The 72,089-nt window shown below is 39.3% G+C and overlaps 1 protein-coding gene across 1 annotated transcript; it reads left to right on the top strand.

Moving 5' to 3' along the window:
• The first annotated feature begins 13,843 nt into the window (after positions 1–13,843).
• Positions 13,844–34,677, top strand: Gpr37 (G protein-coupled receptor 37). The gene is made up of 2 exons (XM_004658603.2): positions 13,844–14,872; positions 33,775–34,677. The coding sequence occupies exons 1-2, from the start codon at positions 13,844–13,846 to the stop codon at positions 34,591–34,593; spliced, it is 1,848 nt and encodes a 615-aa protein (XP_004658660.2). The 3' UTR covers positions 34,594–34,677.
• Positions 34,678–72,089: the final 37,412 nt, after the last annotated feature.

Genomic DNA, 72,089 nt, shown 5'->3' with positions numbered 1-72,089 from the left:
TCAGGATATTGGCTGTATATTAAAAACTGCAATTTTCACCTAAATTTTGAGAATTTCCTGTCATGTTGGTTTTCTTATACTTTTATGCTCATCTGTTTCACTCATTTACTCTCATATTCTTCAAGGATGCGCTCATGTGAGAGGGTTTTTATAGGGATTTCGGGCTCCTTTTTACATAGACTATTTCATATTCCTTGCTTTAAAATGATCAAAAGAAATCTTTCCTATAGCATTTCTTATTTTGTTGTTTACATAGTCAAACACTGTCTTTGCATAAAACAGTATTTTCTAAATGAAGAAATACTTGGAATAGCATATATGTGTATATTTATCTCTTTAGAAACCATATTGATAAAGTTACCACTTTAATTTTAATTTCTAAAATAGCCAGCTACAGTATTATTTTCCTGTTTTCTTCATGGAAACTTCAAAGTTGGGTGAGGCAGTATATTTGACAACCCCCCTTTTCTTGGTTTTTCAAAGTAGAGTCTTGCTTTAGCCCAGGCTAGCTTGGACTTCACTATGTAATCCCAGGGTGGCCTTGAACTCATGTTGATCCTCCTACTGAGTGTTAGGATTAAAGGCATGTGTCATCATACCTAGTTCAGATTGGACCATTTTTATGAATTCTCCACAAAAATAAAAATATGGGAAAAATAAGATTTAAAGTAGATATACATCGAGAATAATAGTTTGTAGGCATTCTTTCAGACTCTTATAGTTCAGGGTTACCTGTGCTTACTGGCAATTAAAGAAGGCTTCGGACAGAAAAGAGGACTTGAGGTTAAAATATATATATAAAAAAATAGGTCAGGGGTTATTAAATGATTGGTATATTGGCATATAAGTAATAATAGGAATTCTCTTACCTTTTTTTCAAAATAATATTTTATATATATAAGGGAGAGTGGAAGAAAGAGGCAGATAGAGAGAGAATGGGTGCTTCCAGGCCTCTAGCCACTGCAAACAAATTCACCTTGTGCATCTGGCCTACATGAGTATTGGGGAATAGAACATTTGCCTTTTTATTATATCCTTAGACTTTGTGGGCAAGTTCCTTAACCACTAACCCATCTCTCAAGCCCCCTTTTTTCTTTTCTTATTCCTACTTTTTAAAAAATATTTTTTTTTATTTACTTGAGAGACAGAGATGTAGGTAGAAAGAGTGAGAGAGTATGAGTGTCCCAGGGCCTCAAGCCATTGAAAACAATCTCTGTACAGTATGCGTGACCCGTCTTGTTCATCTGGCTTACATGGGCACTAGAAAAGAGAACCTGAGTCCTTAGGCTTTTTAGGCAAGTGCCTTAACTGCTAAGCCATCAAACTAGCCCTACTCTTACCTATTTTGATTAGAATTTGTAATTAGCTATATATTTGTATAGCAATTATTAAAAAGTGATTAGTTGTACTTTAAACATATTTTCTAAACTTGAAACATACAAATGTCTATTAACCAATGTTTTTTAAAAGACGTTTTCTTTATTTGAGAGAGTGAGAGAGACAGAGAGAAAGCGAAAAGAGAAAAAAAAAAAAAGAGTGACAATGGGCATATCAGGGCCTTCTGCCACTGCAAACAAACTGCAGATGCATGCAACACTGTACATCTGACTTTGTACAGGTACTGGGGAATTGGACCCAGTCTGTCAGGCTTTGCAAACAAGTGCCACTAATGGCTAATCCATCTCTCCAGCTCATATTCACCAACTTTTTTTTTCTTTAGTTTTTGAGGTATGGTTACACTCTAGCCCAGGCTGACCTGGAATTCACTATGTAGTCTAAGGATAGCCTCAAATTCATGGTGATCCTTCTACCTCTACCTCCCAAATGCTGGGAGAGGTGGCCAAGAACATAAGTGTAGTTGTTGACTAAAGGGGCTTGATTGCTTTCTTGTCCAAGTCATGGCCAGAGAACATTACTGATGTTTCCAGCTTGAGTCTCTTTAGAGAAAGAGCCTGACATTTCTAAAATGAATATAGACACATAAGAATTTTTAACTTTTTTACCATAATATGTCACAATAGCCTCACATTTAATTTAAAATCAATTGTCAATGAAATACACAAGCAATAACTCTTACATTCTTAGTTGTAACTCCTCCATTATATTGCTTATTTCCATAATTTTAATACAAATATAACTGTCTACCACAAGTAAGGAAACAAAAGTTTAATTAAGATAGATTTTAAAAAGACAAATAGATGTTTTCTGTCACGTGTAAAGACTAGATAATTCATTTCTTTTAAATCACATATTTTGTTTATATATTTATTTTTAAAAACTTATAAGAATAGACTATTTGCAAAGAAGAAGAGGGCTAGTAATATAGGAAAGTGGGGACAAGACAAGGCAATGAAGAGCTGAATGTGACCAAAGTATAATTCATCCATGTACTTATATATTTAAGAAAATGTCATAATGACACACATTATTTTGCACAACTAATGTATCCCAATAAAAGGAATGAAAATAAGAGGGATTTTCACCTTTTGAAAAAATATTTTATTTATTTATTTTGAGAGAGAGAGAGAATAGGTATACCTGGGCTACTCTAGCCACTGCAAATGAACTCCAGATGCATAGGCCGCCATGTGCATCTGGCTTATGTGGATACTGGGGAATCAAACCAGATTCCTTAAGTTTCACAGGCAAGTGAATCTAGCACCCAGATTTTGACCATTTTAAGCAACAGAGTTCAAAGAGCCAATGGGCAACAAAAGTATCCAAGTGGACTATGGACTGCCTATTGGCCATGGGCTGCCTGGAGGCAGTCCATACTTTATGGGTGAAATGAATTGCATTAGTGAATCCAATAAGTTTGTTTATTAAGCAATTTTCTTCAAAATATTTATACATTTCTTATTTTAAATATAGCACATTCATTATAGACACATGGAAACACACACACAATCATTTTCAATCATTTCTTCCAGCGTTCTATACCCATAGCCTGCTTTTGTGCATGGGCCAGGACAGTGCAATAGTTTTAAGTAAAGTTTATTTTGTTAGCTAATAATATGTGTAGCATATAAAATGTGATAATTTGAATTAATAATCAGCAATTATATATGTTATAACTTAAATATTAGTAGAGAATGAGTTATACTGGTTTGTTATTATATTTAACTATCAATTTCCCTCATTTTACAAATAAAGTTCTTTTCTTAAGTCTGCTATTGACAGTGGCAGGAGTCTTGACAGAGAGCAGATGTGACCCCTTTTGCCCAGTGAGTTAAAAGACCTGTTGGGAAGGAAAATTCTCCTTGCTGTGTTGCCCGGGGGGCCACACTCTGTGCACCTTGCAGTCACTAGGGATCTCTTCCTTAAGTGATAAACTCCTGAACAGGTCCTTAGAACTATCATCACAGATGTATGGTCTCTCAGTTATAGGTGGAAAAAATCATCTTTCTTTTTCACTCTCTGAACAAAAGCCTTTCTTATGGACATATGACATTAGCCTTCTGTGGACTATCCTAATAGTAGGTGCACACAGGAACCTAAAGATACAAATGGGAAAAACTTTTGGTCTCAGGTATCTAAATTTGAAAACCTTGGCAAAATATTGAAAATTGGAATTTAATTTTCAAAATGTCTTTAGTAAATCAATTTTTTTGTAACAAAATTACCCTTTCAATAACCTGAATAGGTTAAAAAATGATATAAATCAGGCATTCATCTCCTTTATTAGACCTCAAATCTGACATACAAAATATTCTGAAGAAGGTCTGACAAAACAAGTACAAGCGAATCAGTTAGATCATTCTAGAAACATTTTCCTTGGTTGACCAATGATTAGGATAGCATTTTATAACCCTCACAAGGCAAACATCATTATCGTGCCACTTACAATTCAACTATGAATCAAAAACAATTGCTAAAAGTGCCAGGTCTCAAGGCACAGATGTACTCATTGAATTGATTTGTTTGCTGGAACTAAAATTTAGCAGGTTGCACAAAGATCTAAATTGTTGTTGTATTCTTTAAAATCCCTTCCAACTAGCTCACCCTTTGGCTGCTTTTCATGTATGATCCTCTTTATCATTTCTGTTTGGACTACAGAGATAGCTTAGTTACAACCTTTGCCTGTAAAGCCAAATGACTCAGGTTTGATTCTCCTGTACCCACATTAAGCCAGATGATAAGTGGCACATGCATCTGTACTTCCTTTGCAGCGGCTGGAGGCCCTGGCATGTCTATTCTCTCTCTCTCCTTGAAAATAAATAAATAAATAAGTTTTTAAAAAACCTAACATTCTTAGCCTGGCATGGTGGCACACACATTTAATCCCAGCCCTTCGGAGGCAGAGGTAGGAGGATTGCTGTAAGTTTGAGGCCACCCTGAGACTTCCTAGTGAATTCCAGGTCAGCCTGAGCTAGAGTGAGACATTACCTTGAAAAAAAAAAAACAACCCAACAACTGACATTCTTGTCATATTGCTAAAAATTCACATTAAGCAGTATGTGTAACGTTCAGTAATGATCCACACTTCTGCAGTGTGGCTTGACCTGCCTGTGTTTTTGCACATTTCTACTGTCAGCATTATACAGAGAGCTGAGAGCTGACTGAAAGTGCTTGGTCAGGACAGAGCAACAGAAGCGTCAAGTGATGTGTTTGGAGAGTTGTAAGAGTATACACCTTGGGCCTGAAATAGAAGGAAAAGGAAGTAAAATATGATTCTTTATAATACCACACTTCTGGAGAATTCTTGAAAAGTTTTATTTACTATCATTTTTTAAGACTTAAAATTAAAGCAATCGAACTGCTAGATAAAATATATTATTTATGAGGCCATGACAGACATATGTCTGAGAAGCTCTGGTTTCCTGTGAAATAGTTATTGGATAAAAGCTGAGAAAATACCAACTTATCTGTGCTTCTGTGTGGGTTTTCATGGTCATGTCTGTATTAATTAATCTTAAATTTTTTCACATTTTGCATTTAGTTTTTAAACAATTTTTACAGCCTTGCTAATGCAACATAGTATAGAGTGATTCATGTATGGTATAAACATACATTTTTGTAGCCCATGAGCTATATTTTTTCTGATATAAATAAATATTTTAGTTATAAATAATTAGTGCTGGATCAATGGCTTAGCAGTTAAGGCATTTGTCTTCAAAGCCTTAGGATCTTGTTTTGATTCCTCAGGACCCATATAAACCAGATGAACAGGTGGCACATGTGTCTGGAGTTCATTTGCCATGGTTAGAGGCTATTCTCTCTCTCTCCCACTGTGTCTTTCTCTCAAATAAATAAATAAAAATAAAATAGTTTAAAAGAGAATTATTTTACTTATTTTTTTTTTTTTTTTTTTTTTGAAGTAGGATCTTGCTCTAGCCCAGGCTGACCTGGAATTCACTATGTAGTCTCAGGGTGGACTTGAACTCATGGTGATCCTCCTACCTCTGCCTCCCAAGTGCTGGCATTAAAGGTGTGCCCCTCCTTTCTTGGCTTTAATTATTTGTGTTTAATACAAAAAACAACTTTTGGGCTGGAGAGATGGCTTAACAGTGAAGCGCTTGCCTGTGAAGCCTAAGGACCCCAGTTCGAGATTTGATTCCCCAGGACCCATGAGAGCCAGATGCACAAGGGGGCGCATGCATCTGGAGTTCGTTTGCAGTGGCTGGAGGCCCTCGCACGCCCATTCTCTCTCTTTCTTTTTCTGCCTCTTTCTCTCTCTGTTGCTGTCAAATAAAAATTAAAAAAAAAATTAAAAAAAACAACTTTTGTCAAGGTCTCATGTGATTCAGGCTGAGTAATATTTATATACTTTCATTTTAATATTGCTTTTGAGATACAGAGTCACATTGATGATATGGCTCTAGCAGGAGCATTTAATCCATTAATTCTAATTAAGCTCTCACATATGGCAAAATTAGTTGGTATAATAGTAAGTAGACAATGGTGTCTTCCAAACTCATAATTAGCATTTCAGGGACAGAATTTGTAATCACAAACTTTAAGAAATAAAAAATCTAAGAAATCTAAGAAAATAAATTATTTATAGATAGCATATGAAATCTTAATTTCTCTCCTAAATATAGTGCTTGTCAATTTTTTTGAAATAAGATGGAATGAAAAATTACTTAGTATGTGGATTGGCTGCTGGGTAAAGTTTCTTCTGTTCAATGATGTATGTTAAGACTTGAAATAGTCATTTCTTTTAATCTATACTATGTCTCATTTCAGCATAGCAACCACTAAATGGAGTGTAATAGATTTTATAGATATACTAAGACAGGTAATAATTTACATGTTCTCTTGTATAAAATCAATACTATGTAATATAAACCCTGTGGAATGCTGACACAGAAAATGCTCATGATCAAATCAGTCCTTTATGTATAGACAAATGACCTTCCTTCTAAAGCAGATAATAGCTAACTTCTTTCCTGATCTATATATCAAAAGAAAAAAACCCTTAGAAATAGATGAATTGTAACTATTTCTACTTTTAAAATATAGCAACAGCTGATACAAGCTTCGGGAGATTTTTTTTTTTTTTTTTTTTTTGAGGTAGCGTTTCACTCTAGCTCAGGCTGACCTGAAATTCATTATGTAGTCTCAAGGTGGCCTTGAACTCATGGCGATTCTCCTCCCTCTTCTTCCCCCAAGTGCTGGGATTAAAGGCGTGCACCACCACGCCAGGCTAAACTTGGGGAGAATATTTTAATGACATCTTTTGTTTTCTTTTTTGGATTGAATGCATCCTAAATTGTCTTAGAAAAAAAAATTTGTTTACAGCTTATTTATTGAAAATATTCTTTTTAAGGATTATAGATTCTCAATAGCATTTACATTTTGTTTAAAAGTCACTGTACTTAAAAATGACATTGAGTTTTTACAACTCATGCAGTTTTTCATGTCCACTTTTAAGCAGCCTCATACGTTCCGAAGGCAGATCTGAAAGCAGTTGTTCGTATTCTGGCATTACACATAAGAAATTTTACTTCTCAAAACCCAAATCATTGATTTTATGCCAGGCTAAAACAGAGAGGCGTGAGCACTCTGTTGGTTTTGTCTTTATCTCTTTTCATGTTCACTGTGCAACTTTACTTAAGGAGCTAGAATGTGGAGTTCCTCCAAGCAGGAAGGCATCGTTGTTGAGGTGGAGGAGCAGCTACGTATGAATAAGGAGGCATCATCTGAGACAAGAGCAGGCAGCCCCTCCACAGGCCTTTCACAAGCCACCCTGCAAAGCTGCATATTTGGATGCTGTAGTCCACCACTCTACTGATGCCCAACTCCAGCCAAGCATGAGTTACTCACACTGGAACTTCCAGGCTGGATATCAGTGGGGTTTATGTTTAGCTTCTATTTCTTTCTGAGTAGTTGTAAAAAAATAGTGATATATTCACGTAGTCTGGAGAAAAATAATTTACATATATGAACCAAACTTAAAGCTAATAAGATTAGCAGAAAGACAGTGTCATTGACTTTATTTTTGCAAAATTTGCTGCTTGTTCCATAATTACCCTCAAATCCCTCCTTCTGAGTTCTTTTTCAAGAAACAAATTACTATAATTACAACTGAAGGATCCTTACATCCTATCCCTATTCCTCTATTTCTTGAGGTGATCAATATTCTGAGGTTAATACATATTTTTCTACAATGTATTTAATACTTTATAACATACATAAGTTACATTGTTTGGGGAACATTTTAAGAGACACACAAATGTTATTTTCTCTTACCTTTATGTTTCTTGGACTCACCCTGGTTGACACAAGTAATATACTTCACTCTGTTTTGAAAATGATATCACTGAAACTTCTATGCCAGTATCAATTGTCATTTATATTCTTTAATATTTTTAATTTTTAAAAATAAGTGAGGAGAAGTTCTTTGCCACAAGAAATAGCTCCAGAAGGGTTTAGTCTTGATGTAGAATTTTAGGTACATTGGGCATATGCTATCAACATAATGAATTATGACAGATTACTTTCTCCTTCACCACAGGAGTTCTCATTTTTTTCTATCCTCTCAAAGAGGTATTACCTTCCTTTTGTCCCCTAATAGGGACAGACTTTCATCTACATTTTAATTTGGCATACTTGGATTCTTTTTGAGGCTCAGCACACTTCCACACTTTGACTTGTCATTTGGGACTTGTCTCTGGTGGATTTCCTGTCTCCATTCTTTGCTCCATCCCCCCCACCCCGATTCCCTTGTCAATTTGTGGGTTTTTTTTTTTTTGTAGTTATCAGTTATTATCCTACAGTATTAGTTGCCAGACAAGAAGAAAATTATAAAGACCTGTGTGGGATGTGATTCATTTGAAAGGAAATGTCAAAAATGATAAGAAAAATCTCAATATCACAGCATTTCTAGGTGATCCTATGATACGCACTCCTCTATCTCAGAGCAAACCTCAAAAGCACATAAAAAATAATATTCCATTAGGTACATGACTATTTGGGGACTGCTTTTGAAAAACATTTAGGAGACTGATCATCACACATGCTGTATTAATTACTTTACTCATGGATGTGATGAAATCTCTAACAAAGTTATGATAGCTTGGTTGTAAAATGACTCCCCTATTCTCAAGGGTTTGAATACCTGACCTTCACTTGGTGGCTGTGGCAGTTTGAATCAGATGTCCCCTATAAACTCATGTGTTCTGAAAGTTTGGTCACCAGCTGATGGCAGTTTTGGGGTGGAGCCTTGATGGAGAAGGTATGTGGTTAATAGCGGGTGTAGGGATGTTAGAGCCAGCTCCCCATTTCCAAAGCTCAGCTCATCCTCTTGCTGCTGTTTTTCCATTTCCTGTGACAGAGGTGATGACCAGCGTCTGCTCATACCATGCTTTACAGGACGTTATTAAATTACCTCTCCAGGCTTTAAGACAAAATATAAACTTTCTTCCCCAAAGCAGCTTTTGGTCTGGTGTTTTGTCCAGAAACAAGAAGGGAAGTATGACTATGGCACTATTTGGCAAGACTATGGAAACACTAGAAGATGGCGCCTCACTGGAGAAACACGGTCACTGCAAGCATCCCTTGACATGTTACAATCCAGCTCTACTGGGTCCTTCTTCTTACACTCTGCTGACATGAAAATGTCCTCTTGTCTTGCTCTTCCTGCCATGTTGACATTTGCCCTCCAAACTATACACCAAAAATAAACCCTTTTTTCCATTAAGCTGATTCTACTGGGTATTTTGTCCAGCAATGAGAAGAGAACTGATTTTAAAAGGCAACTTGTGGGAAGACGAGTTTTCTTGGCTTACAGTTTGAGGGACTACAGGGACATCACGGCAGGGAGGACTTGGTGGCAGGAGTGTAAGGTGACTGGTCACATTGCAACTGCAGTCATGAAACAGAGGAGAGAGGAATGCTAATGCTCATCTGGCTTCTTATTTATCGATTCTAGCACCTCAACCCATGGAATGGTACCTTTCACATTCAAGGGCTTCCCTTCTTAGGAAATGTCCTCACACACATATTCAGAGATGTGATTTCTCAGTAATAATGAATCCAATTAAGTTCACAATGAAGATTTATCTTCACACATGCTAATTGGCTAATGTAATATTACCTTTAGTTTATTATTAGATAACAGTGATGTAGATTTTAGCAAGTGTTCTAGACCTTATTTTATAAAATATTTCACATTGCAACATTCTTCCTGCACTATACTGTTGCTTTGTCCCTAAAAAATCAGCTGGTGCCAAGATTCTCTTCTTATGGTGGATTACAGCAAGTCCACCAATACTTTCAATCTGTCTGATTTTAACCTGTGGCTGGTTTTGTGGCTTTACTGACAATTTCCTTAATTATTCAACATGTAAAACCTTAAAATAGTTATATTTATCATTTTTAAGTTTTTTTTGAATTTTGATTCCTATTCAGGTTCCTATTCTGATGTCATAATGACTCAATCCTAACTTTTCTTCTCAATGTTTTAAATACTTAATTTCCTATTTCTATATTTAATCTGAAATAACTTTTATAAATGGTATTAAGAAGAAAATCTGGAAGGGTGTGGTGGCGCACACCTTTAATCCCAGCACTTGGGAGGCAGAGGTAGCTGGATCGCCAAGAGTTCAAGGCCACCCTGAGACTACATAGTGAATTCCAGGTCAGCTTGGACCCTACTTTGAAAAACGAAAAAATAAAATAAAATAAAATAAACACAGAAAATCTGACTTTCTTTTCTTTTTTTTAAAAAATTTTTATTTATTTATTTGAGAGTAACAGACAGAGAGAGAAAGAGGCAGATAGAGAGAGAGAGAATGGGCATGCCAGGGCTTCCAGCCACTGCAAACGAACTCCAGATGCGACCGCCCCCTTGTGCATCTGGCTAATGTGGGTCCTGGGGAACCGAGCCTCGAACCAGGATCCTTAGGCTTCACAGGCAAGCGCTTAACCGCTAAGCCATCTCTCCAGCCCTGAAGCTTTATTTTCTTTTATATGGATCCTCAACTTTCCCAGTTACCACTTACTTACTGACTTGTTTAACCATTCTTCCTGTTTATTATAGGCATTATCAAATGCCTGTATAAGTTTCAGCATTATTCTTAGCTTCCTTTCCAATTTCATCGGGTTATTTGGCCATCCTGTGCTATTATTATGCAATCTTTAGCACTATAGTTATATGATTGTCCTAATTCTTACTAAGGTATCTCTCATCTACACAGGTTTCCACTGAAAAAGCAGGCTTTCCTATCCATCACTGTATTTCCTTAATCTCAATTCCATCGCACTTATCATCTAACAAAACAGACATTACTTATTTGTTTATTGCTTGCCTTCCCCAAGGGAATAAATTCAGTGGGAACAAAACTTTAGTGCATTCCCTACTCTATCCTAACTAACCTATGCAGACTATTTCTTTCCATGATTTGATAAATTTGACAGAATCAACATGCAAAAATGAATGTTTAAATAATTATGGATTCTAAGCCCATAATCCTTTTTTGATCTGCTTGATTTTGACTCTAAAATTATTCTGCCTTCAGAAAAATGGGTTGATTTCAAATGTTTTATATAAATGAGCATTTGTCCTTGGCTATGTTGAGGTGTAGCTCTTTCTTGTGGAAAGATTTAGATAAATCATTTGGTCCCTTTAATGTCATAGTTTTACTAAGGTTTCTACGAATTTTCTTTTTGAGCATTTTTTTTTGTAGTTTGCATTTGTCCATAAAATTGTTTCTGTTTTCTACGTTTTCAGGTTTATTTTTAAGTTAGTTCACTATTACTGCTGCATTAACAGATGATTGTAACTTTGGTAGCTTGAAATGGAATCACAGGGAGGCAGAACCTTTCTCTCCCATCTGAGCAAAGGTCGCGCTATCTGTGCTGGCTTGAGGCCTGGCTTCCCTCTCACCCTCCTGCCTTTCACTTCTAAGAACCCACTGGGTAATCCACAACAGTTCCGTTCCCAGATCTTCAGCTGAATCCCATCTCAGGAGCATCTCATTTTCTATGCAGGCTGACACGTTCACAGCTATCAGTGGTGTGGATGAGGACAGTGTTTTGAGAATTTGTAGTTGTTTTTTTCGGGGGGAGGGGTACATGTGCATGTATGTAGTATGTGTGGTGTACATGGTATCTGCATGTGTGTGTTCACATGCATGGGTAATGTGTGAATAGTGCGGATGCCAGGGGAAGATGCCAGGTGTCCTCCTGTATCTTCCACTCCTCCGCCCCCCGAGGCAGAGTTTCTCTTTAAACCTGAATGAAGTTCCCGGATTTTCAGTTAGACTGGAAGACCAGTGAGTTCCAGTCACTATCCTGTCTCTGCCCACTTCAGCACTGGGCTATAACCATGCAAAGGCATTCCAGGCTTTTTTATGTGTGTGCTGGGGATCAAACTCAAGTCCTCATGCTGGTAAAAACAAGCGTTCTTACCGTAGGGCCCGCATTTTATTTACAAAATAAGAATCAAAAATATCACTGAAGAGCCGGGCGTGGTGGCGCACGCCTTTAATCCCAGCACTCCGGAGGCAGAGGTAGGAGGATCGCCTTGAGTTCAAGGCCACCCTGAGACTCCATAGTGAATTTCAGGTCAGCCTGGGCTAGAGTGAGACCCAACCTTAAAAATCCAAAAATAAATAAATAAATATCACTGAATTTTCTTACATAGATCTAAATCAATTATATTTCCATGTTGCCTACTTTTCCCTTTCACAATATGCACATTTCTTCCTCTATAACTTTTTTTTTCTTAATTTGGCTATTTGTCCATTTTATTACTTACTCTCTGGCGGCTGTATAGGGTTGAAGGTTTAGCAAAAAGTTTGGAAAGACAGGGATGGCTGAGGCGGGCGTTCGCTTCAAATCATTTTCCTCCCCTTTCAGTTCTCACTACTTCATCGAAGGCAGGCACTAGTGCTCCTTTGGTCTGTGTGGCTGAAACTCCTGCCTGGAGAGTTCTTAAGTCAGCATCCAAGGTGATGGTGCACGGGGAGCCTTCTCTCGCCGCACCGCTCTCTCCCTTCTCTATGAATGAATCCTCTGAGCTCCATTTCCCAGCTCTGGGGAGTATCCGTGGAGGTGAACATCTCACTTTACTACTCCTGGGGCGGTCTGAAGCCTGGGCATGCGCACAGGCTGCTGTCGAGTGACAACGATAGGGCTGGTCTCACCCTTCCTTACCTCCTCCAGCCACCCATCCCCAGCTCCCTTTCAGATCCCCACTTGCCCGTGGGGGCTCCGGGTCAGCTCCAGCTGGTTTCCACATCTAGGGAATGTACCTTGTCTTCTGGCCCTTGGCCTCTAGCCGCCCAGGCTCTGCGCCTCCGTCCCGGTTCCCTGGCCCGCCGCCTCCGTCTCCCGCGAGCGAAAGCGGCTTGAATGAACCGTGCGTGGGTGGCGTGTGTGGCAAACCACCAGGGGATCCCGTCTCCCTACAAACCAGATTCTCCGCGCGCAGGAGCAGGGCGAGAGGGCGGAGGCAAGGAGAGGGGCGCCGGCGTCGCGGACGCGCAGTGGCGGGAGCGGCGGGCGACAGGCCGGGTCAGCCCGCAGCCCGGGGCCACGCACCGCCTCGCCCGGCCCCCGCCGGGGCTGCGCCCCCCGCGCTGACGGCGACCGGCCCCGGGCGCTGCCCACGAGCGAGCGGCGGCGGCGGCGCCCTCCTCTCGCTCCTCCTCCTCTGCGCAGGGGCACGTCGCCCAGCAGCCGGTGCCATCCCCGCGTCAACTTTGAGCTGGAGGAGCAGCAACTTTGACAGTGGCCGCGGGTTTCCGAGGTGGCTCGACTTAAAAGTCTCAGGAATTCAGCGGGGCAAGAGTCCCCACGACACACACCCGAGCCTCAGCTCGGCATCTGTTCGCAACCTGCCGCCCCCCCCCCCCAGCCGGCGCGAGTGGGATGGTGACAGCCAGCCATCCGGAGGAGGAGGGGGACTTGTTTTTCTTTTTCTCTGGAGACCTTGGCTTGCAACTGGATCAAGCAGTAGCGAAGGGATGTAAATAGGCGGAATAACTGTCACCGAGAAGGCAGCCACCACCCAGAGCAGGGAGGAGCGCGGGGCTTCCTCCCCTGGCTTCGCCCAGAGTGGCAACATTGGTCCACAATCAGGTGGTGTTCGCAACTTTCCAAGGTCGGCCGCGCGGAGTAGCTGTTCCTTAGGAACCTTCGGGGGCACGGAGCTTGGCTGGGATTTGGCCGAGAAATGCACTGGACGCCAAACGTGGAAGGATTGTGGGTGTGTTTTTGACCCCCCCCCCCCCCCCCCCCGGCACTCCTTACTCTACCGGTTTAAGCCTGGGCTTCCGCTGCCCTGCGGGGGTGAGTGAGTGACATGTGGCTAACTCTCCGCGGCGGCGGCGAGTTACGCAGCAGGTGTCGGTCGTAAGCCGGGAGCCCTGCTGCTTGGGTGCGGCCTCGCCGAGCCATGCCCGCCCGGGGCGCGCCGGTCGTGCTCACGTCCCGGCTTCTGCTGCTTCTGCTGCTGCTCAAGGGCTCTGCCTCTGCTGCCCTGGCCTTCGGCCCGGCTCGTAGGAACGAAACTTGCCTGGGGGAGAGCTGCTCCCCGGGGATCCAGCGCCGCGGCAGGGATGCTTGGGGACCGGGAGATTCTGCAAGAGGCGTTCTCCGAGTGCGTACGCCCCGGGAGAAACTGGAGGCAGCGGTGCGAGGGGCGATCTCCTGGGACCTCCGGGCAGCCCGGGGCGGTGACCCGGGTGCGGGGAGAGGGGCGGCGGTGGTGGCGGCTGAGCCCTCGGGACTTCCAACCAGGCCCCCTGGCACCTGGAGGCGGAGAGGGGCTCGGGGTCAAGAGCTCTCTAGCAATTTGGCTAGAGGGGACCCTACGGACCTTCAACTCTTCCTTCGGACCTCTGAGGAGGAGGAAGAGAAGAGTCCCAGGAGCGCCAGCATCTCCCTGCGCAGCCAGGAGCACAGCGTGAAAACTGAACCCGAAGCAAGAGACCTCTATTATTGGCCCAGGAGAGCCGGCAAAGTTCAGGGTTCGCACCACAAGCCACAGCCCAAGACTTTCAATGGGCCGGCGATGGGGCACGAAGGGAGGACCATTGCTCCCCCAGGTAGGGCACTACCCCAAAATGGGTCCCTGGAGGATGAAGTCTACGAGCGCGGGGGTCCCCGCAGGGGCAACAGCACGAACCGGCGCCTGAGACTGAAGAACCCCTTCTACCCGCTGACCCAGGAGTCCTACGGAGCCTACGCGGTGATGTGCTTGTCCGTGGTGATCTTTGGGACAGGCATCATTGGCAACCTGGCGGTGATGTGTATCGTGTGTCACAACTACTACATGCGGAGCATCTCCAACTCCCTCTTGGCTAACCTGGCCTTCTGGGACTTCCTCATCATCTTCTTCTGCCTGCCGCTCGTCATCTTCCACGAGCTGACTAAGAAGTGGCTGCTGGAGGACTTCTCCTGCAAGATCGTGCCCTACATCGAGGTAATGCCTGGAAGGGCTCCCGGGGCTGCTGGCTCCATCGGTTTCCCGGATTGCAGCGTCAAAGAACGGTCGTTCTACGATGGACGCCCTTGCCTTTTCCCCCCGCTCCCCTCTCCTCTTCTTTTTGCAATCACTAATGCATGTATGTGCAAACACAAGCCAGGGCAGCTTGGCTAAGTCACCTACAAACTCCCTCTGCTTCTGCATAGAATGCTTTGTGTTGTAATGTCCCCTCTCTCTCTCTCTCCCTCCCTCCCTCCCTCCCTCCCTCCCTCCCTCCCTCCCTCCCTCCCTCCCTCCCTCCCTCCCTCCCTCTCTCTCTCTCTCTCTCTCTCTCTCTGTGTGTGTATTTCTGATTTGACACCCATTAGAAAGCTCCAGGGTTGAATAAAGACGGCCCTATGATTGTCCTTATCAGGTGGGGGTGGCATTCCCATAGATTCTCTAAGTTTCTAGTACTTCATCGTAAATCCCTCCAAACTCCAAGAAGACTGTAGCATATTTTCTTAACTACCAAAGTTGGAGTTATATTTTCTTAAACGGAAACAAATTTTTGTTAGTCGACTTGACAATATATTAATATCCTTTCAATTTGAGTTTAAGTGTCTGGCTGTCTGCCAGATAATTCCATTTTAATTCTCAGGCCATTCCATATTTCTCTTTGTTTCTTTCTCAATTTCCTTAACTGATGAACTATCATCAATCCCGTCCGGTTTTTCTTTCTCAATTTCTCAACAGTTTTCTTATTTTTGTATGAATGAACTTAAGCAAAAATAAGACTTTACTCCATGTTGGTACATAATAGGTTTCACTGTCTCAGAATATATAGGATATAATTGTCACAGTAATGTCTGTGAGGGGTTGCTGTTTTAAGAGATTTACTTGATAGGACCAAAACATTTCTTAGGAAAAGGGAGGCAGGCTATAGGTCCCAAACTGAAAATCAAAATCCCTGGGTGGGGGGAGGTCTTACTGCTTCATGCTGCAGCTAGTGTCCCGAGCCATTTCTGTGGTGAGTGGAATTTGCTCTGTAAATTGGCCTCTCTTTAAACACCAGCTCTTGGAACTGGCCCAAGGGCTGTACTGCGCTGCCAGTTGTGTTTTCGGCCAGCTGGCCCTCGATTTTCTCCATTCAGTCTGTCCATTTCATTTATGGCAGCAGAAGAAGGCAAACTGTAAATACTCCGGAGCCCCTGATCCTGTCTGGCACCAGGGCCAGTTGACACTATGTTCAACATTGTCCCAGGGCCTAAAGCTCCCGAGTAAGTCAACAGAAAACAGTACTTATTTAGAAAGACCAAAGCAAGAGACAGTCAGTCAGAACTGGCAGGGGTCAGTCACAGAACCATCCCATGACTATTAATTCAGCCACCACTGCCCACCAGGATCCAGAAGATATCACTAAAACAATGGCATTTATCTAGGAAATAGTTCATTTTAGAATGGGAGGGGAGGTGGTTGAATGCATGTAGAAAGTATGTGCCTGTTTATTTAAACTCTAAACTCAAGCTTAGTTTAGGCTTTCTCTGACTGTTTGTATGAAGAATGTAGAAGAAACTGACTTGGGTAAGAAAGACACAAAACAAACACAAAGTAAAGTAGCGTAGGCCAGGGAACCCAATAAGAAGGATGAGTGTTGGCTTGTGTATGGAAATGTACTAGACATGTGGAGTCTTCATACATTGTGTTGGAGAGAACAACAGAAAGGATATAAAAAAGAAACTGGAGGAAAAATGTTCCATGTTCTTGAAGAAAAGCTGTAAGTGAAAAGAATTCTGTTAAATACAAGAAAGAATATAAAAATAGATCCGTTTAATGAAGCCTAAGATCTACAAGTGATGGGGTATATTATGTGTTTGTTTTCTTTCTAATTCTGAAACTTTATTTATTTATTTGTTATCATTTTGTTTACTTTTGAATCAAGATCACCTGTAGCCCAGGCCGGCCTCAAACTTGCTATGTACCCAAGGATGACATTGAACTCTTGATCCTCTGAAGTGCTGGGATTACAGGTGTACTCAACTATGGCTGTTAGCTTCCCATGCAGGACAAATCAGCCATTCGAAGTGGTTGTTTGAGGAAATGGTTTATTTAAAGCTTATATATTTTTTTCAAAGAAAAATTTTAAGTAAGTAGAAACTTTGCATGGGCATATCAGGCATTGGTACCATCATTTCCCTCCTCCTTGGCCCCATTCCATAGGGCTGTTAGTGGTGGGATTGCTGGTATTTAGCATGGGGTTATGGGTTATGAGTTGCGACAGTCATTGTGGGGTGGGTGCAGTGCCTCTGGATATTCCCTCCCAACCTTTGGCTCTTACAGTCTTTCTGTCCCCTCTGCTACAAAATTTCCTGAACTTTAATGGCTGTGTTTTAAGTTTACCTTAGGGTTGAGCTCTCAGCGGCTTCTGAATTTGTGCTTTGGTACATTTTGCATATCCTCAGTATCTGTCTCCATCACTCTGGTGCAGGCTGTCACCGTGGAAGCAGCACTGTTGCTTATCTCACCATTTCTTCTGTGGTTTCACATGGGCCCTAGCTGATGTGAGAGGGGTGGTTCCTCTACTGCCAGGGAGTCAGCTATCTTTCCTTGGCTTGTCTTGATATATTTTGGTTGTGGTTGGTTCTCACTGCCTTTGTGTATCATGTGATGAAATTTAGTGTTTTTCTGTTTATAAGGTTCATCCTGTTTTTGCAGCTTGTTCTACAGTTTGTGGCTAACTTAGGTTTTAAATCCTTACGATAACCCAAGAGAAGTGTTCATTATACTAACCACAGCATATTTGTTTAAATGATCAAATAAAATTATTTAGGCCACATTTTATGTTTTCATTATAAAATATTTCAGAGCATTATAACATTACAAATTGATGACACTCCCCCTCCTCCAATATTTTCTCTCCTGACCTCAGTGCTCCTAAAACTTTTGACATTTGTCTATATCTGGCATTTTCTTCACTTAAACTTTTTAAAAAATTATTTATTTACTTATTTATTTGAGAGGGGGAGAGAAAAGGGAGAGACAGAATGGGTGTGCCAGAGGTTGCAGCCACTGCAAATAAACTCCAGAACTCCAGATACATGCACCATCTTGCACATCTGGCTTATGTGGGTCCTGGCGAACCAAACCTGCGTCCTTTGGCTTTGCAGGCAAGCACGTTAACCACTAAGCAATCTCTCCAGCCCTTTCTTCACTTTTTAATGCGTAATTGGTTTAGTTTGGGAGTACTTTTTCTCTCATACCTTTCTTTTCCTCTTCCATAATAACTTTTTCCTGTACAGTATGGGCATTGGTATAATCTGAAGTATACAATAAAATATGGGGTAGGGGAATTTTAATAATATATTTATTTGCAAGGGAGAGAGGGAGGAAGGTAGGGATATAGGATGGGTTTGCCAGAACAAACTCCAAATGCATGCTCAATTTTATGCATCTGACTTTATGTGGATACTGGGGGCTTAAACCCTAGCCATCAGGCTTTGCAAACAAGTGTCTTTAACTGATGAGTGATTGCTCCAGCCTCAGGAAAATTTTTCTTAAAAGCAAAACTATAGTCTTGGAATTTGAATTAAATGCATCTCTCTTTCAGTTTATTAGCCCAAGTTTTAGGATTGAACCCACTTCCAAAGTCTACCAGAAGGAAGAAATTTTATGGTGTCACTATGGTCATGAAAGGTAATGTGTTAGTGATTCCTTAGTGGATAACTTCCCTCTTGTGATTTTTGGATCTTTGTAGGTTTATCATGAATCTCATAAAAACCAAAGGTGATGAAATGGTGAGAAAATGGGAATAGGACGAAAACAGAGAAGAGAACAGGAGAACTTGGATGGATTTGAGGGCCGTCATCCTGGACACAGCATGTCAAACTGGTTTATTATGTAGTCAGCAGAAAAAACTATACTCAAAGAATTGTATGGCACATCCAAGCACCCATGTGTGTGTGTGTGTCCTGGTGGATTGCACAAGAATGGTGGAGGAGTTTCCTAGCACACAAGTCATGAAGGATCTAACAAATGTGTAAAGCTAAGCAATTCAGGCATTGTATATGGCAATGGGAACAGCTCTTCACTGCTTGGTTGATGGATGAAAGCCAGCTGGAGTCAGTGGATCATAAGATACAAAACCACTGCCAAGTGCTTCTCTGTTTGCATGTCAATTATGGGCTTTGAATGATTTAGATGCTCCTTATTTTAAAACATTTACACCTTCCCAGAGGGCAAAGAGCTTCAAGTAGGATGCAGGTCACCCCAGGTCAAACAGTCTTTTTATTTTATTGAGGTACAGCACTTCTGTGTAGGGATGAAGAGTGACACAGGGAGCAAATCTCACCAGAGATTCTGGATTGAGGTAATTTGCAACAAACCTTTCCTGATGAAAAGAGACAGTAACTGCAATGACTGCAAAAAGACTGGCTTTCACCTATGTAAAACAAATAATTAGTTCACTGCCTTAATTGTAGAAAACACTGATAAGAACAAAAGGAAAGGTAACAGAAGGTGAAAATGGCATGGCCACATAACTGTGCAGTTCCGTGCAGTTTTCCCAAGAATCCCCGCATTCAAAGAATGGCACCTTTTTTTCACTGCACCGTATATCACTAAATTTCCCTCAGTGGTGGACTCACTATTAGATGTTCTAATGGACTTTTAAGTGGAAGCATGCCGTTTTATGAGCAATTTGGAAGTTGCTAATAATATTCTCAGGGAACATGGACTCAGTGTGTGACAATGGTGCTTCACAAATGTTTTATGACTTTCCCTCAATCCCTTTGTAATCACCCACTACATGTCCATGCAGGTGAAAGTATCTGCCTGTTGATTCTGCAGAAAAACAAGCAACAGTTTCTTAGTGTGCTTTTTACTCACAACCCATCCCCAGACAGTAGATGGTAAAGGTAACTGAATGTGGGTCTTAAGAGATAACAGATATGCTAATCAATTAAAAAAATCAAAAAAAATTTCAACTTTAAATAATCAACTTGTTTATAATGGGAGTGTATGCTGTTCTAAGGCTTGTCAATGAAGCATAGATAGGAACATGTATTTTTCTTTGCGTCACTTCTAGACTGATGTTTTCAGCTTTAAGGTTATATGTGAAACCACAGTACTAGATGGCTGACCATGTACACTTTAAATAATTCATTGTGAATATGGAATGGTACATTGACTCACCCCTATTCATTCATTACACCTTTATTGAGCTTTTCTTCAGTGAAAGGTGCTACACTAGGAATGGACCATAGGGGATAAGAGAACAATAAGAGGCAAAGTTTCTAAAGTTCAATATCATAGATGAGCTACCATTATTAAAAATATAGAAAAGTAGTATGATGTTGTATAGCATGAGAAATCCTAACCTCAAGTTTGAACAAAACATTAGGGAAATTCAGAAATCATCCCAATGAAACTGGGTCATGATCAAAGATGAGAAATTCAAGTGAAAACTACAATCTTTATAATTCTTCTCAATTTTATTCTTACTACTACCTTGACGGCCTACACAGCATAGACTCATGATGAAAGTTACAACCATGAAAATCTTTACAGTCTTGTTTTCCAATTTCATTAGCTTTCCTGAGATACAAAACCAATAGTGCAGCATAGATGATAATTCTAGAAATGTATTTTAAAACACATAATTTGTATCAATGCCTAAAGTACATATATTTGCTTCAGAATTTTTAGTCATCATCTAGATATATATTAACTAAAATGGAAAGTTTTAGCAATTCCATCTTGGTATGTTAAATAAATCCTGTTTTCTGATAGTCTCCAAAACCACACATAACATTTAGGGTGGACATGGCTATGTACTTAAAGGCACTTGCTTGCAAAGTCTGCTGATGTGGGTTCAATTCTTCAGTACCCATGTAAAGCCAGATGCAAAAAGTAGCACATGCATCTGGAGTTTGTTTTCAGTGGCAAGAAGCCCTGCTGCATCCATACTCTCTTTTGCCTCTCTCCTTCTCTCACACATACATACATAAATAAAATATTTTAAAAAATATATAATATAACTCCAAATAAACTAGGAAGGAAGGCTGCTAACAAGGTAGGCACTTTGTACATTTTAAAAATCATTGATTTATTTGGAAGCAGAGAGATACACACACAGAGAGGGTGGTAGATAGATAGCGAGAGAATGGGAATGTGTATGCCAGGGCCTGCAGCCACAGCAAATACACTCTGGATATATGCATCACTTTGTGCATCTGGCTTTATGTGGGTATTCGGGAATCAAATTCAGGTTGTTTGGTTTTGCAGGCAAGTGCCTACTTTGTACATTTTATCTGATGAGGTAATAAAAGCACAGATGTAAGTTTACCCATGAATAGAGTTCATCTCTTCGAAGAGCACACTTGGGGATTTCTTCCAACTTCGTAATGGTCTCAAGGGTACCTAGATATGTTCACATACTCATCAGAGAAGGGAATCACATGTGTTTTCCAAAGGGTTTGAACTTACAGTCTACCCGAGACAGAGTGGGCAATGGCCAGATGCTCTTCATGCTGAACCTGCATGGACCTGAATGGAATTGTTTCCACTTCTAATGGCAGTCTTGTGTGTTGAAATCATATTTATCTGTGTCACCTTGGAAACTCATGGACCTGCAGCTAAATGTAGAATGTGGAAGGAGAGGGATGGGTTGGCATCTGTGCTCCTGTTCCCAACCTTTAGGTATGTTTCTGTCATTTTACCTTGTGACAATTTACCAGTGAGGTAATTAACTCAGTCTTGTTGCCAAGACTAACTCCTAAGTCATTAGAATATTACTTTCTGTGCCAGAAAAGGTGATGTCATCTAAAATTACATGATAGAGAATGAGATTACTGAAAATTCAAATGCAGGGTCTCTGTATTTGCAAAGTTGGTATTGATTTTTTTCTAGTTAATTCCATAAAACACAGGATGTAATCACAGCACCAGGTTTGTTATGAGGAGCAAATGCTTTCTGTTTGTGAGTTGATGGTCATTTTCAGTGTTCACTCTTTCCACACTTGGATGGTTTCATAGGAGGATGTTCACTCTTTCCACACTTGGATGGTTTCATAGGAGGATGTTCACTCTTTCCACACTTGGATGGTTTCATAGGAGGAATGAGGTCAAGATCATTCCATTGATGTCTACCTAGATGGACTGTTTCTCATGAGCACTGTGATTTTTCTAAGGACTAGTGCTTTGTTGCAAAACATCCCTATCTTCAGCGTCTTTGGTTCTACTATTTCTCGATTGTCTTTTGTTTAAATCTTCATGAAAGTAAAAAATCAGAGCAATTAATTCATAATTTGGTGTAAACTTTACAAGCATGTATCTTTTTATAAGAGGATTAAATGAAAATGACTATTTCTTTAATAGATACCAATACTCAAAGGTTAGTTAAAAAGTGAGATATTTCATCTTAAGATGTGTGTTCTCAGTCTCATTCAAACAGTGTAAACAGCTATAAATAATTTTGTGTTTTGTTTTGTTTCACTGTCATGCAAATCAAAGTCCATAGTCATAGAGGAAGTGAATAGAAACCTCCTGCTTCTCCTTATATACTTGTCAGAACATGCAGGGGAATAACTGCGATTGCAGCTCACATTACGGAATAGGGCCCAATAATAGCACTGAGTATTGAAAATGGATGGTGAGTTTGAATAGATATTCCCTTTTGTGAGTGGGTTGTTTGACTTTTTATTGTTTAGGTTTTTGAGTTCTTTGTAGATCCTTGAAATTAGGCCGCTGTCAGTTGTATAGCTGGCAAAAATTTCCTCCCATTCTGTGGGTAGTCTATTGGCTCTGCTTATTGTGTATTTGTCTGTGATAAAAACTTTTCAGATTCATGAAATCCCAATGCTTGAGTTTAAGTTCCTGAACTACCATGGTTTTGCTTAGGAAGTCTTTTCCCATTCCCATGTCATGGAAAGTTCCTCCTATTTTTTCTTCCAGTAGTAGCAGAGTTTCCGGTCTTATATTGAGGTCTTTGATCCATTTGGACTTGATTTTTGTGTACAGCGAGATGTGTAGATTGAGTTTCATTTTCCTGCATATGGTTATCCAGTTTGTCCAGCACCATTTGTTGAAGAGGCTATATTTTTTCCATCCTACATTGGTAGAGCCTTTGTCAAATAGCAAGTAGCTCTAGTTACTTGACCCAAAGTCTGGGTCCTCAATTCTATTACACTGGTCTTCAATCCTGTTTTTATGCCAGAACCATGTTGTTTTTTATTACTATAGCTTTGTAATACAGCTTTAGAGGAGGGAGGACAGGGAGGAGGCTAACAATGGTACCAACATGGCTGTATACACATTGTGTACATAACTAATAAAAAACTAAGAAATAAAAATGAATAAACAAAAATGTAAAGAAATTCCCTTTTGAAATAAATTTCTAATTATTGACAATAAATGTAGAACATAAATTTTTTAAAGTTATTCTCCCCCTCACACATATCTGATTCATTAAGGAGATATATTTTAGGACAAATGATGCTAATCTTGTTTAATTCACAGCTTTACATTAATAGACACTTGACAGATTTATAGTTAAATTACAATGTTATATAAGCTGTAGGTAAATAACTTTAAAAATATTTTTATTAATTTATGGGAGGGAGAGAGAGAGAAAAAGGGAATATGGGCACACCAGGGCCTTCTGCTGCATAAACAAAACCCAGAGGCATGTGCCACTCTGGTTTTCCAGGGGAGCTGGGGAAGCCAATCCTGGGTTGTCAGGCTTTGCAAGCAAGCAGCTTTAACCACTGAGTCATCTCTCCAGCCAAAAATAACCTTTTACATATAAAATAAATGTACTGTGCTACAAAGTTGTAGTTGAAAGAAACCTTATTTCAGCCTGGACTACAAAGGGAAAGGAGAATGCATGTGATGATGGCAAGTTTGGGTGGCCTGTTTGTTTCTTTTAAATAGTTCTTAAGTGTTTTTGAAGTATGTATGGGTTAAGAATGTAAATGTAGCAAAAATGACAGTTGGTAGTTGGTTCCTTCAACTCACTTTCAGCCAGTGGTATTGAGAATCACATACAAATGAATTCACCTCAGTGTTATAGAATAAATGTCATTTTATTATCTGTAGATGTGTCAGATTAACTATTGTTAATTTCATTTGAAAGGCGAGAGCCTTCCTCCTTGTGGAAACGTGGTCACAAAGAACTCTTTGATTGCAAGGATGTGTCCATGCTTATAGGGGTGAAGCAAATTTCTCTACTTGCAGTATTTGGGGTTTGGAAATGCTAAACAAAGTGTATTCCCGCCAAAGTCATTCTTCTGATGTACTCTGAAAGGAAGACCTTTTGGTAAAGGGCATTGTGTTTATACATAGCAGTTCTATGGAACATGCTTTCAACTCTGGTAAAGTATTTTCCTTGGTGAAGTTGCCCTGAGGTGTTGCATGGATGAGAACTTTGGAAAATTCCAGAAGTCAAAGGAATATAAGTTCAAGCCATTTAGAATTTCAAAGGAAACTACCCTAGGCTTATCCTGCCTCTTTCTGGTAGGTTTTTAGGCCTGTAACAACTGACTTATAATAGATAACCATTCATGGCCCAAATCAATGGTCTTCCTCAACAATAATGCCTTTGTTTCTTAGGGTTACTTGTAAACAAAGGACACTATATAAATAGATGTATTAAACTTTTTCATGAAAGTAGAAGTTAGAGTACAGTTTTCATGACCTTAATCATAATTTCTTCTACTTTATAAAAGTTAACATGTTCTAGTTACTTCACTGTATTTAAGCATGTGGATTTAAGGCCACATGAAGGAGATTGCCCAGATCTACACTCATTATCCTCATCCCCACCAGCATCGTCACTGATCTGTACCAAAACGTTTAGCCCAAATACTTTTTCTTTTGGAAGAATGGTGTTCATCACATTCTGTTGAAAGCAATTTCATAGATTATCATGCAAAATAGTGTGTTTAATTATGGTATGTTCACATATGCATATCAGTATACTTTGTTCTCATTCATCCCCTCCCCCTCTAATGGATTCCCTTTCTTCCTCTAGTTACTTCAAACATTGCTTTCTTGTTATTACTGCTCTATTACCCTCCTTATTTCCCATCTCCATTAAGAACTCTTACCTCACTCTCATAATCCCCTTTCCAGTTTCATGACCTAAATATGTACATATAATTTTCAGTGGACAACTTCCCCATATGAGAAAACGTCTGTCTTTCTGAGTCTGGCTTATTTCGCTTAGCATAATGGTTTCTGGTCATGTTCATTTTCCTGGCAATGTCATGATTTTCATTTCTCTTTATGTCTGTGCAAAATTCCATTGTGTGTAAGCATCACATGTCTTTTATCAAGTCATCTTGTTCATGGAAATTGTATTAATTGCATTTCTTATTGTTCCTGCAACAAAATTCATGCCAAGTGACATAAAGGCAGAAGTGTTTATTTTGGTTCATACTTTGAGGTAGCAGCAGCTCAGCTTGGTAAGCAAGGTGTAGTGACAGGACCAAGAAGCAGCTAGTCAGGAAGGAGAGAGAGAAGAATGTTAGTGCTCAGCCCACTTTCTCCTTTTAATTCAATCCAGACTTCAGCCCAGATGATAGCATCCACATTTAGGGTAGGACTTTCCACTTCAATTAATCTAATCTAGAACCCCCCTCCCACTTATAGACACACCCAAAGAGTCGTCTCCTAGATGATTCTAGACCCTATCAATTTGACAGTGTTAACCATTACAGGCATCTACGCTTACTACATTTCCTAGCTTTGTTGTTTGTTGAGTTAGTGTCCTTTGGGAATATTCCCATGAGTAGTATAACTAAGTCATATGTTAGCTTTTATTTTCAATTTTTGAAGAAAACTCCATAGTGATGTCCATATTTGCTGCATAGCTTTGCAATCCTGTCAGAGGTGACTCTAAGGGTGTTTCTATCACCACATCATTATCAGCTTTTGTGGCTGTCTGTTTTCTTGTTGATGGTCAATCTGACTCGGGTGAGATGGAATCTCAAGACAGTTTTCACTTTCCTCAATGGTTAAAGATGCTGACCACTTTTTCAAGTATTTATTGGTCATTTGTGGTCATTAGCCCATTACTGATTGGATAATTTGGATTTTTCTTTTTTATTTTCTGTGTTTGCTTTTTGTTTTTGAGACAGGGTCTCAGTGTATCCCAGGCTGACCTATAACTCCCTTCATAACACTGGCTGGCCTCAAACTCACAGCAATCTTCTTACCTCTGCTTACCCCGTGCAGGGGTTAAAGTGTGCTTCCATGCCAGACTTTGTGTGTGTGTGTATATCTGAAGTTTACTCTGTACCCTAATATCAATCCCCTGTTTGATTTGTCAGTAGCAAAGCATTTTTTCCCATTCTGCGGGCTGTCTCTCCACTCTGATGATTGTTTCCTTTGCTGCTCAGAAGCCTTTTAATTTCATGGAATTCCATTAGTCAATTCCTGGAACTGTTTCCTGTGCTGCTGAAGTCCTTTCCATATGGAATGACTGAAGCTTTCTACAAGGTCTGAGACCTCATTGAATTTAGCAGCTTAAGCAGTAAAGACAATGAAATCTGGTTATATCTGATTTATAACCTATACTTTCTACCACGATTATACTGCATTTACTGTGTTTTGCCTTACTGTTTGTGAAAGAAACCTAGGAAACCATTGACCTTCTAATTAATTTGTCACAGTAGAAAGAATAATACTTTTATCTTATTATGGAAGAAAACAGTTCCACTCTGAATCTTTTCTAAAGGCACTGTAGTCATGTACCTGCATGTGTAATTTCTCTCAGTGATATAACATGACTGCATGAAATTGATCAAAATCATGACTGAACAGAAATTTGATATCATAAATATAAGTTTAAAGAGAGGGGTGTAACACTTAAAAGTTGGAACATATCTATGGTTCTCAAGACTCCGGATTAGTTTTCTTCAAATTCGGTCTTGCCAGTGATGATGTGGCATTATCTGAAGAACCATACAGTTCCTAGGCAGGTAACTATATTGATGGTGCTTCTTTATCCACATCAGATACCTATAGCAATTTGATTAACTTCTTACAATGTTTAGATAAAACCCTAGAAGACATTCCTCAAATTTCCATTATGTTTGTTTAATTCTATATATTAATAGGACTTTTTTTTCTTTTTCTAGTGATATAGTTTCTTTCCAGAGTCCATGGTAAAGGTTGAAATGTGTATTACCTTAATTCTTTCTAAGGAAACTGAGGCAATTGTAAGATGATAGTGTATCTGCCATTGCATCAGAGATAAACTATAACTGAAAAATCTAGGTCATTAACTTGAGTCAGTTCTACCTTGACTATAAATCACTTGTTAGGTGATTTCAAAACGGAATCCAGTTTGAGTCGTAAAACATTAAAAATTTAGAATATAATGTAACTTTTATAATATGAGTAGATTAAATTTGTAGTATTCATTCTTAAATATTTCATGAATCCCCAAATCACCAAACACCACAAATGCATTAGTTTTTATCCATAAGATATATTAGTATGTAAGACAACATTTAAATGATTGTATTAATGATTAAAGTACTACATGAAGTGAATGATCTGTTTTTCTGGACTATTCCTTTCTGGACAAATCTTTTCAACTTTATGAGGTTACCATAAATGTCAGGGAACAACTACGAGCATGTTGAGATCTAAATTCTGGGTAGTCTTCAAGCTTTCTTGCCTTTCTGCCACATCTTTGTATACCACAGACTTGATTTAAACATGTGTCTTAAGGTGTAACTTATTACCACCCTCAGCTGTTAGCATATAATTCAAATTGCCAGGGACCAATGTTAACCTATATTAAGAACAATATATACTTTATTTCCAAAAAATAGATTATATCCTTTGAAATACAAGTGTACATCATGAGATGTTTATCATTTTGTCACCTTGGGAAGCTAGTTAGATAACTATAATAGTTTGGCTAGGAATAGGATGTTTTATAATCATATTTCTCTTTCCATCTCCTTGCACTAACTCCTTGAGTTAGTTCTCAATTCAATGTATCTGTTCCAGAGCAACGAGAGTCATTGGAAATGTGTCAGAAATTGAGTAAAGGCAAGTCTACCCATCAGCAGAATCATTCTGTACATAAACTAATTTTGTGGGTACATAGTAGCAGATAGGGGATATGAAATTCTACTGTTTGGTTGGACACTTGTTGAGGCACACTTCTGTACCTTTTCCATCATGCTTCTTGGCAGCAAGCACGAGATAACATAATTTATCAATTCTTTTTGCAAAAGTTTGGTATGCCTAGATGTGTGTATATATGTATATTTGTGTGTGTGTGATATTACGTTGAGCTAATGCAACATTTGCTTTGCCACAGAGAATATAGTTCAGTGAACTGTAGCAGTACTGAAATGGTAACTGTATGAGTTCAGGCTTCATCAGGAATAGTGACCCGTGAGTCCATAGCGTGTGGCACTGTGGCTGCAGTTTCCCTTGGTGAATCGTCAGGCGTGGGCTTTGCCCCAGTCCTTGCTGTGCCTCGGAGCAGTGCTGTAGGTAGCTGCAGCTGCCTGGAGCCTCAATGCTGTGGATGTTGACAGGGTGGGAGCTGAAGGAGCTTTATTGTTGTTACTCTGGGATACAAAGAACAGCAGGACATTGTTATTTGGAAAAAAAAAGAGGGGGGGCATGGAGTTGTTTATTTTGATTCCCCTGCCATTTCTGAATTTTGTTTGTCAATCCTCTCAAAATGCTTAATAACTAACCTTCCTTAGAGTTTAAAAGTTTTCTGCCTTCAACTTCCCTCAAATTTTTGAATTTTCAAAATGAAATCTTTCAGGAGTGTTTACAGTCTCTGTTTTTGTTGTTGCTGTTGCTGATAATTATCCTTGCCATTTAAGTTTAATTCCTAAGAGATTGTACTGCACTTATTTAATCTCTGGGTGTTGCTTCAAAGAACTACACATCTAAGCCAGTGCTTCACAGCTTTCCTTCCAAGAGCATGTTTCATAGTGATATCGGATTTTAGCAATCAGATATGGTCATTACACACCAGCATTCATGATACAGTTTTATAATTGCATGTAATTGCGCTATTCATCATAGTAGAATTTTTAATGAGTTGTACGTAAACAAGTATATTTAAATGTGGTGATGAAATCGTCATGTTATGCTCACACTTAAGAATTTTAATTACATGGAGAGATTTTATATTTGAGTAAGCAGAAAGTAGGCAATAGTCTTTATTCAGATTGTTTTCTTCAACTGATTTCTGAGATATGTAATTAAGTCCTCACATATGTTAAAACCCATAAACAATTTGGGAAATTACTGAGCAGGGTCTTTGAACACTGCTTATTCTTTCATATCATAAAGTTTGGCATATGAGTGAATTTTCAGAAAATTTCTGAAGTCATAGGACTGCAGGTAGTGGCAACAGGGGAGCATTAAAGGTCCAGAACTTGGCATTTAGGCTGCAGTTGCTGTTGGCAACTAGATGGCAGGGGCTATCAGCATTGGGGCAGCATCCTGTCTTCTCCAATAACTCTTATGCATGTGCTTGTGACCTTTCTGGGCCGTTCCCCCTGTTTCAGCTGGTTTCCCAGCTGCAGAGCATGCTTCAGAGAAAAGCACAATTGAATACAAGAGCAGGGTGCAGGAGCTACTATGTTTGCATATGAACACTGGCAAGGATTCCTTCATCCATGATCTATTAGGATAATGACAGGTCAATGTGTCTGAGATGCTAACCTGGCACTGAAACCTTTGGGAATAAGTCTGGAGAAATAGCTATCTTCAAATAAGATACAGTGAAAAATTCCCAAAGGAAAAGTGGAAGCACATATAGATCATGTGGATGTGTGTCACAGCGTCTGATCTCTGTGGAACACATACACCCATTTCAATACATGTTCACCCACGTGCATTTGCTGTCACCTCACAGGAAATACTCTGCAAACCAGACTTAGATTTAGGGATGCAGATGCTAGCCCTTATGGATAATTGGCCTAGATATTTGAATATCTCTAAACTTATAATTAGGTAGAGTAATAGAGGAGATGCCATCCTTCAGGCATCATGTGTTCTTTGTAAGTAATGACAGAAAACTACCAACAAATAGATGCGCTGAACCTCCAACAGACTGCTTCTTCTCAGTATTTCTGTTTTCCCGAGCTTTCCTTTTAATAGGAATGCTATTCATACTTTAAAGAGAATGCACAGCTTAAACCCTCCATAGTTTCTTATTTGTGAGCAGGACACATGGTGACAATGAGAAAAGAGCATCACACACAAGGGTTTGCCTGAGTGACAGCTGCATAGAAAGCTTTGCTGAGGATGCACTGGCTGGAGAGTTTGGAAACTTTTTGGTTTCACTTTTTTTTTTTTAACTTGTATGTGTGTAATGTGGTGTGTGAGTGTGGTGTATGATGGTGGTGGTGTGTGTGCATGTGCGTATGTGATATGTGTAATGTGCTCTTGCCACATCCCATGCACTTACCTGCAAAAGGCCACTGGGCTACAGTGGCCAAAGCACAACTTTGAGTGTTTCCCTATCCTTATTTTGAACTAGAATTTCTTAATGGCACTGGATCTGGCTATTTTTCATGGGCCTGGGCAATTTCCTGGTCTCTGCTCCCATATGTGGGACTGGTGTTACAAAGTATGTGTGGCCATGTCCAGATGTTTTAATGGGATTTGGAGATTTGAACTCACGCAGTTTCAGGACCTTATTCCTTCATGACTGTGCAGGAAACATCTTACTGATGAGCCATTTTTCCATCCTTGTTTAAGTGTTTTGAGAGAAATGAGGGGCTGGAGAGATGGCTTAGTGGTTAAAGAGCTTACCTGCAAAGCCAAAAGACCCAGATTCCATTCCCCAGAAGCCATGTAAGCCAAATGTACAAACTGGCTCATGTGTCTGGAGGTTTTTGCAGTGGCTGGAAGCCCTGGCATGTCCATTCTCTCTCTCATAAATAAATAGATAAACGTTTAAAAAGGACTCAAAACATTTTGAGAGAAAAGAGTCAAAACATTTTGAAACCTGAAATACAAATAAAAAGTTTGAAAAAATGATAAAAATAAAATAAGGTAAGGCCAACATGATACTGTTTGATGATTCCATTAGATAAATAATAACCCCCTTTTAGATCAAACTGTGGCAATTACTGGCATTAAATATACATGGTCAGAAAACAATTAAATCATGCTACATCAATTTTAGAATTGCAAGATCTCAAGCTGAAATGGGAAACAGGTTTCCATCAAAGTGAATAATAAATTAAGTTAATTTTAAAAGGAGATGGTTTTTATTTTTTTCATTCATAAGAGATTGATATTCTTTCTATTGGTATTTATGAAAGACTTTCTAAAAAACTGGAAGAAAGGGCTGGAGAGATGGATTAGTGGTTAAGGCACTTGCCTGAGAAGCCTAATAATCCAGGTTCAATTTTCCAGTACCCACAAATCCAGATGCACAAAGTGGCACATATTCTGGAGTTCGTTTGTAGTGGCTGGAGGCCCTGGAACACCCATTCTCTTATCTGCCTCTTTCCCTCTTTCTCTCTCCTTCCCTCCCTCCATCTCTCCCTTCTCTCTAACATAAGTAAATAAATAAAATATTTTTTTTAAAAAACTGGAAGAATTAGAATTATGGCCCCAAGGCCAAACATGAACGCTATAGTGGTGTTTATTTAGAATTTTGTTGATCATATTTTCTTTCGTTTTGCTTTTCATACAGTTAACACTTTATTACACCTCATTGTAAGTTAACTCCAGTAATAGCAAGAGAGTCATTGCGTAGATACAACGTCCTCTTCCATCTAGGGGACACTGTGTGATAGGGGAAGTGTGGGAAGAGAAGAGCATATTAGGCAGTGCAATTCTCAGAACACAGAGTGCAAGTCACCATAGCTCGGGAGACAGTGACATATTGAAGGCAGGAGATAAACAACAAATGTCTGATTATTCAAATGGTGTTGCAAATAGTTTTTCTTTTGTCATCATAATTCCACTGAATTCTAAAAGGCTGATGTTAACATTATAATTATTTGTTTCCTTGCATTTATGCCAAGGCTTGACAGAATATGCTTGTAAAGGATTCCCACCAGCCAGCGTGGAAAGGAGTGCACATAATTGGGGTTGCATTCTGACACCCAAAGTGGCCCGCCCACCTACAGATTCTTTCCCTATGGTGTCGTGTTGGATCTGAGGCATCATTAATGATTCCACCTTTCCTCACTGCCTTTGTTTAAATATATTGAGTATTGATTACATGAAACTACGTAAATTTGCAGCCAAATATTTGAGTAAATTTTATGTTCCCAAGAGATTTGTTCTGTTGATCTTGTGACTTTGAGCCCATCCTCCTTCCCCTGGTTGATTGTAGGCTCCTGCGGGGACGGTGTAGTGTACAAGCCTATATCACCGATATGTAAGCACATACTTGGCCTACAGTTGATAGCAATAAATATGTTAGTTGTGTCTTGGTGGGCCTCACTAGAATATGTATGATCATATCAACATTTAGAGACAAATAATATTTTCCATCGCTTTAATGAACATACCTGACAGAAACCAATTAAGAGGCAAAAGGTTTATTTTGGGTCACTGTTTCAAAGAATTCAGCCTATGGATACTGGTCTCATTATCTCTTATCACTGTGTACCCAGCAGGCATCCTGCCCAAAACCTCTTGAAACCTTCAACAGGCTTGGGCAAACAAACCCCACAGTGATGGCAGTGGTGGGGTTACTGACCAACTTGGAACTTGTTTTCCCTTTCATTTTGGCCTCTGGAGAATTGCCCTTTCTTGGTTTCCAGAAATGTACAGCTTTGAAAATTACAGTGAAATATTTTATTTTTCACTTAATTAACTTTGGGGAAGCATCTCGGCTGTGGAAGCAATGAGCTGCGGAGGGCTTGCTGTATGAAGTGCAATCCTGACCCCTGTGACAAAACATCGCACTTCAGTAACAAATTCTTTCAGTAATAAAAAGGGCACATGGGTCCCAGTTGCTGTGCCTTATCTGGATGTCCTGGTGGCTAACGGGCTTTTCACAGTGACCAAAACCTTGAGGACTCAAGGTTCTTTGCTGTAAATTAAAAAAAAAAAAAAAAAGCGTGGGACTTGCTATCCCTTAGAGGTGCTGCTTCCCTGCAGCACCCCAGAAAGTCTACCGTTCTGTTTTCAGTGCTAATGTTCACACTGATTCAGCTAAAATGACCAGTCGAGTTAGTATTTTCCATGAACCGCCAAGCCTGTATGTGTCCCCACTGCCTCTCAGTCTGTGTGTGTGTGTCCACTGCTGCGACCTCTCAGCCTGTGTGTGTGTCCACTGCTGTGACCTCTCAGACTCTGTGTGTGTGTGTGTGTGTGTGTCCACTGCTGTGACCTCTCAGACTCTGTGTGTGTGTGTGTGTGTGTGTCCACTACTGTGACCTCTCAGCCTATGTGTGTGTCCACTGCTGTGACCTCTCAGCCTCTGTGTGTGTGTGTGTCCACTACTGTGACCTCTCAGCCTATGTGTGTGTCCACTGCTGTGACCTCCCAGCCTCTGTGTGTGTGTGTGTGTGTGTGTGTCCACTACTGTGACCTCTCAGCCTATGTGTGTGTCCACTGCTGTGACCTCTCAGCCTCTGTGTGTGTGTGTGTGTGTGTCCATTGCTGTGACCTCTCAGCCTGTGTGTGTGTGTGTGTGTGTGTATGTGTGTGTGTCCACTGCTGTGACCTCTCAGCCTGTGTGTGTGTGTGTGTGTGTGTGTGTGTGTATGTGTGTGTGTGTCCACTGCTGTGACCTCCCAGCCTCTGTGTGTGTGTGTGTGTGTGTGTGTATGTGTGTGTGTCCACTGCTGTGACCTCTCAGCCTGTGTGTGTGTCCACTACTGTGACCTCTCAGCTTGTGTGGGCGCGTCCCCACTGCTGCCACCTCAGCCTCTGGAATCAATGTTCTCTCTTTCCCCGCAGGTGGCTTCTCTGGGCGTCACGACCTTCACCTTATGTGCACTGTGCATAGACCGCTTCCGGGCCGCCACCAATGTCCAGATGTACTACGAGATGATCGAAAACTGCTCTTCCACCACGGCCAAGCTCGCGGTGATATGGGTGGGCGCCTTGCTGTTGGCCCTGCCAGAGATCGTTCTGCGGCAGCTGAGCAAGGAGGATTTGGGGCTGAGCGGCCGGGCCCCCGCAGAGCGCTGCGTTATAAAGATCTCCTCCGATTTACCGGACACCATCTATGTGCTAGCCCTCACCTACGACAGCGCCAGGCTCTGGTGGTATTTCGGTTGCTACTTTTGTCTGCCGACGCTTTTCACCATCACCTGCTCTTTGGTGACTGCGCGGAAAATCCGCAAAGCAGAGAAAGCCTGCACGCGGGGCAACAAGCGTCAGATCCAGCTGGAAAGCCAGATGAACTGCACGGTGGTGGCCCTGACCATCCTGTACGGATTCTGCATCATCCCAGAAAACATCTGCAACATTGTCACCGCCTACATGGCCACCGGGGTTTCGCAGCAGACCATGGACCTCCTTAACATCATCAGCCAGTTCCTCCTGTTCTTCAAGTCCTGCGTCACGCCGGTGCTGCTCTTCTGTCTCTGCAAACCCTTCAGCCGCGCCTTCATGGAGTGCTGCTGCTGCTGCTGTGAGGAGTGCGTGCAGAAGTCGTCCACGGTCACCAGCGAGGACAACGACAACGAGTACACCACCGAGCTGGAGCTGTCGCCCTTCAGCACCATCCGCAGGGAGATGTCCACCTTCGCCTCGGTGGGAACTCACTGCTGACCCACCGCACGTGGAGGCCCAGAGGGCTGATTTGTTTGAGTTTTCATATCCTGTGAAAATTTTTACTTCATATATGTTTTTTTTTTTCCTTATGGGGGAACCATGCAAAAAAAAATATTTAAAAAAAAAAGCAAGCAGAGAAATACATATTAACTACTATAGAACTGATTTTGCAAATTAATATTTGTGCTCTGAGAAAAATGTTTATATTTAGTTATTTAAGAAGAAGAAGAAGAAGAAGAAGAAGAGGAAAGCCAATAGATTTCAGAACTTCTTATCTGGTATGGTGCTAATATTTTATTCAAAAAAAAAAGTTACTGCACCTTAACACGGTTAATTGCTAGATTTCTTTCTTTTAGGATATAATCATTGTATATGGATGACACCCATGTGGTTTTTGCAAGTTATTTTGTGTTTGAGTTGTGACTGAAAGTACATTGTACATGGTATTGTGAGACAATGTGTACTTAGAGACATCCACAAATAGCACCAAATAAATCACACTGTGTTCTTCAATGTCACTGTCAATCTGCTTCTAACCAAGACTTAATAAATCTTTTCATTGCCTTAAAGACACAATTACTGGTTCAATACACAATTTAAAACTGGCCTTATTGATTGATAATTATATTGTCTTTTAAGACAGGTAATCACTGTGATAAAGAAGATTTCCTAATTGTACTATATTATATGCATGGTTCACAAAAATATTATATATTGAAACAAAGCTAATTTTAATATTGACACATAGATGTAAAATTACCTCTGAATATTTATAAAAAAATATGAATAGACAGCTAAGGAGAAGGAAAGGGTATTGTTTATTTAATTCGCCTCTGAACTAGCAAGATGGAGCAACAGGTTCTTCCATGAGGAATCATGGGCAGAATCAGGAATGAAGATTTCCTCTCAACAATGGCCTTTGAAGCTTTGTGAATTGTATACAAAGCACTCTGAACTCTAATAGTCCTTCTTTAAAACATGAGCTTGATTAAATCTGTATAACTCAATTCCTTCAAGTGCGATGAAAGTACAGTCATAGAATAATAAAATAGTTAAATATCTTGATTATAGCACTTGAACATTGGAATGCTACCTTTAAACTGGAACTTCAGAAATTTTCCCCCAGTTCTGATCCCATCTATTTGGGTTATTTCAATCCCTTCTTCTGCCTCATGAGGAGATGAAACTGTAGCCAATGTGGCATGCCTGACATGTGGGCCTTACAAAGGACATGTCAGGGACACTGACCTGAAGTGTAATGATACCTAAGATCTATAAGAGAAAATGTTTGGTTGAATGTCCCTGCCTTGAGAACAACTATGATAGGAAGCCCAATTTTCTGTGTAGGATATGTGCTTTCTGCTTGTCGATATCTCTGCGCAGTTTAACTCAAGCTAGTGCTCCACCCTTTTTCTAGACCCTAACATGAAGTTATTTAAAATTATCCAACTTAAGTGATAGAAAAATGTAAAAGACTTGATCTAGACCCTTTATGCCCATGACGAAGACCAGATTAACTTGGTGGCAAGACTCCCATTGTCAGCTTTCCCCAGCTAATAAGAGACTTTTCCTCCCACTGTCTGTATGTGGGGGATTTGCAGGAGGAAAGAAATGAGGTATCATTGTGTTTTGATAGACGCTGTAAGAGGACAAGCCTTCAGAAAACTTCTCTAGAGTACACTTGAGGACACATAAGTTTAGGATGGAGAGCAGGTTGATATTTGGTTCCATAGTACCTCTCATGAGGCAAGGGCAACTTAGTAAATAAGAAACACATTCTATATAAAGGTCCCATAGTACTGCCTACAGTCAAGGTAAGTGGAGCTTAATCTTAGATCCTACAAAAAAGTCAGGTAGAGGTGCAGGGGCAGGAAGGACATAAATAGAGCATGAGCAGCTATGATATACACTTGGGCCTGGAAAATGTCATAAGGAAGGGGTAAAAGTCTCTAACCACCCACAGGAGACAAGTCAGATTGAAAGAGAACCCCAAAGAATCTTTACTTGATAACTGATGTAACTGATGGGGAGGCTTGGAGGAGATGATTGTGTGTGTGTGTGTGTGTGTGTGTGTGTGTGTGTGTGTAAGAGAGAGAGAGAGATAGATAGAAAGAGAGAGAGAGAGGAGAGAGCACTAATTTAGCAAAGAAATATGACAAGATATAAAGCAAGAAATGATGAGAAATGAATGAGTGGTCCAGCTTGGCTCTGTATTATGTGTGCACTAAAGGGTCTCTGGCTCAGACATGGTTTAAAGGTATTTCCCAAAGGTTCATGTCCAAGAAGCTCCTCCTTAGTGTATTGGAAAATGATGGAATTTTTAATAGGTGAGGCCCCGATAAGGGTGGAATGGAGTGGTCGGGTTAAAATTAAACTATGAAGGCACTACTATTGTGAGCAGATTAGTGCTTTTCATGACATTTATGGATTTTGTGAGCTCAGATTAGCCACATGAGAGCTGAACAGGTTGTTATGAAAAAGGCCACCTTACTTGCTTTGCCTCCTCTTCTCATGGCTGTTTCCTTTGCTCCTTTTGTGCTCCAACCTCAGGTGGGTAGCCGAGGCCATCTCTCTGAAGGTACAAATCACCTGACCAGAAGCAACTCATGGAGTAAAAGGATTTATTTCAGTTTACAGTTTTGAGGGGGAGTTTCATCATGGTGGGGAAAACATGGCAGGAGCAGACAGCCTGGTATTACCTCTCCACAGCCACTGGGAGGAAGCAGAATAAGCCAAGGGCAGCAAGCAGAGCTGGCTGTAACATTCCAAGGCCCACGCTCAGAGACACACCACCTCCAGCAAGATGTCACCTCCCACAGGGTCCACCCACTGGGAATTAAGCATGAGGCTTAATCGCAAACACCCAAGTCAGTGTGCAGTTTTACAGTTGAACCACCACAGAAGCTCGGTAAAGGTCAGGTAAAGCCTGATCTCAAACTTTCAGCCTCTAAAACTGTAATCAGAATAAATCTCTTCATAAATATCTAACCTCAGGTATCTTTTTATAGCAACAGAAAACAGAATTCATACAGAAGACTTTGAAAGTAGTAATAAACATTTGCTGAGACAATATGATAAAAGTTGCTCATATGGAATCCTTTAGGAAGTGCTTTCTAAACATGTTTTTGTTTATTGGAGAAACATTGCCAGTACATTCTACAGTACAAAGATAAACTTGTAAATAGTTTAAATAGGCTGAGGGGGAAGAGTCAGAACATGAAAAAAAAAAAAAGAATTAAGAAGCTATTATGTGGTATTGAACCAAACTGGAGGTGGGAAACTTAGATTTCTGTTTCCTTTTTTACTTGACTCTAGTAGTTGATACATATACCTTTTTTATTGACTCCTACCTTTGCTACCATGGTTACTTTAATAACTCAAAATAAGTTGTCCCAAGAATAATATGATTTAAAAGTTTTCTCATAGACATGTTTTTCACCAAAATCAATTTTTGAAACATGCTTTTTGTTGCTTCTTTTTGTTAGACTTCTCTCCACTCAAGATTATATCCAGTGTCTTAGCCTACTCATTAAAATACCATGAAACTCCATCAAAGGTTAAGTTTAATAAAGTTATAAAAACTGTAATAATGGTGTTTGGATTATTTAACCAGAAAACCGTTGTGGTTTTGGAATAGTCAGTGACAACATTTTCAAAATCTATCTAACTATATCAATAAAAAGAGCCTAATATAATCAGCCTAACAATTCTTTTTTAAATATTATACTTATTTATTTATTTCAGAGGGAAAGAGACAGAGAGAAAGAGAGAGAGAGAGAGGGAGAGAGAGAGAGATTATGCCAGGGCATCTAGCCCCTGCAAACGAACTCCAGATGCATGTGCCATGTGCCACCTTGTGCATCTGGCTTACATGGTGTGGTGGTTTGATTCAGGTGTCCCCTATAAACTTAGGTGCTCTGAATGGTAGGTTCCCAGCTGATGGAGATTTGAGAATTAATGCCTTCCGGAGGCAGTGTATTGTTGGAGGTGGGCTTATGGGTGTTATAACCAGTTTCCTCTTGTTAGTGTTTGGCACACTTTCCTGTTGCTATTATCCACCTGATGTTGGCCAGGGAGTGATGTCCACCCTCTGCTCATGCCATCATTTTCCCTGACATCATGGAGCTTCCCCCTCAAGCCTGTTAGCCAAAATAAACCCCCTTTTCCCCACAAGCTGCTCTTGGTTGGGTGATTTCTACCAGCAGTATGAACCTGACTGCAACATGTGGATTCTGGGGAATTGAACCTGGGTCCTTTGGCTTTGCAGGCAAGCACCTTCACCACTAAGCTATCTATTCAGCCCCAACTTAACAATTCTTTGATGGTTTGCAAACTTACATCCATGACTTCTAGCAACAGTGCAATGTTCATTCACTAAACTTTATGGAGTCCAAAGTCCAGGCAGTAGAGAGTGTACATGTCCACAGCCAGCCAACAGATGTCTCAGCAGAACTGGAGAGAGCAGATTCATCTTTCTTCCATGTTCTTCTTCTATCTGGACCCTCAGCAGGTTATGTGATGCTCACTCACTTGGTGAAGATCTTCTTTATTTAGTCTACTGATTCAAATGCTAATTTAGTCTGTAAATACACCCCCCCCCCCGAAATGTTTAAGAACATCCCTTAGTCTATTCAAGGTGACACTAAAGATTAACTATTACAGAAGTTATATCCAGAAACTGGTTGGTTTCAAACAGTAAGAATTTGTATTGTGACATTTTTAAGACTAGAAATTCAAAGTTGAGGAATAGGCAGAGATGTGACCCCTATTCATCTTTTAGGAAGAGATCTTACCACTTCCAGCTTCTGATAGGTCTAGCTTAGCTGTAATTACTGCCCTGGTCTTCACAAGGTCATTTTCTCAGTTTCTTTTCTCTTAAGGACACCAATCAGACTGGACTAGGAGCCTATGTTATTCAGTATGACCTCATATAACTTAACTAATTATGTTTGCAATTGCTTTTTGTTTGTTTGTTTTTGTTTTTCGAGGTAGTGTTTCACTCTAGCTCAGGCTGACCTGGAATTTACTATGTAATCTCAGAGTCGCCTCAAACTCACGGCAATCCGCCTACCTCTACCTCCCGAGTGCTGGGATTAAAGGCGTGTGCCACCACGCCCGGCTTTGCAATTGCTTATTTTAAATAAGATTTCATTCTGAGTTGCTGGGGAATATAGCTTTGACAAGTCTTTTTAAGCGTAGATTTCAGCATCCTCAACCAAAGACAAAATTAATTGGAGCACCAGCTTCCTGGGTTCTTGGGGTTCAATTACACCATTGGCATTTCTGTTCCTCCAATTTACAGCTGTTGTATTGCAGGACTTCTAGCCTCTGCAGTTGTATGAGTCAATCCTCATAAGCCCCTGTTTAGATATTCATGTCTGTATCTATCTATACACACAACACACATACACAAGTATATTCTATTCATTCTGGGAATAAGATCGGAAGTTACATTTGGAATTGTGATGCTTCTCGTACATAAAGATGAAGTACTCTGTCAGGAAGTATCTGTAAATATAACACTGTTTATGTTATAAACACTATTTGATATGAGACTTTGATAGCCATGGTGCATTGTTCATACATTTTAGTTTATTGAGTATTTTCCTTCATATATCTGTGTAGATTAACTCCCTAAATATTGGGCTATATTAGTTTCTGAGCTCTATCAAATATATAATTTATTCTAATATGTTATGGTCACTTTGTGTTTTATCCAGTTCATGTTAATGAGGTCAAGGCCTTTAGAGAGTTGGTAATGATAATATTAATTATAATGTCTAGGTTACAGATGCATATGTAGATGATTACATTCTAAATCTTTATCTGTTTAAATCTTACAGAATTTCTTCTCACAGTGGTTTCTGTTTTATAGTCAGTTCATGTTTGACATTCACAAAGCTTCCTCATTGTGAGAAAAATCTTGGGTGCATTATTTTCCTACTCAAAACACTATCTCTTCTCAGAGTTAACCCTGAGCCATTGGATTAGATGCTGATTAAATCTATGATGTGCCAGGCATCCAGATAGATATTTGAGACACCTAATATTTATCTAGATGTTATAGAAAAACAAGTCCATCTTTTTTTGTCTAACTTTAGTTTCTTCGAACTTCTATTACTATGTGACTAATTTATAACTGTATAGACATACTCTCATATTTGCTATTAGTAAGAACTGATTAATGTATAAAAACATTTATACTAACAGGAGCATATTCTATAGAATATATACTTGCTGAATATTAGACATTATATTTTAGTGTTAGTATTATTTATAACTTTTCAAAAAGATTTTACTTTTCTTTATTTATTAATCAGATAAAGAGAGAGGGAGGGGGAGAGAGAGAAAGAGAGTGAGAATGCGCACCAGGCTTCTAGCCACTGCAAACGAACTCTAGATGCATATGCCACCATGTGCATCTGGCTAACGTGGGACCTGGAGAATCGAACCAGGGTCCTTTGGCTTCACAGGCATGTGTCTTAACCACTAAGCAATCTCTTCAGCCCTAGTGTTAATATTATTATTATATATCACAATCCTTGTGGTCACCATGAACTTCAAAACATATTTACATTTTTCCTCACGTAGAGTTCCATAACACTTGGCCAAGTGTTTATATAAACTAAAATGTTTTCCCATATTGGGAATCACCTGTATTTAGAGCAGGCTTGTTCCCTCAGAAGTTATCTTTAGTATATTCCAAAATATAATTCTACACCCTGCTGGACTAGTCCATGTTCTTATTTTTAGTGTAAAATCCGTTATTTAGTCCTATGTCTTTGCCATTCTAAATGTCACATCTTTACTATAGGCCATGCACCAACTACTGTGCTAATGAGGAGTAAGTATATAGCAACTTACCTCCCTGTGTAGTCACCTGCTGCTGATAGCTATAAAAATGCTTGATACAAAGTGTTATCCATTCAAGACATTTTCTTTTCCTCTTAATTTTAAATCAATGGACTTTTCTAGTTTTTTTTTTATTCCTAGTTTCTCCAAGATAATGGGATAAGATCGTTTGCTGATAATTTAACATGAATGTCTTAAATTTTGATGTATTCTGCAATTAACACCTGTCAGATTTGCTCTTTTTACTGTCTCCTTCTGCAGAATATTTTCATATATCTGCCTATGGTTAACACTGTGAAACAAGACCTTTTTAAAAACACATTTAAAACTTCTATAGTGTCACAATGCTATTCTTTAAGTGTTCATTTCCTCTGTCTGGGAAGTAAACATTATGTTTTTGTTGTTGTTGTTTTTGTTTTTCAAGGGTCTCACTGTAGCCCAGGCTGTCCTGGAATTCACTATGGAGTCTCAGGGTGACCTCAAACTCATGGTGATCCTCCTACCTCTGCCTCCCTAGTGCTGGGTTTAAAGGTGTGTGCCACCACACCCAGCAACATTATGTTTTTTTATTGCTCAGATATTTTATTAGAATCACTAGCAGAGTACTTACTGAAATATAGCTTTGCTCACTGATTTATTTTGAGGTTTTCTTGTTGTTGAAAATAATTCAACACAAGGCCATACAGCATAACGGAATTATATTGCTGGAGACTCAAAGTGATATCAAGATCTACACATATTGCTCAGCTCTTTTCTTTACATATACAGAACCAATTCTCTGATTAACTGTTTGTTTCCAAAGTCATATAATTTGACCTTCGTTGAATAGTGATTTAACAAAAGAATTATAATATCACCTTCTGGAGATTTTAGGTAATAGCTCTTTTTTGTTAATTAGTATACTTACAGACAATCTACTAAAACAGTTGAGTCAGACAGCATATTATAAGTATTCATTATTTACATAGTGAAAGAATAAACAAATCTTTAAGCTATAATCTGCAGAAAGTTTAGCAGAAATCTTACATCAGTTACCATACCATAAATGACATGTCCAGCCTTAACAGAGTGATGTACGCACCTATGACCTTATCCACAGTATAGATTCTAGGCCAGTTGTAATACTAATCTGGGTGTTACAATTAAGTCTTGAAATCTCTGTATCCCAGAGTTATTAAATCCTAAAAACCATTTTAGACATTGCTATTTCCTCCTTTCCCTCTATTCAGTCAATAAAACACCTTCATTCTAGACATTGTGCTATGTCTTAAGAAGTTAGTTATATACATTAGCAATCCTTGCTAGAGTTTATGGCAGAACCTGCAAGTATTAAACACCATTTAGTCAAACAAATGTTAGATGCAAACATGACCTGTGCTGAGAAACAAAAGTGATCTAGGAGTTCATGACCGGGGCAAGCTGATCTAATTGTAGTGTTAGAGTTGCTCCCTTGAGGAAGTGCTAGGAAACCTTGGATAGAGGGAGGGAGCCCAGGTAGAGGCAGGTATTTCCTGAAAGCTCTTTGGGGAGACTGAATAGAGCAAGCTTAGGAAAGAGAGAGGCCTCAGGAGCTGCCTTGTAGGTAAATTTAGCTTACATAGGCCAATAATCTGTTCATTCACTCTAGGTTACATTTGGGTATAACTTCACTTTACTAATGTCAGATTATGTTTCTATGGCTGAGGAGAGACCACATATCATTGGTACTATAAAAGTCTCCTTATGTATTTGAAGATTTCAGCCTCACTTAGCACTGATTTTTTACTTTTTCACTAAATTCAGTTTTGTCCTAAACACTGTTTTCTGTAGCAGAATATGAATTCACTGAAGAAATTTTGTTTATGTACAAAGTAACTATTACTATTATTTATCATCATTGTTTTGAAACTTTTGAATCTTTGATTCCTAGAACTCTGGTGCTCATTCTCTCTTCCATTGTATTCTGTAAATTTTTAGAGAGATGATAGGAAGTCTTTGTGGCTCAAATACTCAGAATTTTAAGATTGACTATTTTTTAAATTACATTCTCATCCATCTCACAGTGCTCATCCTTATGAGCCTGTAATACTTTAATCCATCACATAGCTGTTAAATGGCATTCCTATTTTCTATTAGTCCATTGGTGTGAAATTTCCAAACTAAATTCAATATTTGAAAAAAAAAATTAAGACAGACCATTTATATGCAGTCCATCCTGTGGAATGCATTGTAGCCTTGCTGTATTGATGGACATCTAACTGTTTTATTTTAGTCCTTTATATGTGCCAAGTATAAATATGACTAAATATTTTACATTTTACTGTTTAGTTATAATTTATTTGGTGGACTTTGAGAGAAAAGGCCACTTGGTGTTTTGTGCCTTCAATTTATATTTATACTGAAATGTGCTTAAACATTGAGTTTGACTAGGGTCTCTTTTACCTTAACCAAATATTTCAAAATAGCAAAGATGGGCTGGAGAGATGGCTTAGCAGTTAAGATGCTTGCTTGTAAAGCCAAAGAACACAGGTTTGATTCCCTAGGTTCCACGTAAGTCAGATGCACAAGGTGGTGCATATGTCTGGAGTTTGTTTGCAGCAGCCAAAAAGGTTCTGGCTTGCCATTTTCACTCTCTCTATCTGCTTCTTTCTCTCTCTTACTCTCTCTCAAATAAATAAAATAATAAAAAAATTAATAAGAGCCAGGTGTGGTGGCACACGCCTTTAATCCCAGTACTTGGGAGGCAAATGCAGGAGGATCACCATGGTTCGAGGCCACTCTACGACTACATAGTGAATTCCAAGTTAGTGTGGACTAGAGTGAAACCCTATCTTGAAAAAACAAAATAATAATAATGATAAAATAATTAATTAATAAAAATAGCAAAGATTTTGCACTTAATGAAAATTGAGAAGTATCAGATAGAATTTACAGGGAGAACAATACCATACACACACACATCCAATCATATGTGCACACACACACATGCACCCACATGTACATGTACCCACAGAATGAGATTGCGTGATTAGGTTGTCCAGACTAAGTAAAGAGATGGTGATGTATGTGAGAAAAGCTTTCAAAAAGTTTATGACACAATCGTATTTCATCTCATCCTCTACTGATGACTTTATTTCTGAGTCATTTATTGTTCCCGATCTTGTTTATCAAGAAGTATGGCTATGGTCCTCAATGCTTTTAAAGTCATTTATAGTGATTGGAATTTTGAAATGTGTTGGTAATGGGGAAGTTATGCTGGGATATATTATTGTGTGATTTTAGTCATTCTAAAAACCCATCTATATTTTTGTTTAAAAGCTGTTTGTAGCTTGTTTTGATTGCAATGACATTTCAAGTTCAAAATATAGATTTTTTTTAGAAGTGAAAAGACAGCTGTATCCTTTTGTGAATTGCTAGTGTGTAGACAGGAGTAACACTGTAAATCACATGCTAGTCCTCAGAAGTTATGTGGGTAACATGGAACAAGAATGCATGCAAAAGTAGAGGAACGTTTGACACTCAAACTTAGAGAACCAAACTTTGCCCTCGTCTGTTAAGTTTTAGTCAAACAATGGTACCTTTGAAAGAAGACAATTTTTTGTTTTGTGTTTTGCTCACTGTGTCTGACTTAGTTCTTGTGAGCTAAGGTTGAGGCAGCATTCTCTTCTGACTTACTCTGATTTGAATTCTAAATTGATTGAACAAACCCCACATTAACACGTTGGCATTATTCTGTGGGCATAATGCAGTGATTGTTAGAGAAGTGTGGCTTCAAAGTCCACCCAGAGTGTCATGTAGTAGTAAATGGGCCTTTTGTTAGTTCTGGGGGTTGGATTATTTTTCTTTGTCCTGCTGATTTTGAGATTGTTGGACAGAAATTTAACTTTTCTGCTTTCACTTTGGCAAGAGATTAAAGCATCTCAATCATGTTTCTTCAAAAGGCTTCACTGACTTCCATAAAACTTTGTTTCTGAATTAACTTTTATCTCCTGAAAAGCTTTGGGTAGGACAAGCAAGGCATTTACATGATATTTGCAACAATTAGAAAGACTGACCTTTGGTCACTGAGTTAAAAAAGATTGGATGCTGTAATGCCAATTGATTGTGTGATTGTGTGATTGTTCCAACCTCACTCAGAAAGGATTTCAGCTGAAGAGTCTTTGTCTAAGGCAAGCCTGGTAGCCCAGCTGCAACTGCCTGGGTAATTGAAAGCCTTTGTGTAAATGGTTAGCCCTGCTCTGATATTTGATCAGCTCCTGTTTGTATCCCAACCTCTTTCTACATCAGTAAAGTCTGCATATAATGCTGGGTTTGTGTAATCTGGTTGCCTCTACACTGTCACCTTTGGATGGTTGGTCAGGTGGAAAGAAGATGCATGTGGTTAGCTCATAACACAGAATGACTGATCCATACCAAACTGAGTTAGAACCATGACATTGTGTTCAGTGCTGCAGTTCTCTACAGCCAGATGAGCTATGTGGCTTCCCTGCTTGGATTGATCAAGCTAACTAGAATAGTTGCAAGATCTTTAAATCCTAGGACTAAATCGCCAGGCTACTCACTGGAAGAGGGGAAGATGGAGGGAGACTTTTAAAAAAGTAAAGAAACTCACATAACTTCAGATACTCATCCCCACACTTGCATAAAAACAGTGCTATGTTCAATAACATGAAAATGCAAAGCTAAACAGGGCATATCATTTTCTCACTCTTTTTTTCACTCTAGCCCAGGCTGACCTGGAATTCATTCTGTAGTCTCAGGGTGGCTTCTAATTTACAACAATCCTCCTACCTCTGCCTCCCAAGTTCTGGGATTAAAGGCATGCACCACCACGCCTGGCTTCCTCACATTTTATTTAAAAATGCACTTTAATCTAGTAGCGGTCACTTGTAAAATGTCCCCTATAGACATACATGTGTATGAATATTTAAACCCCAGCTAGTGGAGCTGTTCTGTAAGGTTATGGCTGCTTTAGGAAGTGGAGCTGTGTTGGAGGAAGTGTGTCACTCCAGACAGGCCTTGAGGTGTTGTAGTCAAGTCTCACTCCTTTTTCTCTACTTTCTCCATGGTGATGTGAGGAAATGACACAAGCTTTCTTCTTCTTCCATGCTTTTCCTGCCATGTTGTACTCTATGCTCTGAAACTTGAAGCCCAAATAAACTTTTTCCTTCCCTAAGATGCTTCTGGTCGATTATTTTGTCCCAGCAGTGAGATGGGAACTGGTGTCTTTTTTTTTTTTTAATAGTAATCTCATAAAATTGCAATCCATTTTTCTACCAGAAAGGACTAGGAACAATGTTTCTCAGCAAAAATATGCTTGGCATTTAGGACAAGAGAGTTCTTTGATGTTTTTTGTTTTGTGTGCCTTTCCCAGGGCTGCAGTATTCTTCATGTACCTGACTCCCTAGGACGTAGATATCAGTAACATCATTTTATCCTGAGAGAGCACATAGTACCTCCTTTATCATCCTGACGTCCCACATTTTCAGACTTGTCAGCTGTGGAGTGGAGCCAGAACCAGCAGATTAAAACAAAACAAAACAAAACAAAGCATAGCAGGTTATATGGTTTGGAAAATTTTGACAATATGGATGCATGGGCATTATAAATAGTTTGCTATATATTTTAAGACTTGAAATATGAAAAGAAAAAATTAGCCTTAAAATTTTATGAACCTGTAAATAACCTCAGCTTTAGAACTTTGAGTTTCAGTTTTTTTAAATTATGTGTAACTTCAGGCACACATTTCTACAGAACCTATTAGCATTGGTCCATGAGACCCATTTAACTAATTATAGATATTTTTTAATAGAAAGACCACAAACTTGATGGAGTTGATTTTGCCAAAGCCCCAAATCTGTTTTTAGCCTGGACTCCTCTTTCAGTACAAACTAAAGATGCATGATTTGAGATGACAAACTCACCAAAATATGACAGGAATTTCAATTAATGAATATGTTCTGTTTACAATGCCAATTCTCATATCCTCTAAGATGTGGTCTCCTACTTTCCAAGGATCTAAAGAGCTGCACTTTAAACACATGATTGTGTGGTCAGCAGAGAGTGGAAGACTCTTCTGGGCTCAGAAAGTGACTGAGCACGTGTCCTTCTTCATGACTAAGATGCCAGTATCTCTCTGGTTTGTAGTCGTTTCATTTGGATACTGACAAATAAAATGTAGGAGTTTTCTTCAACATGCATGGGCTCATCTTAATTTTGTAGATTGGATTTGAATAGTATTTCTAGTCAAATTTATTTCACAAATGCTTAAGTAGAGGGGTGTCATTTCTGAATTGATTTGATATGAATTTTGCCTTCAAATGGAAATAGTATTCCTCATAACTAACAATTACTATGAATAAAACTCAGTTATCTTACATTTTGCTAAAATCAATTATATAGTCAAAATGCCAGTAATCATAACAAATATTTACATGACAATTATTACATGTCAAAATGTAAATAGTTAAAAATTGGAAAATAAGGTTTTACTAGCATAAAATCATTTAGAGAATTCTTGAAAGACCATAGATAGTAAAGAAGTGAAATAGAATAAATTGAAACAAGTTGAGGAAATATTTTTCATAAATTCATAATCCTAAATTTTCTATGTAATAAAAACATTATCCCTCAATTCATTTTTGATCATATTTGTGTTTTAACCTCATGTTTATTCCATTGAATCATTTTTTTCCTCTGATAGACTTTGCTCAAGAAGTTTCCAAATGTTGGGCTGGAGAGATAGATCAGTGGTTAAAGCACTTGCCTGAAAAACCTAATGGCCTAGTCTCGGTTCCCCATTGTCCATGAAAAGCCAGATGCACTGAGTGGTGCATGCATCTGGAGTTCATTTGTAGTAGCTAGAGGCCCTAGCCTGTTTTCTCCCTCTTCCAATCTCCTTGCAAATAAATACATAATTAAAAAAATATAACCTCTAAGTTAAGCATCATTTACCTCCATTTGGACAGATCCTTTGACAAACAGTAACCCCAGAGACATAAAAATGCATCTATCAACAGAAGTTTCAAGAAATGAAGAAAAGCTAACTCAGACTCCTTCTTCAAAAGAAGACTTTGAGCCAAACAGACTCTGGGGTCCTGGATTCATGCTGTTTTCATACTTCTTTTGAAGTCAGTGCACTAGACGTCCATCTGCCCACCCATGTTGTGTTCTTCTTTGGGGGCCAACCATGAAATTCCTATTGATTGCTTCCTCCAGCCCCCAAATGCAAGCTTTTTGATCGCTCTTTTCACTTTTCATTTTCAGAATAATCTTCTTGTAACAGACAGACTTTTCTATTCCATGGCAAATACCTGAGAGGATACCTTAAAACAGTGTTGTAGTATAAATGTGATAATGTTATGTCCCCCTACAGTCTCAGATATTATATATATATATATATATATATATATATATATATATATATATATATATTTATTTGAGAGAGACAGACACAGAGAGAAAGACAGATAGAGGGAGAGATAGAGAATGGGCGCGCCAGGGCTTCCAGCCTCTGCAAACGAACTCCAGACGCGTGCGCCCCCTTGTGCATCTGGCTAACGTGGGACCTGGGGAACCGAGCCTCGAACCGGGGTCCGTAGGCTTCACAGGCAAGCGCTTAACCGCTAAGCCATCTCTCCAGCCCAGTCTCAGATATTTTTAAGGTTAAGCGTCATGCGTAACTTTCTAGCATTTTGTTGGAGGGGGCATGTTACTGGTGGTAGATCTGAGTTCTAGCCCAAAGGTGTGTGGAGAGCAGTTTGAGTTCGGGGATCCCAATTACTGTTGATTGGTGCTTTCTTGCTGCAGTTCTCTTCTCTGCACACCCCCCCCTCCTTTAATGCATGGAAGTACACACCTTCTTCTACCTTTTGATGGAACTTCCCCTGGATCTGTAAGCCTGAAATGAACCCATTCTTCCCACAAACTATGTCTGATTAGATGTTTGCCTCAAAACCTTGCAGCGGACTTCCACAAACAGCAAAGATGTATCTTATCTCATAGTTCCTAAGTTACCAGCTCCACTGCTTCTGTGGTCTGAACGTATAGCGCGGTGAGCAGAGCTGCTTGTTTCATGACACATGATGCAGCCCTCACAAACATGCTCCTTTTGATCTGCTTCCTCACACTTCATGCTGTCTCCACAAGATTCCGTCACCATCCAGTAATGCCATCAATATATGAAACCCTTAGTGGATAAGCCCATCTTGAAGGTTAAGATCACTCACCTCTCAAAGGGAACAAAGATTCAACACATTATCCTTTCCAGTCCATGTGAACGCCTGTATGACATTACCATCCTATGACTATTACATCAAGTGATCACAATGTAATGGCTTAACCCATTTACATTTATTGTCTTAGAGTTCCTTTCCATAGATGAGAAGTGTGATATCCATTTGACTGAGATCACACCATGGTGTCATCACAGCTACATTGCTTTCTGGAAGCTTGAGAGAGAATCTGTTCTCTGACTTTTCACATCTCCAAGAGAGAACCTGTTTCTTGGCTTAACAACACCCTATATCAGTATTCTAAGCCACAAATAGTGCATTTCTCTGAACATGTTACCTGTGGTTATGCCTTCCTCTGTCCAAGCTGAGAAATATGCATTGCTTTTAAAATCCCAAGTGATTACATTGGGCTCTTTCGAATCATCCTGGATGTTATCTACATTTCAATATCCATGATTTTTAATTGCAGACACAAAGTTCCTTTGATAAGTAAGGATTAAGACATGGTGTGAATGCTTATGCCCTCCTGAAAAGTCATGTTGAAATGCAAGCCCTCAAGATGATGGCGTTAGGTCTTTGGGAAGCGACCAAATGAAATCACCAAGACAGAGCACTCTTGGATGGGATCACTGCCATCTAAGGGTGACAAGATAACGCTCTTTTTTACCCCATAAGGAAACTGAAAAGAGTGAAAAGATCTCTGAAGGAGGAATAGCCCCTCACCAAACACTGACTATGCAAGCACGTTAATCCTGGACTTCCTAGTCTCCATAAATATGAGAGAGATTTCAGTTGAGTATTAACTACCTATACTATGGTATATTTTACTATGGCAGTCTGAAGGAATGATGACAAGAAACTGCATATTTATAATTGTTACTTTACCTACTGATCCCAGTATTTTGTTCAGTGACATAGAAACTGCCTTTACTCTAGACAGTTTTGTCAGTAACTGTGAGATTCAGGCCTCCATTAATCATTTTATCACCTAAGAAAATACAAGGTGCATATTAACTCCAAAGGGTCAGTGGTAAAGCTAGGATTTAAAAAAAAAAAAAAAAAACAGGAAAGAAGTTATGTAAGGAAGAGTACAGTATATTCACTATTTTTAATTTATTTTGTAGGGTGAGTAAATAAATTGCCTCAGGTTTTAGGAATTTCTATCATTTTCACCTAAAGATTATCTATCGATCGATCGATCGATCGATCGATCTATCTATCTATCTATTTTCCTACATGTCATCTATGTTGCAAGTGGTCCATTTTAGTGTGTTTACATCATGAGTTTACCCTTTACCCACACTGGCACACAGTAATTATGGACATTCAGGAGGTACAATGTAACATTTCAACAAATGTACACAAAATATGATTATATTAGTATAACTGCATGTCCATCATTTCAAACATCCATCATTTCCTTGTGTTAAGAACATTCAAATTCCTCTCTACTCACAGCCTGGTGTGGTGGTGCATGCCTTTAATCCCAGCATTCAGGAGGTCAAGGTAGGAGGGTTGCTGTGAGTTCAAGGCCAGACTAAGACTACAGAGTGAATTCCAGGTAAGCCTAGGAATAGAATGAGACCCTAACTCAAAAAACAAAACAAAAATCCCTTTTAAAAATCATTGTTTTCTTTCTAAAAATTCTTACTTTGAAATATTAGTTATTGTCGATCATACTTACTCTACTGTGCTACAGAACCCCAGAAGTTATTCCTTCTCTGCAGGTGCTCTGTTATATTACTTAGCCATTCTCTGACTATCCTCTCCATCACTCCACCATTCCCTTCCTTGAGTAGCTAGCATTCTACTCTGCTCTTCTATGAGATAATTTTTAATTTCCAAAAACAAATTGGAATGTTATATTTGTCTTTCTGTACTTGATTTATTTACCCAGAATTAGAGTCCTTAAAGTCTATCCATGTTGACATATGTGATGGTCAATCTTCTTTTTTAAATTTTTATTAGAATTTTCCATGATTATAAAAATAAATCCTATGGTAATTCCCTCCCTCCCCCACACACAATTTCCACTTTGAAATTCCATTCTCTGATGGTCAATCTTGATTATCAACTTGATGGGATTTAAAAATCACCATGAAAACATACCTGGGGTTAGATGTATGGGTATGCTTCCAGAAAGTTTTAATTAAGCAGGGAAGATTCACTCTTAATGTGGGCTGTACCATCACATGACATAGGACCATGGACTGAATAAAAAAGGGAAAATGAACTAAGCACCATAATTCATCTCTTTCTGCTTCCTGACTATGGATGCAATGTGACCAGCCATCCACTTTGCAATTAGATTATATCCTTTGAATATAAGCCAAAAGAAATCATGACTTCCTTGAGTTGCTTCTTATCAGGTCAACAAACACTGAGAATGCCAGCATATTAGTCCTGGACTTCCAGCCACCATAAATGTGAGAGAAATTTCTGTTAATTATTAGCTACCTATGGTATTTTATTATGTCAGTCTGAAGTGATGTCAAAATACACAATGGCAATGGTAATACACCACAAAATGTTACAACTTTATTATTTTTATGGCAGAATATTTCTTGTGTACATAAGGCCATATTTTCTCGTTATATTCATCCATAGATAGAAATCTTAGTTATTTCCCTTTCTTAACCATTTTGAATATTTCTGCAATAAACATGGGAGTACAGATGTCTCTTTGATATGTAATGTTTTCTGAAACATTAATATAGCAGTTACTTTCTCAATGCTGGGCCAAAATACCCAACCAGAAGTAGCTTATGAAAGTAGCTTTATTTCCCCTTTATTTTGAGGGGAAGTTTTATCTTGGAGGGGATAGCTAGGCAGAGCAGACAGGTGGGTCACACCTTCACATCAACCACAGGAAGGAAGTGGGAAGAGTGACTCCTGGCACTGGCCACAGGGCCTAGGCTAAAAATTCCCAGTGTTTGACAAGTGACATATCTGCTCCAGCAAGGCTCTACCTCCTGAAAGCTCCACTAGCTGGGGATCATGTGTAAGATTAATCCTAAACACAGGAGGCTACAAGGCTTTAGGGGACATTTTACATTCAATCCACCATGATGTAGAAGACAAATTTATCCATCTTAAGCAGTATGGTATTGCTGTGAAAGCAGCCAATCTTTGCAGTAGAATCTTTTCTAACAGATATTCTGGACTGAATAGAGGCAACCTAAATGTTTTCATCACAACTCCTCAGCCTAAGCAAAAACCAATCTTTTAATATAGCAATGATCATCATTAACCACGAGTCATTATCATTTTTGTTATACTATAAGAATAGATATAACACACCTGCTCATAAAACAGTGACAATAACCACAACAACAAAAAAAATCCCCTGCAAGATTCACTATAACACAATAATGTGAAAACTGAGTGGGGACAACTGTAAATTGACAACCACATGGAAATTCCTAGGGCGTGTGATAGTTGGGTTTCTTAGTCTCACAGAAAAGAAAATGCAAAGATCATCTGCAAGGATTGAAAATGGCTTGTGTGGGGAACTTCCAGCCAAGATGGTGACCGCCTAGCTGCCATGCAAATCCTGGGGAAAGAAAGGCAAGACATTAAGGGTTTTCTGGGACTTTTTATCAGTGGGAGGGCACAGAGGGGGGAAACACTGAATCCTGCATCTCCTCGTGGGCGGGTAGACCACCCCTAACATCAAATAGCCTTTGCTCCCCACTGCCGTGGCCTCGCCGCCACACCCACTTCTGCACCCAGATAGCGACCACAGATCGATCCCTGTGTGTGGAAGCTTAAACAGCTCTGCACACTTGCCCACACTACTGTTCAGCGAGCCCAGTCCCACAGCAATTGCCACACAAGCCCAGAGTTTCTCTCGCTTGCGCCAGCTCAGGTGCCCTCTCCCACCTGTCTGCCTGTCTGCCGTGCCCACCATCCTACATTCTCCTGTTGCCATTGGGAGCGCAGACTGTTTCCGGGACCCAGGGTTCCCAGCCAGAGTTTGGGCTGCTTCAGGGCTTTGTAACTCAGTCACCCTCTAAGCTCCAAGGCAGGCAGCTTTGGTGCATTACCGCTTCAGAATTCAGGCAACTTTGGCGCCCCTGTCGGGCAGTAGATAGGCGGCTTTGGCAAGTGGGAGACAAAGCCCAGGCTGCCTGACAACTGTCCCAGGCTGCCTCAGATTCCCATTGTGCTAGAGCGTAGGGTGATTCACCCACCTACCGGCCCATACACTGTCATGGGCAGACCACAGCACAAAAGAAATAACATGAAAAATCAAATGCAAGAAAACCCAGTTAGACCACCCAGTCCTACAATGAATGCATCTACCCAATATATAGAAGAGTTACTAGGATGAGAACATCAAATTGAAGTTATGAGCAATGCAACCCTGACCAACCTACTGATAGAACTTGCAGGAAAGCAACAAAGGACCGATAATCATGTGGTTGCTACCGTCACTAAGCTAGAATAAATTGATCAGAGATTGGAAGGAGTTCAAAGAGAAGTAAGAGTTTGAGGAAGAGTTAAAAAAAAAAAAAAGAGGACCTTAAAAATCAGCTGGCCATACTAAATGAAGATATAAAGAAATGCAGGGATGAATTCCAAGAATCATCAAGAAAATCAGAAAATGATGGGAAAAGGGAGCTTGACAGAGTGATGGAAATGATACATAGAAAAGTAGTAGAAACTGCAAACTTAATTGAACAAGCCCAAAACTCTCTAGAGGCCTTCAAGAACAGAGTCAGTGAAGTGGAGGATAGAAACTCTGATCTGGAAGACAAGATGGAAGAAACAGTTTGAGAGTTCAAAAACTTCAGTAAGTTCAAAATTGCCTTCAAACAGAACATGAGGAAATTGTGGCATACACTTAAATGTCCTAATATCAGAATCATTGGAATACCAGAAGAAGAAGAATTTCAGACCAAAGGCATGGAGAACTTATTTAACAAAATAACTGAAGAAAACTTCCCCTGTCTCTTAAAAGAAAGGCCCATCAAGATGCAAGAAGCCAACAGAACTCCAAACAGACTGGGCCAAAGAAGAAACTCTCCAAGACATATTATCATTAAGACTATAAACATTGATACCAAAGAGAAAATCCTAAAAGCAGCTAGGGATATCAGCGCACCACTTTCAGAGGTAACCCCATCAGAATTACTTCAGACTTCTCAATGGAAACCTTGAAAGCAAGAAGGGCCTGGAGTAAAACTCTCCAAATTCTAGGAACCTATGGATTCCAACCCAAACTACTCTACCTGATAAAAGTATCCCTCATAATAGATGGTGAAAGAAAAACTTTCCATGACAAAACTCAGCTTTACAATTACATGAACACAAAACCAAACCTACAGAGAGTATTTCAGGAAATTCTCCACAAAGAAGAAACAAATAACCAAACACAAATGCCTACAAGAATCAGATCACAACAACCAAACCCGGAGTAGGCACAAATACCTCAAAACCCATGAAAACACCAACACACATGTACCACCACAATATGGCAGGGATAAAATAAAATCTCACAGCCATTACCCTAAATATCAATGGCCTTAATTCACCCATCAAGAGACACAAACTAACAGGATGGATTAAAAAATTAGACCCCTCAATCTGTTGCCATCAAGAAACCCACCTCACCACTAAAAACCGACACCTCCTCAGGGTAAAGGGGTGGAAGACAATATTCCAAGCAAATGTGAATAAGAAACAAGCAGGTGTAGCTATATTAATATTGGATAAAATAGACTTCAAACCAAATATAATGAAAAAAGGCAAAGAAGGCTATTTCCTACTCATCAAGGGAACAATCCATCAAGAGGATATTAAAATCATAAATTTGTATGCACCAAACACAGGGGTACCACAGTACAGTTCATAAACCAAAACCTACTTGACAATAAAGCAGAAATAAGCACCAATGCCATCACAGTTGGGGACTTCAATACACCATTATCAGTAATAGACAGATCATCCAAACAGAAGCTCAATAGGGAAGTAAGAGAGCTCAACAAAACCATAGAATACTTAGACCTAACAGACATCTACAGAACTTTCCATCCCAAATCCACAGACTACACATTTTTCTCAGCAGCCCATGGAACGTTTCCTAAAATAGACCATATACTGGGTCACAAAGACTGCCTCCACATATTTAGGAAAATTGACATAATTCCCTGCATGATATCAGATTACAATGCTATAGTGCTAGAAATCAACAACAAAAGACCCACCAAGAATTCCAAAGGTACCTGGAAACTGAACAGCACACTTTTAAACAATAAATGGATAATGGATGAAATAAAAAAATGAAATTGCAAAATTTCTGGAATTGAATGACAATGAGAACATGTCATACCAAAACTTATGGGACACAATGAAGGCGGTCCTCAGGGGAAAATTCATAGCACTCAACGCCTTCATAAAAAAGACAGAAAGATCCCAAATCAACAACCTAACCATCTACCTAAAGGCACTGGAAAAACAAGAAAAGTCCAACCCAAAGTGCTCCAGAAGGAAAGAAATAATTAAAATTAGAGCAGAAATTAATGAATTGGAAACCACAGAAACAATTAAGACAATTGACAAAACAAAATGTTGGTTCTTTGAAAAAATAAACAAGATTGACAAGCCCCTGGCCAATTTGATCAAGCAAAAAAAGGAGAAGCTACAAATTAACAAAATTTAAAATGAAAAAGGAGAGATCACAACAGACATTAGTGAAATTGGGAGAATCATCAGGACTTATTTCAAAAACCTCTACTCCACAAAACTGGATAATGTGGAGGAGATGGATGAATTCCTGGACGCATGCCATCTGTCAAAGCTAAACTCAGAGCAGATTAATCACCTCAATGAACCAATCACACTCATGGAGATTGAAAAAGTAATAAAAAACCTCCCCAGAAATATGAGTCCAGGACTAGATGGCTTCCAGCTGAATTCTATCAAACCTTCATGGAAGAAATTAAACTAATCTTCCTAAAACTGTGCCACACAATTGAAGAACAGGGAAAGCTACCCAACTCCTTTTATGAAGTAAGCATCACCCAATTTCCAAAAACAGGCAGAGATGCCACAAGAAAACTACAGACCTATTTCCCTAATGAACTTAACTGCAAAGATCCTGAACAAAATCCTCACAAACTGAATCCAACAACACATCAAAATCATTATCCAACTTGGCCAAGTGGGATTTATCCCAGGAAAACAAGGGTGGTTCAACATACTGAAATCTGTCAATGTAATACACCACATAAACAAGGTTAAACATAAAAACCACATGATCATTTCAATATAGGCAGAAAAGGCCTTTGAGAAGATACAACATCACTTCATGATCAAAACATTGGAGAGAACTGGCATGTTTTGTTCATATCTTAACATAATAAAGGCAATATACAAAGCTCTGAAGGCCTAAATAATACTTAATGGAGAGAAACTGGAGGAATTCCCATTAAGATCAGGAACAAGACAGGGAACAAGACAGGGTTTTCCTTTCTCACCTCTGCTTTTCAATATAGTACTGGAAGTCCTAGCTCAAGAAATAAGACAGGAGAAGGAAATAAAAGGGATACAATTTGGAAAGGAAGAAGTTAAATTAACTCTATTCGCTGATGACATGATTGTGTATGTAAGAGACCCAAGAGACTCCATCCCAAAACTCCTGAAGGTGATTAACTCCTATAGCAAAGTAGCAGGATACAAAATCAATGCACAAAAATCAGTAGCATTTCTATATGCAAATTACAAAGAAACAGAGAAAGAAATAAGGGACATAGTCCCATTTTCAATAGCAACAAAAACATACCTTGGAATAATGTTAACCAAGGAGGTGAAAGATCTATACAAAGGAAACATCAAAACCCTCAAAAAAGGGCTGGAGAGATGGCTTAGTGGTTAAGCGCTTGCCTGTGAAGCCTAAGGACCCCGGTTTGAGGCTCGGTTCTCCAGATCCCACGTTAGCCAGATGCACAAGGGGGTGCAAGCGTCTGGAGTTCGTTTGCAGAGGCTGGAAGCCCTGGTGTGCCCATTCTCTCTCTCTCCCTCTATCTGTCTTTCTCTCTGTGTCTGTCGCTCTCAAATAAAATAAATAAATAAAAAATTTAAAAAAAAAACCCTCAAAAAAGAAATTGAGGAGGACTTGAGAAAATGGAAAGACTTCCCATGCTCCTGGATAGGCAGAATTAACATTGTGAAGATGACAATCTTACCAAAGGCAATATATAGATTTAATGCAATTCTAATTAAAATCCCTACAGTGTTCTTCACAGAGATAGAAAAAAATGATCTCAAATTTCATAGGGAAAAGCATAAGGCCTCGCATATCCAAACATATCCTCAGAAAAAGAAATACCTCTGGTGGCATCACCATACCTGATCTAAAGCTATATTACAAAGCCATCATAATAAAAACAGCATGGTACTGGCATAAAAACAGGAGTATAGACCAATGGAATAGACTTGAGGGCCAGGGCTTTGGGTCAAACAACATATTCGACAAAGGCCTGAACAATATAGTCTGGGAAAAAGACAGCATCTTCAACAAATGGTGCTGGACAAACCGGATAACCACTTGCTGGAAACTGAAACTTGCTCCACACATTTCACCATGCACTGCACTCAAATCCAAGTGGATCAAAGACCTCAATATAAGACCAGAAACTTGAATACTACTGGAAAAAAATTTAGGAAGTACTTTCCATGATGTAGGAATGGAAAAAGACTTCCTGAACAAAACCCAGGAGCTCATGATCTTAAACAGTCACTCAACCATGGGTATCACATAAAGCTGAAGAGTTTCTTTACAGATAAGCCTACAATAAGCAAAGCCAATAGATCACCCACAGAATGGGAGAAAATATCTGCATGATATTCAACTGATAGAGGCCTAATCTCTAGAATCTACAAAGAACTCAAAAATCTGAACAGTAACAAGTCAAACACTCCACTCACAAAATGGGGCAAAGAGCTGAACATGCAGTTCACAGAGGAAGAAACACAAATGGCAAGCACACACTTAAGAAAATGTTCATCATCCCTAATCATCAGAGAAATGCAAATTAAAACAACTATGATATTCCACTTTACCCCAATAAGGATAGCAAACATCAAATATCAAACGAAAATAAATGCTGGCGAGGATGTGGAGGAGTAGGAACACTCATCCACTGTTGGTGGGAATGTAGGATGGTATAACCACTTTGGAAAGCAATATGGAGACTCCGGAAAAAGCTGACTATAGGGTTACCAACAGACCCAGTTATTCCCTTATTTGGCATCTACCCTAAAACCTTAAAACCACAGGCCAGAAAGATTTGCTCAACTATGTTTGTAGTGGTTCAATTCATAATAGCTAAGAGCTGGAATCAATCCAGATGTCCATCACTAGAAGAATGGATAACTAAGATGTGGTATATCTACACAATGGAATTCTACACAGCAGTAAGAAAAAAATGACACAAAGAAATTTGAGGAAAAATGGGTGAACCTGGAACAGATCATTCTCAGTGAACTTACCCAATCACAGAAAAAAAATGGACACATAGTCTCACTCATCTACAACACCTAATCTGAATCTACCCAAGATGCCTTACATACCCATCAATCACTTCATGGACTAGACACTAAGATGGATTGGAAGGGGGGGGAGGGCATCAAAGGAGTGGGAAACACTAATCTGGACCCAAACAGCAATGGTACCATAAAATTCTACTTCCTAAAAGGCAGACCAAGTGGCCGAACCTTCACTAGACCCTTACAGGAAACACCTGAACCACAAGACACTGGAGAGGGTAGGATCAAGACTAACCTAAATTTTCTACATCTTCCCTCACTCCCTCTCCCCCTACCCCCCTGTAACTCTTGTATATAAGTTATGTTTTTCCTCATTTTCTTAGTGGACACTGACCTGTAACCCCCACTACCAGCTTGGTGCTATCATCCACAATGAGCTTTTGATCAGAGAAACCTACAAGGTTTCCTAAAAGCATGACAGATTTCTGTCAGAGTACTTGATGACCCAGCAATGGTTAGTGGTAAGACCCTATTGCTGAAGACACCATATGCAGCTGACACAAAAAATGGAACAGCATGGCTGGAGGCCAGGAGAGAGTCAGTCCCCAGACAATCAGTGTATTTAGTGCCAGAAGGTGCTACATGAGCGAATGGGGGAAATAACCAGTATCTCTCCAAGCAACTCATGGTCTATCCTACTTAGCAACAAATAACCTGTTGTGATGCCTGTACAAGTGCAATAGTGGCACACAGCCATGGTGGGGAACCAACTGCTCTTGATTTGGCTAACTGATACCCTCAGTGGTATGGGACCCATAGCTGGAGCTGGGAAACAAGTCAGAATCATATCCAAATATAAACCCTCTCTCCAATATCAAGCTACCATCAATCATGGACTACAAGAGGGCCTACACCTATTAAAAAAAAGTAAGGGTTATTTCATTTGTCATGGAACTAACTTACTCTCCATTGGAGAATCTGCTTCTCTTTTTCAGATAGATGCAGATCATAAGGAGAGAGCCACCCATCATACCTCAAAAGGGCCCAGGCTTAAACTAAGGAAAATTAGCAAAACAAGCAAGGGTTCTGATTTCCTGATGAACCAGATACCAGCACAAGGGGGAAGGAGACCAGTACAGAGAAAAATCAACTCCTACGAAATCAAAGAGCCAGAGCCTCAGAGGCCCCCATTACCTCATCACTGTAGCAGACCAAAAATAAACCCAATATGGCTCAGAGAAATTTTGCGGAAGAGGGGGTGGAAGGAATGTCAGAGCCACATGTTGGGTCAGGATATGCAGAGACATCTATTGTACCAATAACTTGGGCTAACTCCACAAGGCATGACCCATATACCTCAACAAGGAGGGGCCAATGAGGAGGGGGTAGGTCATGGATGAGCCTAATAATGGTACCAAACTGCCTGTGTTTGCTGAATAGAAAACTAATAAAAAAAGAAAAGAAAAGAAAAGAAAAGAAAAGAAAAGAAAAGAAAAGAAAAGAAAAGAAAAGAAAATGTCTTGTGTGGCCTGCTCTCCAACCACATTTAAGCCTCTTTGGTTTAGAAATCTGGGTCCTGAAATTTGCAAACATTCTAAAACTAGGATAGACAGACTGAGCTCATGGGAGCCATCTTTGGATGATTTCCCAGCATGTGCACACCTCAATGGGAGGATTTGATTTAGTACAGGTTGCCTCTATTCAGTCAGAAAAATTAAAATACTGTCAGATGAGATTATTATATATAAATTAATATTATAATTTTGAATGCAAAATGGATTTTGTTTAAGGAAAAATGGGTTTCTGGTTATAGATATTCAAAGATGTTTACATCCAAATACAAGGGAGCCAAAACACACAGAGACAACTCTATTTCAATCAAAATTTTGTCCTTTTGACAGAATGAATAAGAGAACTGATAAAATTATGCCAGTAGTGTGTGATATGGTAAAAGACCTCAGAAGTAGGAGGGAATCCTCTTCACTCTGTTCCTGAGACAAGAAGAGAAACTCCAGAATTTCAAAGAAGAAAATAAGTGGACAACAATAAAGATGATGACATTGACAGTTTTCTAAGAATGATAATGATGTTGTCTTTCTCACACAGCCGTACTCAATAATTTCAATTGACTAAAACAATTAAATAGATTACGTATATAGATAATAAAGCTCTTTTCTGTTTCACTAATACACTTTTAAAAGGCAAGCATCACAAAATCAGGTCAGCAATCCATGGAGAAAAGAGAAACAACAAACTAAAATTTCTAGTTAAATTCTTTCTTGTCATTTTTCCTCAGGGGGGAAGAAAGCTTTTAAAATATAAAACATTGATGAACCACCACAACAGTATAAGGATATAATCAGAGGAAAATATTACTTAGGAATTAAAAGCATAATTATTGGCACCATAGATCACTGACTTTCAACTGTTTCTAGTCAACCTAGAAAACAGAACTATATATATAGGAGAGGAGAGGTGGAAGGTTTTAAAAGTCTTCCATGATAAAGGTGAGAAGTCATCTCCAAAGTACTTATAAATACTCTAGTAAAATGTGCATCTCAAAACTAATCAGCTTTTGTAGTTTTTGTTGCATTATGCATGTTCTTTCTTAAGTAAATATTGACCACAATTCTAGATTAATGTTACATTATTGTTATGATTTATAGTAATCTTTCTGTGCTAGCTGAGAAGGTTTAAATATTTTCTCAAGCTTACTGGCAGAATTCTTACCTTTAAATTTATACAAATCTTCAGACTTTCAAACTTTTTTCCCTCTTAAAAAGCCACATAAATATGTGCTGGCTTTTAAAAAAAAGGATATTATCAAAACACAAACTGCCATGGCATACATTTAGACCTTCAATCTATTGTCCAAGTAGAAACAATATCAACCGTCCTTGGTGGAATGGCTGATTTAATTAAATGCTTAGAGAAAAATTCTGTATTGTGTTGTGTTGTTGACAAGAAAGTAAACCTTGACATATATTCAATATCAATTTTGTAGAAAACAGTCAGTTATCACAAAAGAAACAAAAATGTTTCCCCCCACCCCATTGGAAATCTGTTGCTTTAAGAAGCCAGTATTATACCAAGAGAAATTATAAACAAAACTTTTGTCAGGTTGGGGAAACCTTAAAAATCTAGGCTCACATTGAAACTGTGTGAAAGGTTTCCATTTCATGCCCTAGAAATCCACATGCTGGGCAGCCCCTAGACACTTATGTGGGATACCCCAAAACTTTGCTTGGCTCTGTGGGTAGTAGCTATCTGGAAAGCTCCTATCCCTTCAGAAATCTAGGCAGAGTGAGAGAGAGGGCCTTTGGTGGTAGTTTCCAATCCTCCATTCAGTTTTTAGCATTTCTACTTATTTACATTGGCCGCTATAAAGGAGCAAGTCAGGGTAAGCTGCATTTCAAGTAAGTATCAGGAAAGCCAGGACACATCTGAGCACTGTAACACTTCTGATGGTCTTGAAGCAGGTAAGCATAGGGAATGGATGAGTCATCCAAGACACTGCTTGTTTTGAGCAGTAACCCTACCCTTCTCCTAAATAATGCACCCAATAACCTGTTGGGGCTCTGTGAACATCACCTGTACAGAACTGAAGGTTAGTTCGCCCCACAAGATGACCAGTTTTCTCCTCCTATTCGTGATCAGTACCCATTAACATATATATTCTTACATCTAGTTATCAGAACAGCAAGGGGCCATCCAGTCTGGACTGGTTTGGGGTGCTTGTATGCAGTAAGACAAACTGTGTCCTGTAAGTGAACTTATAGGGAGAAAAACCACAATTTACCACTTTATGTATTTGTAAAACTGTTCATACATGTGACTAAAATCAGATGCCTCATGTAAAGGAACTTGCATAATAAAGAATACATTCTATACCCCAAATCTGTCAACAACAACAACAACAACAACAAAAATCAAACAATAAAATGTCTCTAGCCACTGAGCAATTCTCCCATAAATGTCCTATGAAAAGAAGCCTCAGAGCATTTCCTGGGACCCTTGAGTACTCTTCCCCCAGAGGCCTGCTGCCCCATGGCAGTGTAATCAAATTTTACTATCACCTTGCTTCAATCAAGTGTCTTTGGCTTAACTACTTGTGTGTGTCTTTCTTCAATTCCTTGAGTAAGACACTAAGAACCTGGAGGAACCCTGAGATCACCAGTGCCAGGTAGAGTCAATGTAAGTATCAAGGTTCATTTCTTGGTGCTCTGTCATACCTGGTCTACATCTGCTTCAGGGTGCCTCAGGCTTCTGTTGCAAGACTTAAGAGCCTGGATGGGTCTGAAATGATCTGCAGTGAGACTCACATGTCTGATGGTTGATGTTCAAGGCAGGAAAAGGTATAGTAGGAATATCCTCTTCATGTAAACTGAGTTTTCTCACAATGTAGAGGCTAGATTGTTGAGGTCAATGGTCACAAGAAGTGTCACTTTGAAACTTTTCTTAAGGTCTCTCCATTTCTTTTTGAATTCTGTATGGATATACTAAGACTCATTAATGTCCTCAAGATGTGATACCTTAAAATAAACAATATTTTAAAACTTCTGCTGAATCTTTGGTATAAAGTAAACTGTGGGCCTCCTTGTGCCATTATGATTCTCTAGATGAAGTAAGTAAAGCAAGTGGCATTTTTACTAACAACATGTTGTAAATTTAAATTGGCCCCACAGATAAACTGCTATTTATCATATTTTGAATGTTCTAGCTTGGATGATTCATTTTCTGTTCTGTTTTTTTTAATTTTTTCACTATTTAGTTGCCTCTCTCACTTCTTCCTTTCTCTTTCCTTTTCTCTCTTAATCCTTTCTTCACTCCATTTTCATTGATTTTTCTTTTTTTGCCTTTATACTATGAAATATTTACTTAGGGCTGGAGAGATGGTGTAGCGGTTAAGCGCTTGCCTGTGAAGCCTAAGGACCCCGGTTCAAGGCTCGATTCTCCAGGACCCACGTTAGCCAGATGCACGGCGGGGGGGGGGGTGCACGCGTCTGGAATTCATTTGCAGTGGCTGGAAGCCCTGGTGCGCCCATTCTCTCTCTTTCTATCTGCCTCTTTCTCTCTCTGACTGTCACTCTCAAATAAATAAATAAAAATAAACCAAAAAATTTAAAAAAAAGAAATATTTACTTATATCTAAATTTTAAAATTTGGCCCATTCACCCTAGTGATGTCCAGGATCCTTACTAGTCAATAAAATGTAATTCAAATACCTTAAATTTCTGACTATAAAGTCTTTGGATCTTCACATCCAGATGACAAGTAACTTATAGAAGAGATCACAACAGTCTTCTCATTTAGTGACCATTCCAGAAAGTTTCCTGATTAATTAACTCATTTTCGAAATTAGAAAATATTTCTTTGCTTCTTCCTAATGCTGTTTAATATTAGCATGCTTTTAGCATCAGACAAAATGTTGATAGTGCCCAATGTCTGAGCTTACTGGAAAAACTTGCCCATATTCTCATACTCACCTCTTTATTATTTATTTATTATTTATATAATAAATGTTTATTGTATTTGTCTTCTATGATGGGCTTTGTGCTATCAGGACATGAGGCACAGAAGATAGGAATTTCAGCTTAAGGAAATTGTCACATGTAGATTTAGGGAATATATTTGTCTGTGTATTAGTTACTTTACTCATTGTTGTGACCAAATGCCTGACAAGAATGAGTTTAAGGAAAGAAGGGTTTATTGTGAGGTACAGCTCCCAGGGATATTTTCCATTATATCAGGGAAGGTTTAGGAGCAAGCAGCAGGAGACTGGCTGGTCATCACATTCAGTCAGGAAGCAGAGAGCAAACAGGAAATGGGGATGGCTATAAAACCTCAAAGTCCAACCTTAGTGGTCCATTTCTCCTAGTGAGCTTTTACCTCCTACAGCTTCCACAACCTTCCCAAATAGTGCCACCAGCTGGGGATGAGTATTCAGGCACATGAGTCCGGGGAAGGCATTTCATATTCAATTCACAACAGTCTGCGATGAATTAACAGTGAACAGTGTCTGTATTGTCTCTCAGAATACAAGGAAACATTTCCATGAGTACAGAATTTGAATAAATACTATTTTTCTTCCTCTTATTGTTCTACACATCAAAATTAGAACAGCACTGTTACTAATTCAGTGAATTGATTTTCTAATGAAATTATGACACTTTCTACAGTCAATAAACCTCACAGGTCAGTCTTACTAGTTCAATTTTATGCCCATGTCCCCTTTCTATTATCATGAATATTGAAATGGTGAAATTTAATGGAAATGCTCTTCCATTATGCAAAGGGAAGGTATACAATGGAACCTAGAAATGACCTCATGGTCACCAGGCATCAGTAGCAGCTTTCGTCCAATGAATTCTGTCATAACTAGCCTCAAGCGAAGTGCAGGCTACAGAGGTCCTTTCGGAAAGCTGGCTAGAGTTTGGCCTGTTTAAGTGAAGTTTTGAGTAATAAAGTGTAAAAATAACAAAAATGGAAACAGCTATAATTAATTCTGTGACCATTTTAAATCCTGTGTATGGTACGTAAATCCCTCCTTGCAACAGCCGGTGAGCATGAGCATCATCGTGCTCACATCTCCATTTCAGAACGCACAGACCCGCTTTAAGGGAAAGAAGCAGGTATTGCAGGGTCAAAATAAGCAAGCCTGTGCTCCTGCTCCTATGTGTCCCATTGCGTGCTGCATGCTTTCCCCACAGATCTGCCAGCCAAAGATTGCAACACAGTTCTGTAGTCAGATGCCTCATAATAGCACAATATATTACAATAACAGATGCCTTCTCCAATTAGTTTAAACAACAAAATCAATGCATAGAAAGAATACAATGTAGCTTACGTCTAAAAAAAATACAGGAACTAAGGTAAACTTTGGGATCTTGATTAAGAAAAAATATAAGATCTGGGCATGATGGCATACACCTTTAATCCCAGCGCTCAGGAGACAGAAGGAGGATTGCTGTGTGTTCAAGGCCAGCCTGGGACTACATAGTGAATTTCAAGTCATCCTGGACTAGCGTGACACCCTACTTTGAACCCATCTCCCCACAAAACTGCAAAATAACAAATATAAAGTTTTCCTGTGCAACATCATGGAATTAATTCTGATCAAACCATTTTCTGCGCTAATACTATTTTGCTAAAGACTGAAATCCTCAGTAGAACAAGCCTGCTCTTGGTTATAGGTTATACCCTCTATTATATGGCCATGGAAAAGCACTGTGATTGACAGTCTTACAAAGATTTGGGAGGCAGGAAGGGATTCTCTCAAGATAAGTAGGGTTGGTATTACAAAGAGAAGGTACCTAGAAAAGAACAACAGGTATCAACTTTGCTACCCTTCTAGAATTGCTTGAGGATTAAACAAGAACTACTATAGGAATATAGCACTATAAACAAAGATATTTGTTATTATTAGTATAACTGTTGCCTTTTAAGTAAAGCCAAGAATTCAAACATATGGTTTTAAAAGCAAAACTATAATAAGAATCATTGTTTAGGGGGCAGGAAAGATAGATGCCTTGGCAGTTAAAGGTACTTGTTTGCAAAGCCTGATGGCCTGAGTTCCATTGTTCAGTACAGAACCCCATGTAAAGCCAGATGTGCAAAGTGGTGCATACAACTGGACTTCATTTGCAGTAGTTTTTTTTTCTCTCTCTCTCTCTAGTAAAAAAATAAAAAAAAATATTTAAAGAATCATTATTTTGTCTGAGTGAGGCTGATGCACGTACTTCTGTAAATTGCATTGCTAGGCCATAAAGCCAACCAGGAAGCAGGAGTAGAGAAATGCTTCCTTGCTGTATTATCCCTTCCTCAACCCATGTGTAGACTAGGATGAGGTCTTCCATGTGAGAGGCCAGCCAAGGTGGAAGGAACTCACAGTGTAGAGTGAGGACTTCTTGGGAGACACCTGAGCAAGACAGCAGTTGATTCAGTGCAAGGTGCTCAGTGACATGGGTTTAATTCAGGGGCTCCAGTCAAATGCCTGCCAGTGTCAGGAAAGTGGAAGACAATCAAGGGGCAAAATAGAGTGATAGATTGGCAGCAGCGTGAAGAAGTCATGGTTTACAGTGACATGGTGCCTTCTAGTCTCTTCTGGTCAATGTAAATAGAAGAGAAATAGAGGCCTGATGTCAGATCACTGGATTTGTCAAAGAGCTAGAAAATCCTATAGCCAGGCATGGTGGCACACACCTTTAATCCCAGCACTTGGAAGGCAGAGGTATGAGGATCTCCATGAGTTTGAGTCAAGCCTGAGACTACATACTGAATTCCAGGTCAGCCTAGGCTACAGTGAAACTTTACCTCCAAAACCCCCCAAACAAACAAACAACAACAACAACAAAACCTAATCACACCTACCATCCCACCAAGCAAACTCCTATTTTGTTATCTGTAATTGAAAAAAATGTAGTGGTTGTATATGTTGCTTTTTTTAAATTTTTTTTAAATTTTTTTAAATTTTTATTTATTTATTTGAGAGCAACAGACAGAGAGAGAGAGAGAGAGAGAAAGAGAGAGAGAGAGAGAGAGAGAGAGGGAGGGAGAGAGAGAGGGAGAGAATGGGCGTGCCAGGGCCTCCAGCCACTGCAAACGAACTCCAGACGCATACGCCCCCTTGTGCATCTGGCTAACATGGGTCCTGGGGAATCAAGCCTTGAACCATGGTCCTTAGGCTTCACAGGCAAGCACTTAACCGCTAAGCCATCTCTCCAGCCCAGTGGTTGTATATGTTGCTTTGAAGAAGGAACAAGACTGGATTGTCCATCAAAAATCTTTTCAAACCCAGCTTGGTAGCACATGCCTTTAATCCCAGCACTTGGGAAGCAGGGGTAGGAGGATCACCATGAGTTTGAGGCCACCCTGAGACTACATAGTTAATTTCAGGTCAGCCTGGACCAGAGTGAGACCCTACTTCAAAAAAACAACAAAAAATCTTTTAAATGCTCAGCCCACAAAACACTTGAGGAATTGAATTGTAAGAGACATTATTACATCCAAATTTTCCTTTTGTGAGTGCTCCTTCCTTTCTTATTTCCTTTCTTCCTTCCCTCCCTCTCTCCCTTTATCTTTCTTTCTCTTGCTCTCTCTTTCTTTCTTTCTTTCTTTCTTTCTTTCTTTCTTTCTTTCTTTCTTTCTTTCTTCCTTCTTTCCTTCCTTTCTTCCTTCCTTTCTTTCTCTCTTTCTTCTTCCTTCCATCCTTTACTTCCTCCTATCTTCAACAACTGTCTATGTGCAAATCTCTTGGTCTGTTTGATATCAGTGTTCATTCTGCTCAATGTCTTGGTGATAACGCCAGTTATGCTATAGCCAGGGAAACTCGAATGTAAAAGCATGTCCACATTTTAGTGGAACACAGCATGCATGTGGCCTAATTCATGCCAGAGCTGATGAATTCTATATCAATTTATTTTCTCCCTTTGAAGAGGCTCTGGTCCTTGACTGTATCCTGAGTGAGGATATACATTTTAATATTATCCACAAGGAAATCAAACAAATGAAACCAAATGAACTATAGGTCAGCAGAGAGTTGTATGCCTGTGATCCCTGCACTTAGGAAGCAGAGGTAGGAGGATCAGAGTCAGTTTCAATTATATAGGGAGTTGGAGGCCAGGCTGGACTACATGAAACCCTGTTTCAAAACTGAAAACAAACAAATGAAAACCACAAAAAATAATCAAGCAAACGCACTAACCTAGTACCTTCAAATAAAAAGCTTACACACAATTGAGCAAGTGACACTGACTTTAATTTGCTGAGACACTAAGCTATGGCTTGAAACACATACTTTTTCTCTACACACACATACTATTTGGATCAGAAAACAAAAGCAGCCTTGAATATTTATATCACTATGTACTTAAACTCATTTGTCCTGTCTTGCTTCCTTGTTTGTTTCTATGCCTCATTATTTTAAAACATATTGCATGAAAATTAATTAATTTGAATTTTTGAAATTAAAATAGGGAAGTCATTTTCTTTGTCATCTAGCAGAATCAGGTGTATTTTTCCTTGTTTATATTTCTTTTTTACTTTACTCTTATTTCCAAAAGCTTCTTGTATATGTGCTGTATCAGAGCTATTTTATTCTGAACTAATGCATGCAGAACCAATTTTGAATGAGATAATGGTTTGCTGATGGGAAAATGTTAGGTCATATAAGTCATCATTTTATTTTATGAAAAATCTTAAAAATCCATCTCTATTTTGCCTTTTGGATTTTATAATCACTATTTCCTTTATCTGTCTCAGAATTTTATCTCTCTCTCTCTTTTTCTTTAAGGAGAAAAACATGATTTTTAAAAGGCCTACTCAAAGCATAATATCCAAGAAAACTGGGCATTTAATATTCTGTAAATATACAAAACTTATTTGAGTTTCTGCATTTTTTCAAAACATATAACCATATAGATCTAATATTACAAAAATGATTTTAAAGCTATGCTACACTTCCTACAATAAATAGGTAGTGTTTTATCTCATGATTGTTGCAGAGCATCAAATAAGTAATCAGATGGATAGTAGTCTAATGATTATATTTCCAAGATTTGCCATCACTAATAGCAGATAACATGGAAGTGTCTTAAATTGAAATAAATATCTAAAGCCAGATGTGGCAAGCTATGATCTGTGGGCCTATACTATCTTTCTGCCTGTGTTTGTAAGTTCGCACCCTCAGTTGTTTGCATGTGTCTCTAGTGGCTTTTAGACCACAAGGACAGAACTGAGAAGCTACAACAGAGATCTCACAGCCCACGGAGCATAGAACATTTTCTGCCATGCCCAATTATCTTCCTGACTCAGTCCTATGGAAAAATGTGTTGAGAAATAAGTCCAGTGAAATGAATATGTGGAAAAATGAAAATGTGATCATATTTGACACTAAAATTAAAGGGTGGAGAAATATTCTTAGGGTCTTTGGCTAAATCAACATTTTCAAAGCTTTCAGTTCAAAGAAAGTTAAACAGATACATATGAATAAGTATATGAAATGATGGAATTTAGTAGAATAGTGTTTCTTAAGCTTATTTTTATTCACATATGCTAATTATACATAATAATGGGTTTCTTCATGACATTTTCATACATGTAGTTAATGTATTTTAATCATATTCATCCCTTCCTACACTCCTGTTATTTTTTTCCCTCTCCCCAGCTTGCTCCTGTTCTGCTTTCACGGTGGTGGTGCTGGTGGTGGTGGTAGGATGTGTGTGGTATGCATCCCAGAGAGTTTAATAGGGTTACTCGTGGGAGCATGAGTGAGGTTTTACAGAAGCATGGGCTTCTTACCAGTGGCTAAACCAGGGAGGAAAATGTGCTTTTCCCCTCATCAATCATGCTGTATATAAATCCTGAGGGGAAGGTGAGAGTCCATGAACTTGTCTCTCCTCCATCTTTTACAGATCTTGTGAAGACAATCACAGTATAACAGCCATGTCTTGCTGGGTAATCAGTGTTCTACACCCACTATTTACCTTCCTCAAACTCTTAAATTCTTTTGCCTCTTCTTCCAGGATGTTCCCTGAGCCACAGTTGGGGTGATATAGATATCTCTTTCGGGACTGAGCACCAACCAGCACTTATTCCCAACACTTTGCCTAATTATGAGTCTCTGCAGTTGACACTGACCACAGGAAGAACAACAAGCAGTTTCTCTGGTCAAAGCTGAAAGCAGCACTAATCTATGGCCATAAACATAGTTAACTAGAAGCACTGTGATAAACACATTATGCCCATTTATCCAAGCAACTGCAGCGACTTCCTTATTAGGGCCTATGATATTCTCAACCAGGGTCTTTTGACTCAGTTTATATACCAGATATTAATCTCTTCAAATTCAGTTAGAAAGTAATTGATTACCCTCATAGCAGACTTGCCATTATTGCACCAATGGACACATCTTGCCTGACTCTTTCCTACTATAGCACCTACAGTCTACAGCTGCATAAGAACATTAGCGTCAATTCTCCCCTTACAGCCAGGATAGCACTCCTTAGCCCCTCAAGGCCTAGCCAGCGGGAGGAATTTTCCACTCCAGCTCTAGCTTTATTTCACTAGATTCTATGACAGCGCATGAGAATCTTAAGGAACAAGGCCTTGCCATTTAATTTTGGTGTACAACTAAGTGTAGTGGCAACATTTTGTTTAAACTAACTGTAGTATCCATAGTTTTACAAAAACTTCATGCACGTAGTGTTATACATTGATAAAGAAACAGTAAAAGTTGACCTTATGAAAATGTTGGCATTGTTAGCATATGATTTCACAATTGTCTACCATTTTTACCATCGATGTGTTAAAGAAGTTATTTTATTTATTCTGAGTCTTTAGACAAGTTAGACATCATATAAATTCAAATTGCATATCTATGGCACAGTAATAAACAACCCCCAGGTATCAATTGCTAAAAGGCTAGGAGGGGTTAAGTCTCATTCAGACAAACTACACTGCACATGCGTAGCTGTCTGTGAGATGACTCAGCCTCACATAGCTATGCTCGTATGCCACCTGAATTCCACCAGCAAGGGAAGAATATTCTGAAATACTTCACAATGACATTTCAGTGTTTCTGCCCAAAGATGACACAATCGCCTTTAGTTATATTTTTACAAGAAAGCTGTGTGGTCTTTGCTGACCTCAAGGAGGAGAGGAAATAAAATCACTCCATATATCCAGCATGAAGAGAGCAAAGAAATTTGAAGGGCAGCAGAGGGCACTGGGACAATGGGCTAACTGTAATACTTTTCCATATCCTTCCTCATTCTCTCTCTTCACACTCCTCAGGGGCGCCTTCTGAAAATCTTGCATTTCCTTTCATTAGTGGAAGAGACCACGTAGAAAAAACATTACTATTCAAAACATATGCAGGCCATGTAAGTATGTAGATTGGCAGCTGTATTGCAAACACTAGCTAGATCCCTGCATTTA

The sequence above is a fragment of the Jaculus jaculus genome, chromosome 10 (genome assembly GCF_020740685.1).
Source record: "Jaculus jaculus isolate mJacJac1 chromosome 10, mJacJac1.mat.Y.cur, whole genome shotgun sequence".
Taxonomy (NCBI): domain Eukaryota; kingdom Metazoa; phylum Chordata; class Mammalia; order Rodentia; family Dipodidae; genus Jaculus; species Jaculus jaculus.
Note: the sequence above shows the minus strand (reverse complement) of the source record. Positions and strands in the feature narration are given on the sequence as shown.

Coding starts and splice junctions, on each gene's coding strand:
- Gpr37 (XM_004658603.2), top strand. CDS start 13,844: ATGCCCGCCCGGGGCGCGCCGGTCGTGCTCACGTCCCGGCTTCTGCTG. Junction 14,873..33,774: donor AGATCGTGCCCTACATCGAG/GTAATGCCTGGA, acceptor CTTTCCCCGCAG/GTGGCTTCTCTGGGCGTCAC.